This window comes from Aplidium turbinatum, chromosome 1, assembly GCF_918807975.1.
Source record: "Aplidium turbinatum chromosome 1, kaAplTurb1.1, whole genome shotgun sequence".
Lineage (NCBI taxonomy): Eukaryota > Metazoa > Chordata > Ascidiacea > Aplousobranchia > Polyclinidae > Aplidium > Aplidium turbinatum.
This window is the reverse complement of record NC_137472.1, coordinates 27992010-28064098: the sequence shown is the minus strand read 5'-3', so window position 1 is coordinate 28064098 and position 72089 is coordinate 27992010. Positions and strand designations below refer to the sequence as shown.

At 39.0% G+C, this 72089-nt stretch overlaps 2 protein-coding genes across 2 annotated transcripts; one reads left to right on the top strand and one right to left on the bottom strand.

Moving 5' to 3' along the window:
* Nucleotides 1-27373: 27373 nt before the first annotated feature.
* On the bottom strand, nucleotides 27374-31549 carry LOC145764393 (uncharacterized). The gene has a single exon (XM_082576012.1). The coding sequence runs from the start codon at nucleotides 31547-31549 to the stop codon at nucleotides 27374-27376; it is 4176 nt and encodes a 1391-aa protein (XP_082432138.1).
* A 10443-nt stretch (nucleotides 31550-41992) lies between these two features.
* LOC145772485 (GPI-specific phospholipase A2-like PGAP3) lies at nucleotides 41993-56045 on the top strand. The gene is made up of 3 exons (XM_082584364.1): nucleotides 41993-42117; nucleotides 44678-44784; nucleotides 54620-56045. The coding sequence occupies exons 1-3, from the start codon at nucleotides 42031-42033 to the stop codon at nucleotides 55374-55376; spliced, it is 951 nt and encodes a 316-aa protein (XP_082440490.1). The 5' UTR covers nucleotides 41993-42030; the 3' UTR covers nucleotides 55377-56045.
* Nucleotides 56046-72089: the final 16044 nt, after the last annotated feature.

Sequence of the window (72089 nt, the reverse complement as noted above, 5' to 3'; positions counted from 1 at the left end):
CCTTTTGAATTAGGCTGAATCCATGTTTCGACTACAGAAATTAAATCAGGACTGATATTTATAGACATCAGCAGGGCCTCAAGTTTGGTGAAATTTTTTACATTAACAATAGACCGAGCATTGATACATAATGAAGAGAAGACTGGCCCTAGTGAGCAGTCCATTTTTAGTTTATTGACAGTTGTTGAGTCTACATATGTTTCAGATATATTAGGCATAAAAAGGTCATCTATGTCATTGTTGTTTGTGTAAGATGTGCTTGCAAACATATCATTCAGATAGTCAGGCTTGAATATAAGATTTGATACACTGTGGCTTCCAACCAGTGTAATTAATTCAGTGTTGGATAAATGGACAAAAGGAGGAATCCAATCACTGCACATGGTACATGTTCAATTTTGTATGTCATGATAGTTTGCACTTTTTTTTTATAACATTTGACATGAACTTCAATGGGACAAGTTGCACATTTTATAAATTTTTGATTTTTTCTGATTGTTTTCATGCAATAGTTACATTTTGGTTTTAATGACATGTATTATATAAACGTAGAATTGTAAAACAAAAAGGTATGTATAAAATAAGGTTGGTTAAAAGCTAAGCTAAGGTGAGAATGGATAAAGTAAAAGGGTTCCTGAGTTTGGTTTTACTGTCATTGGTAATAATATATCATGTGATATGGTTTGTTTAGCTTCAAAATGATAATTGAAAACTGCATAGGCTAATGTTACAGCCTATAACAAAATAGGTTAAGATGCCTTATGGTTGAAAATTTTTGGAATATCTGAAAAATCATCTATCACTTGCCTTTTGTTACTCCAGAAGCACCACACTGTTCCTTTGGATGTCCAGACGTCCTTGAAACCAAAAGCATCTCTCGCTTGACGAAGTAATGACAGACGTCGTTTGGTCAAGGACTCTGTGATCGATAGTTTAGGACCATCATCAGTTTTTAACTTGCTTTTTGAATAAAAAATTTCATCCCTTGTCATCCTTCTAACAAATTTAATAATTATTGGTTTGTTTAGTTTTTTAGATGGCAAGGGGTGGCATGCATCTATGTCACTCATAGTAAGGCAGTTAGTTGGTTTAACTACTTGATTAATTTTTTTTACCACGTATTTCTAGTAATCAACATTACTTCCTTTGTTTGGGCTGTCAGTACATCCATGAAGTATGAGGCAATTGCTTCGCCCATACTGCTCCAAGTCATCCAGCTTGCGCTCTGTCCTGTATACAGAGTGCTGGAGTTCCCAAACTTGTTCTTGCAGAGCATAAACTTGTTTAGATAGCTTCGTCAGCTCCGAGTGTTGGGCCTGGTGAAGTCCATCTGTAAAAGATGAAGACACAGCAGCAGCAGGGGGTGCAGCAGTGGTCTGGACATTATCATACTTTTGCTCATACCTTTTTGGACTTTTTATAATCTCTGCCATTCCTTTCAGTATCTCATCCATCTTCGCCTTGTCCTCAGTAGTCATGTTACAGTTCAATATTTTCTTCTTTTTTTTTTAAATTATTTAATATGATATTATCAGTAAAAATACAGGAACCTATACAATGTTTGCTACTCCAGCATTCCCTTATTCAAATAGAACAAGGGACACAAAGGCACTAAATAATAGTTTTATTGCAGACTGATGCTATTATTGCGCACAGATGTCCTATTCTGCAGTAAAATATTGTATGGTGTGCATTGTGCAATATGCCTAAGCAAGTATCACGCGTTTTGCCCAAGACAAAGGGGGCCCGGAGTGAGAGGGGGGCCCGGAATGACTTTTCGTACCCCTAGTGAAAATTTCTCTCAGAGGCCCTGTTTGATATGAATAATAACAAAAAAAACTATATTGTTGCAGTTTAAAATATATTAGCACTTTTGTCTTATACTTTGGTAGATCTCCACTTCAGCTAAACTTGTAGCCTATATGAGATGCCGCCTAAAAAGTGGAAGACCAGTTATGACAGTGGCCGTAGGCAAGGGCGCCGGAACGATTTTTCACTGGGAGGGCCAGGATTATGAAAAAAGGGCACTTTTGTAGCTGAAAGGCCAATTTTTTTTTTAAGTTTTAAAATAAAGCGATAATGTTCATCTATCAGCTCATTATCAAGTAATGTTACAAGTGTCAGTATTCAAAGAACAATGGCATAAAAGGGCATCATGCTATGTTATAATGATGTCACCGACAGTGATACAGAATTTTGTGTCGTGAATATTATTTTGAGGCAAAAATGAAAAATTATGATTAGGCCAGGGATGCATAGTGTAGGGATCACCAACTCGGCTCAGGGTTGTCAGACAACTTTTGAGAAAAAGAGCCAAACAATGTCGAAAAAAGGGCCAAACTGGGTAAAAAAGAGCCAAATTGTTCAATAATGTTAATAACGTTGCTAATAAAACATAATAACGTTAACAACGTTACAACATTACAACAACACAGTCTACATTCTACAAGAACAATTCCAAATCTTCATCTTTTACAGTGTTTCCACTCGAATCTTTGGCATTGGCATAAACATTGTCAGCTAAACACTGTCTAAAAAATCGTAGTAACACTTTTCAGTCTCAATTTCCGAAAGACATTTATTTAAATAGCTAGTTTGATAGTATGTGCCAACTGCTTCCGAAAAGAGCCAAATATTGAAAACAAAGGGCCAAGGGGCCAAACAATTTTTTGGGGGGCTAACTACCTCTAAAAAGGGCCAAATTTCACAAATTTGGCCCCAAAAGAGCCAATCTGGCAAGCCTGACTCGGCTGGATATCTGACAAGTGGAGTGTAAAAGTGTTGCCAGATATTTTTTCAAAGTTTTATTTAAATTTTATGCATAAATTCACATTCTTATGCAAAGTAAAACAACTACAAACTACTTTGTCAATCTTGTGCAACTTTAAACTTCAGGTTAGTTTTAAATGGACAAGCTTTGGGCAACCACTACTCTTTAAAAATGCAAAAAAAAATAGTTTTTTTTTTAAATTTAAAAAATATCTGGCAACACTTTTACACTCCGCTTGTCAAATCATATCCAGCCAAGTTGGCGAACCCTCTCTATGAATCCCTGAATTAGGCTAAAAGCGAATAGCAGAAATTGTTATATTGCAAAATGTGCAGTAGTTTACATGACCTCAAAAGGGCACCATTGCTCCCCTGCCGTCTATCTTCAAGCTCCCGGTTCCGGCACCCCTGGCCGTAGGTACAATTTCAATTGGGATAAAACGTATTTTTAGGTGAAGAAAGCTGCAGGTAGACCGGAAAATGCTTATTGCAGGCTTTGTCACATTACTATAGCACCAAAAGCGGTAGGCACTTTACCATAGGACAGTTTTCCGTGCCAACCAGCTACCACCAATGCGCCTCGGCGCATTGGTTACGAAAGGTAGGACAATTTTCCTTATAAAATCAATTGATTACAGTCATTAAAGTGCAACTGCACGATAACTTTGACCGCACTTTATCTGAAAGAGCATGTTTTAATCTATAAATACCAACTTTGCCCTTGCATTTTAAGGCTATATTTATCTCAGTAAAAATTATCAAAACTATGATTTTCAACGCGCTTGTATTTTTGGCCACGTTTCTGCCATGGCGGATTGCATTGCGCAACACGCGGATTATGACGTCACTTGTAGTCAGACCTCGCAGCGACTATCGGTTTTGCAAGTTCTTTCGTTGTATTAGCCCTGTAGACCAGGAGCCATGTCGATTTATTTGACTGTCTGAGTCAGTAAGGTTTGACAAGTGTTTCTAGACTGAAGTTTTACGTAGATTTCAATAATAAACTTCTTACTTGCAGTGGTCTGACCGTTTTTGTTATATTAAGCATTTTCTGAGATGATACCTGGCAATATCGCTATATCCGTCTGTTATGTGTAGAATGCTTATCAAGATGGTATAGGCCTACATCAGGGGTGTGCGGCCCGCAAGGATGTGCCAATTTTAAATTGTGTGCGGCCCGCGAAACGTGTTTATAATTTAGTTTAGTCTGGTACGTGTGAACAATTCGTGGAGTGGATTATTATAGATTTCGCACCTTCTCTTAACCATTTTAGAAATCTCCCACCGGCCACCGCTAATCCATTGTGTTTAATTATTTGGAACGTAAAAATGTATAGTCACATAAAAGGCTTTATGAACAAATTACGACTTTGGAAAGCTCACATACAGATAGGAAATCTTTTCTATTATTCTCTTCGCCATTCGACACAGACATTGACAAAGCACCAGTTGATATCCAACTTGAACTGATTGATCTTCAAGAGAAAACGGATTTGAAAGCAAAGTATTTAGAAATGAATGTTGGCGATTTTTACCGAAAACATCTCAACCAAGATGACTTTCCACATTTGAAAAAATCCATTGCTTCAAAAATGGCTCTTTTTGGCTCAACGTATTTGTGCGAACAATTTTTTTTTTTCTAAAATGGGCGTCATGAAATCTCTCTATCGATCGGTTTTGACAGACAAATAGCCTACCTGGAAAATAGACTTCGAATTGCGAGCACTTCCATTAAAGTAAATTTGGAAAAGGACGTCGGAAAAAGAAGCCAGTTGCAAATTTCTCACTGAACTCGTTTAAAAACGGTGTGACAATAAATTTGAATAGCAGTTTTCTTCAGAAATTTATGCGTCTTAACTTATTATTTCTGCAAAGAGATAAGGTCCTCTAATAATGCCATAAGAATAACATGAATAACAAAAAAACTACTTTTTTGTGCCTGCAACTACTAGAAATCATATGTTAAATAAACGTGCGGCCGCGGTGTCACTCAGTTATTTATATCTGGCCCTCCTGTAATAAAGGTTGCATACCCCTAGCCTACCTCACAGGAAACAGTAAGAGGCAATAAAAGGTGATTTTAATGAAAGGTAAATTATAAACTAAAGATATAGGAACAACATGACTTGATATTATGATCAAAATGAACGCTTTTTGTTTGATTATACGGAACATGGTAACATGCAAAAAGTTTCAATCACCAGACAAAATCATTTTTACATAGGCTACCGGATAGCCTATCTAGTACATTCAGTAACTACGAAAGGTAAATATAAAGTTTATAAGACCTTCTGATGATCCGTTAGGTGAAACAATTTGTAAAGGCTTCAGATAGTAATAACTATATTTGATTTAATTCGCTCTGCTTTGTCTTTTTGCTTAGCATTGAGCACTTTTAGTAGTATTAATACTTTTTATTGTTTTTAAAGTTTATATTGTATATCTTCCAAGAGCTGAAGCAAAACAACCCCATCTGCCCTAATGAATGTTGAAGCGTTATCAGCTCATTATTGTACAATACAAAATCTTTTCGATATAACCAAGTTTGCCTGTTCTAATCTAAGAAACTAGCCCTCGGCGATGGGCATCGTAGACCACCCCTGGCACACAGGCATCAACAACTAAATTTGTATAATATGCTGGCTGAAAGATGCGTTTTCATTATAGATGCCTTATACATTTGCACATTCACTAGCAATCAAGCCTATCTCGTCTAGTTCAGTCTCCACTAAGTTCGACTGCAAGTGACGTCATATCACTAGGTGGCGTAGACGAGTTTGCCACTTCCAGGTAGCGTGAGAGAGAAGCGCTAGAGAGCGTGAGAAAAAGGTCGGTTTCTTGGCTGTGGGCCTTTAAAGTGCACTTTAAAGTGCAACTGCACGATCAAATTAACATTGGCTAGAATCCATTGCCAAGACGTCTGGTACGGGATGAAAAACTTACTTCCTTACAATTGAGGCCCACAGCCAAGAAACCGACCTTTTTCCCACGCTCTCTAGCGCTTCTCTCTCACGCTACCTGGAAGTGGCAAACTCGTCTACGCCACCTAGCGATATGACGTCACTTGTAGTCGAACTTTGTGGAGACCAAACTAGACGCGATAGGTAAATGCGCTAATTTATAAGGTATCTATAATGAAGACGCATCTTTCAGCCAGCATATTATACAAATTTAGTTGTTGATGCCTGTGTGCCAGGAGTGGTTTGCGATACCCATCGCCAAGGCTAGTTTTGTAGATTTGAACCGGCAAACTTCGTTACAGTAGCCTATATCGAAAAGATTTTGTATTGTACAATAACGCTTCAACAATCAGTTCAGTTTGTTTTTATTTCTGACCATCACAACGAAAAACGATATATGGCAAACATAGCAGAGGTCTAGAAAAAGGTAGAAGCGACAAAACGCGGACGTTATAACGTGCATGATAGCCTACCAAAGCAGGACAATCAGTTTAAAATATGGCACGGTCGCAACATCATTGTGGCTGTTTTCTGAATCCAGCATAATCCCCATCGTCGCTAGGGTATTTTCTACGAATAAAAGAGACAATGCAGGATGGCAGCACGACTCTGTTCGACTTGCCCAAAACTTCTCCATCCAACAGCCTCTCCAGCACGTGCCTATAAGTCAGGCCCGTAGCCAGGGGGGGTTCCCGGGAACCCCCCCTTGAGCCGAAAAGGTCCACATTTTGGAGAAGGTGTAGTGTACATACGATCACAGGATCAGCAGAAACCTTCCAGATAGTTCTGAATAAACATGTTAATATATTGTTGCTTATTTAGAACAGGGGTCCGCAAATACTTGTTGGCGCGACCCAAAAGACAATCGTTCGAAATCTTTGCGGCCCAAAGGTTTCAGAAGCATATAATTTTGCGCAAAATCTTTTGCAATTTAATATCAATTTCAATACGGTCGTCCCCACATATTAAGCCTACATCGGGACCGGACAATTTTAGGCTTATTGAGCGGAGGGGGGGATTTTCTACCACTCCTATACGGTACTTTCAGTAATTCAGGAATGGACCAAATTGGGCTTAATAAGTGAGTGGACCTACTAACTGTGGTCATCGTCGTTTGAGCCTCTGGACCCGAAGATCTACCTTTTATCACCCCAGATTCACGATGTTCCAGGACTACACTGGAAGACTATTAGAGAACAGCCGGTCTTTGGTTTCATCATCCAAGATGCGCAGACCTTCCACTCCGTTCTACAGTCATTGATGATGTGGTCTGCGGTCTGTTCCTCGGCACCACATTCACAAGAGGAGGAAGAGACCTTTCCCCATTGGTGCATGGTTGAGCAAAAAAGCCCGAGGCCCGCACGGAGACTGTTGAGGCGCACCCATGCCTGTCTTTGTAGTGTCAGGCCTATGGAGCATGTGTCGGCGTAGGAAATGAACGCATGAAGTCTGGTAAATAGGCTACTTTGACTTCCGTTCAGAATTCAATAGATGGTCTGCCCAAATAGCCGCAGAGATGTTTTGTTCATCAGCTTCCTTGATCAGACGTTGAGCGGCTGGCACGAATGGGTGTCTTGATTTCAGTCGACGGGGGTGCTCGTTTGGAGAGTAGAGATCTTGTGGTGGAGAAGATGGTTAGGCTCCAGTGCCCGTCGACTGAGAGACAGAGTGGCTTCTTCACGACGAAGATCAGCGGGTTGGATGGCAGCGAGAATGGGGAGATTGTCCAATGGTGTGTGACGCAAGCATCCGGTCACTGTGCACAAGGCGCTGTTTATGGCTGTGTCGATGTTGTGGCAGTGAGCACCAAACAGGTGCACAGTACTCTGCTGAAGAGTAGACAAGGGCCAGGGCTGCTATACACATTACACAAAGTGTCAGCCCTCGCCCCCCAGCTGGAGCCTGCCAGGCGCTTGAGTAGCGCAGAGCGGGATGTCAGTTTTTCGCGCAGTGACACCAAATGGTGGCGGTATGTGAGCGATCTGTCTAGTGTCACCCTAAGATATTTTGGTTCGGGACAGAAGGACAGAGGTTTTCCATTGTTCTGAACATCTAGCTCACGATCAGCTTCCCGATGTTTTAGGTGGAAAGACGAAACTCAGTAGGCTACGCCAAAGAGTATAAGATTGTATTTATTTTTGACATACAAGTTATATTTATAGTAAGTTTAAACCCTTTTGCGACCCACTGTGGATGGTCTCACAATCCAAATTTGGGTCGCATTCCACTATTTGCGGATCCCTGGTTTAGAACCTCGCATATCGTAGACAATTTAGGCTAAAAGCGAATAGCAGAAATTGTTATATTGCAAAATGTGCAGTAGCTTTCATGACCTTAAAAGGGCATCTGCCCCCCGCTTCCGGAGCCCCTGTAGATGTGCTACTGTTAATGTGAAATTGTTTGTAGCCTATTTATTTAATTCGTTTTTGTAATGTTGACAATTTGAAGTTTGTTTTGATTGTTGGTCTATGTATTATGTACTGCCACTTCCTATGTTTTGATTGCTTGCTTGGGGACACGCAAAAAAGAAAGTGTTATCAAAAGGTCCATATTTTTGGATTTGGGAACCCCCCCCCCTGAAAATGTCTGGCTACGGGCCTGCCTATAAGCGACCAGCCTGAGAGGCATAACAGCTTCGTTAAGTACGAATGGAACAATTACGCAACTAGCTTTTGAAAGGCTGTTGAACAGTAAACAACATTACTCACTCATTTGACAACTTTCCTTTGCGTAGTCTGGGCTTGTCATCTTTTTCCCAATTTTCAAAATCATGCTAAGAAAGTGATTTGAGCAGATAACACTGCTAGGGAAGGGTCCATTCCACATACGGACTTGATGAGCAAACCTGCACCACTTAATTTGCAAATTTTGATCGTTCGGGAAGGCAAAAAATGTCACCTTGCAACAGGAACAGATTTTGTGTGACAGATAGAGAAAATTTTCACCATTTTAAATATTTGGTTCAGAACTACAATAATCTAAGAAACAAAATTGCTAGAAAAATGTTTTTTTTTAAAAGTTCATTTTTCCAAGAGATACATTTGAACGAAAGACTTGAAACTTACAAGAATGTTACATGACATTGGTTAAGACGTATGCTTTCCTTATGGGCCTATGACAGCTTTGGTCAGTCTCTTAAACCAACAATCTCAATGAACAAGACAACAGACCTGGCTTATTTTTTCAAACTAGAGGTTGCAAAGAGCCTATACTACTTGCTTTCACATAAAAAGCACGTGCCACGAGATCGAAGCAGCGAAAAAAAAACTCTTCCCTCTAAGACTAAGCCAACCAAAGCACTTGCAAAACCGATAGTCGCTCCGAGGTCTGACTACAAGTGACGTCATAATCCGCGTGTTGCGCAATGCAATCCGCCATTACAGGAACGTGGCCAAAAATACAAGCGCGTTGAAAACCATGGTTTTGATAATTTTTACTGAGATAAATATAACCTTAAAATGCAAGGGCGAGGTTGGTATTTATAGATTGAAACATGCTCTTTCAGATAAAGTGAGGTCAAAGTCATCGTGCAGTTGCACTTTAAAGATAACAGGTCACGCGCTTTTTAGGTCGCAAAGGAAAACATAAAGAAGTTTGTTTAGTTTAGCAGCGCTCATAAGATCGCAAGGCGCAAGAAAGCAAACATCAAACCCAGGCCTCGAAATTCACGTTACAGCATGTGATGTCCGCGGGAAGTACCCTCTAGATCGGTCACATTTGTCCACCGAGAAATAACACAGGAACTACCGATACAAATCGTCATTGCATAGCACAAACAATTGTTGCGGGAATATAATTTCCCGCGCATCTAGAAAATGTGAATGCTGTATCTCCTATAGCTTCCATTCAAGAAGGAAACTTTCGATTTTGACGTTGCTTCAACGATTGATGACATTGAATCAGCGTAACAAAGGCGAATTCTTCGCTAAGAATCGATGGTAATGCCAGTGGGCTACTTATACACTAATCACGCGCAACTTAGTTCAATTCTTACGTCACAATGTCTGACTTTGATCGAGCAACATTCAGGGGCGCCGGAACGATTTTTGACTGGGGGGGCAGGATTACGAAAAAAGGGCACTTTTGTTTACTAAAAGGCCAATTTTTTTTTCAAGTTTTAAGATAAGATATAGCCTAGCGATAATGCTAATCTATCAGCTCACTATGTATTGAGTAATGATAGCCTACAAGTGTCCGGTATACAAAGAAGGGCATCATGCTATGTTATAATGATGTAGCCTACTGTCAAGCCCTAAAGCAGCCGGCGGCCATGGCCGCTAAGTAGTGCTTGAATGACCGCCGGTGCTACCTCCTCAATCGGCCAAGTTTGGCCGCCGGTCTCTTCTAGCCAATTATTTAATTTCGCAATAGAATGATCGTGGATTAACTGTCGAAAATATGCAGTATCAAAGAGCGACGCTAAATTAGGTCAGCGCGTCATAATCGCCACTGTTGTATTGCGCGGGAATATTTGTTATTGATGGAATATATCCATCTGCGATCACCAGCGCTGTAAGTCTTGTTTGTAATTTCCGACGTTTATTTTAACAAAGTGTTAATTCACATCGGCTGGCAATTTTGTCGTTTTTATGTCGATTCAATGTTGTCGGACATTGAATCGTTGTTAAAAAGGATAACTAGGTTAGTTGACATCCGAGGGGAAAACATTTTTGATCATATTTTGCAAAAATTATGCTTCTTTTAGTAACTTAATGTCCTTCACGTCATTGAAATACTTATTACCTTGCCGTCATCAGGGCCTCCGAGAGAAATCAGCACTGGTCGGGAAACAATACGAAAAATGGGCCCCATAATATTTTTTAGCAAATGTACAACTAATTTGTATCTTGCGTTGCATGTTCGTGTTAAGCTGAAATTAGCCTACTTTCCTCAGCATGAAAAGAACTTCGTTCAATGTAAAAATCATCAAACTGGATTACACTTGCAGCAAAAATGCCGTTTAGGCAAACTATTTTGTCTAGAAAGCTTTGTAAACACACAATAGGCTTACAGGCAACGAAAATAGTTCAACCAAGCATTTAATTCAGGAGTGTCCAAACTTTTTCCCACGCGAGCCAGATTTGATAATAAGAGTTCGCGGGCCAACAGCCACAATAATTTTTCTGAAAACTGCAAGTGGAATTTATATGATTTTTGTGTGTCTGCAGGCCAAAAATAACACATTCTACAACAACAGGCGCGGGCCATACAAAAACGTCTCGTGGGCTGGAGTTGGCCCGCGGTCCGGATTTTGGACATCCCTGATTTAATTCAAGCCTTTCTGGACTTTTTGCAATGCAAAGTTACGGATCACAGCATCAAATGATAAAATTTTGCGACGTCTGAATTGATGCACAACATGTATAGTTAGGCTTTTCAATCGGTTTTGAGTCATAGGCCTACTGGAGCGCAAACAATTCTTTACAAATTTCAGTAATTGCTAAAACCACGTTCTCAAAGCGCAACCGTTGGAGGTAGCTACCGGAACACAAAAAAAATCATAACAAAACTATTTGGAAAAACCTCTCGAAAATTGCAATCAATGATTCCTTGTGTAGAGATTATGGGGTGGTTCGTTTTGGTTTGCAGCTGAATTTTGCTGCTTGGATTTCTGTCAAAAGTACCAAATTCATCCAAAATGTCTTGAAAAATGTCATTGTTGTAGCCTACAAATGGCTTAAATTTGTCCCACATGCCCGCAATTGCATAACGATGAAATTTCCATGGAACTTTAAACTCATCGACGATATGGTTGAGTTTGTTGATACATTTGTCAATTCCAACAACTATCGAATCCTTTGCAATGTACTACGGTAGAATACATTTCCTTCGAATGATTCAGCTAGTTAAGTGGACTTATAAAAGCGTTCTGTCCTCAGGAAAATAAAATCATTTTCTTTCAAATTTATAATTGCCACTTCAACTTTAGCTTGCGAGTAGTAGCCTACTCTTCTCAGCTTTCTCAGATTATGGGGTGGTTCGTTTTGGTTTGCAGCTGAATTTTGCTGCTTGGATTTCTGTCAAAAGTACCAAATTCATCCAAAATGTCTTGAAAAATGTCATTGTTGTAGCCTACAAATAGCTTAAATTTGTCCCACATGCCCGCAATTGCACAACGATGAAATTTCCATGGAACTTTAAACTCATCGACGATATGGTTGAGTTTGTTGATACATTTGTCAATTCCAACAACTATCGAATCCTTTGCAATGTACTACGGTAGAATACATTTCCTTCGAATGATTCAGCTAGTTAAGTGGACTTATAAAAGCGTTCTGTCCTCAGGAAAATAAAATCATTTTCTTTCAAATTTATAATTGCCACTTCAACTTTAGCTTGCGAGTAGTAGCCTACTCTTCTCAGCTTTCTCTTACTTAGATTAGCCTACATCTTCCATTAATTTCATTAAATTCATCAGTGAATCTTGTTTAGGACCGTAAACCACATAATGCAAAGCAGTCACAAATTTAAAACTGCTAGTTGTCGGCTACTTTAGCATTGACTCAGCTTCCGACTAAGCTCTTGTTGGTTCCAACTTGATGCATTTAAGAAACGTCTTTTATAGAGCTTCAATTGTAGAAGGGTAATGTAAAGCATTGGGTTTGACTGCACCACGCCTTGATTACCCTCTCGAAGTCAATTTTCTTTGCAAGATGATAGGACAGCTTACTTCACATTTTTCAGAATTTTTCCTCTGGCTGGGCTATAACTTTAAAGATGCCACAAGCTTACAGATAATCAAATACCGTACTCCAAAAATGATAAGACATTTGAACAACGCTGTTGTAGGCAACATTATGCATTCCAACTAGATTTAGCCTAAGCAACAACATCCATAAACAAAAAATTCAAACAAAGAAAAAACTCACTACCTTCCAAAATCACATCATGAGAAGCATGACCAACAAAAGGCTACTTGACCACACAAAAACAGAAGATCTTTTAACTATGACAAAATTACATCCAATTGCAGCAATAATAAAATCAAAAGTTTTAAAACTGTTCGGCCACACTAAAAGATCACAATTCGGAATCAGCAAAGTTTGCACAGAAGGAAAAGTAGAAGGAAAAAGAAAACGTGGCAGACAACCAAAACGATGGCAAGACAACATCCAATCATGGACCGGACTCAACTTGGCCACACTGGGCGAGCTGGCTCAAAATCGCCACTCTTGGAAGCAAATAACTCATGTTGATGCGCAATCTTCTGCAGGCGGAGATGATGACTGATGATGATCCATAAACAAAAAATATAGCCTACATGATTTACTTTCTTTAATCGTGCTTGGACTGATACCTTTAACTTTCCCAGATAACTTATGTTGGATACAACATCCTATGCCTGGCCAACGCAGATTTTGAAGTTAAGGTTCAGTTGTCAAACAAAAGTAGTTCCCGCTTAGATAAAACAGCACCAGTTTTCAAGTTGAAACTATCAGTACAATCGAAACCGTTCAGTGATACTGAAATCAATTCAGCTTCAGATTTTACGTTTTGAAGCTGTTCAACATCGCCTACCTTAACACGAAAATGATTTGTTCTTGATGAGAAGCATCGAGAGTGACATTTACAATGATTGAGAAATACTTGGAACTACGCACTTCATTTAAGAATTTGTTGATTATTTGGTTGGTACATTTTTACTTTAGTACTAAAAATGGGCCCCCCTCAAAAGTGCAAAAACAAAAAACTACTCGTTTTTCCTTTACAATGTTTTGCTAGGGGGGAAACTGGCCCGACTTCCCCCCCCTCTCGGAGCCACTGGCCGTCATCGTCAACACATGTCGAACGTTGTTTTTCGTTGCTGAAAAGAATTCTAGGGGAGTGGCGAACTTCTATAAAATCAGCCACATTGGAGACACTCGTGCGAGTGTCGTTAGATGGTCCCGCAGTACTGGATTACAATCCCGATAAAGCAGTTATTGCGTGGTGCAACGATTCTATTGTAGGACGTCGCCCAGGCCCAGACTTCAACAACGCTAAGTGATCATTTTAGCTTATTTTGTATTTTGGCCTCCAAGCACGCAGATTTGGCCGCCGAGAAGGAGCTCCCGGTAAGCCACGATGGCTGCCGAAAAAAAAAACGAGTTTCAAGGCCTGTACTGTGTTGCAAAATTTTGTACCGTAAATATTATTTTGAGGCAAAAATGAAAGATTATGGTTAGGCTAAAAGCGAATTGCAGAAATTGTTATATTGTAAAATGTGCAGTAGCTTACATGACTTTAAAAGGGCACCATTGCCCCCCCTGCCCCTCCATCTGCAGAAAAATTGAAGGCAGGGGGGCATCCGCCCCCCCTGCCCCCCCGCTTCCGGCGCCCCTGGCAACATTGATAACGCAAGGTTGGTTACAAAATTAGATTATACGAGTAGATTACAGCAAGATGCAGCAAAATTTGTTAAGTTTTGGTATTACAGTAAGAAAGAAAAAACCCACGGAAAATTCTCTTTCGCTCACATGACACGCAAAAACAATCCTAAAGAAAAAAGCGTAATGAAACTTTGCACAACAAAAATAGTGGCGTTAGTGTGGAAGTTTTCCGACTCATGCCCAGAGCATTGTGACGCAATAAGCCACACGACCTCGTTCGGTGGAAGTTATTCAGTTATGCAACGTATTGAGCAGCTACACGGCGCTTTGACTCTTCAAGCGCAGGTCGTTGGTCTGATGAAAGCCTTTCAGAGTGACTTCGCAGAAATTTTAAAAAGCCTTTTAACCCTTTGTCCTGTGGGGGGGTGGGTCGGGTGGGACTTGGCGCTTTTTAAAGCAGTATCACTAAAGAACTACGCAAACCACACCTTTGAAATTTTTTGACTTTTCCTAAAAATTATTCAAGTATTTATTCCGCTTTAAATGACATTGCTATTGTCTATAGTTTTAGAGATATGACATGATTTTCATAACATACTCGGATATTTTAGCCTGCTACTAGCTAGTCCTTTTGTTTTCTAATTATACGGATTAATAGGATTACTGAGCGCCGTCGTGCGTGGAACTGCGACGCAGATATCTCGTGAGTTGGCTTTGTTGTAAAGCATTCGACCGTAATGATTCCGCCTTTTGTTTGCAAACTCGAGTTTTGAGTTGCTTTGATTAATCTTTTAATTACATCTGGATTTCTTTGAAATTATATCAGAGAGTAAGTATATGACAAGCCATGCTGAAAAAGATGTAATTTTGCATAGTTTTCTATGGCCAATACATTTTGTTTCTAACTTATAACAAGAAGCCGTAGGAAAATTTCTTGACAAAACTCAGTCTATCTCACAAAACAAACAAACTGATGTGGGAAGTTTTTTGTTGATTTCTTGTCGGAAAGCAACAAGGAGTGAGTTTTTGACCCGCCAATAAACTTCTGTATGTACCGGTACACTTATATTTACATAAATATTTATGGATGTTGTTAAAACGTTTTTATAAAAACGAGAGATTGAAGGAAACTGAAAAGAACTTGACATCGTCTATCTAAACTGCTCTGCTTTTGTGGAAAAACACGCGCTGCTAAATTGTTGTGCTTTGACAAACATTGCGCATACTGTATTGTCAGCAATGAATCTTTACCTAAATGGTAATTTTGCAGTTGCTTGAGAGATTATAAAATTATTTTTTCTCTACGAGGATTCAAAAGTTTTGATATATCTCAGCAGAAACACTATTAGGACCAACTCAATAATTTCAAACTTTGTTTTCAAATGTTGATCTTCAAAAGCTTATTTTCACAAAAGCTTGCCTCAAAAAGGTGTAGGCATATATCATTTTCTCAATAAATTTGGATGTTTATGTCATTTGGAGCAAAGTTGTTTGTTTGGTTGAAAGAATCTGAAATCAATGCCTTGTTTTTGCAACGTATCGTAACGTAACCTAGCAGTCAGCCTCTTTTGAGCCTTTTTGTTGTCGAATACATTTCCCTGACAAAATATTGGCATTTGTAATAACGCCTTCAACTGGGAAGTTGCATTCTCTGACTGCATCTAAAACGCGATACCATACTCAGCAATTTTTCTAAAAAATTGTTGCACAAAATACATATCTGACAAAATAAGGGAAATATGTTGAATTGAATTATTTTTTATACGGATTGTTTTCCTTGTCTCCTAAAAGTAACTAAAAAAAAAGAAAAACGATTTTTATCGTTTGGCATAAAAATGTGATATTGAGGTTCACCTTGGTTTGCATGATGAAAAATGAAAATTATAACAAACAATTGCTCGAAGTGATTTTCACAGTTATTTGATCCTTTGCGATGATATCAAATGTAGTTTCTATTACTTGAAACCTGTTCAAACTATTTTTTTTTAAAACTGTGATTGATTCAAGAATATAATACTTTGTAAATATAACTTACTTCATTTTGTGTTTTTACTTTGACTTTTTCACAAGCAAGACTTTACACAAAACAACTTCAATGTGAGCCTACCCAATAATGTCGATAAGTTATTTGAAACGTGAGTCGATTGACCAGAGTAGCCTAAGTGGACCAGAAAGCTGTGGCCAAAACTTGATTACTTTTATCAAAAGTTTGCACATTGGGAACAGCAATCACTTTGTTTCAAATCAGCAAATCACTTTTTGTCATTGGTTCAACGTCTGAACTAATATACAACAAAACTGGTTTTCTGGGTCTTTGGTTCGGAAAAACATTATTATGATGTATTGTGACGTGGTCTATCAGCCAGCAGTAGTTTATGCGCCTTTTGTTTTTGGTTATATGGCAATTACAAAAGATGGCTTTTGCAGCAATGCCGTCAACCGCAAACTGCATCTAAAGTGTTATTTCAAAATTTGAAGAGAAAGAAATCTTCTGATGCGTAAGAAATAGCTTGACACAAAATGCATGTCCAACAAATTAGAAAAACATGTAGAAAACCTTATCTTGCAAATCTAGTTGACAACATAAAAAAGCCATTTCAATCGCTTAAACACAAACGTGCATTTTCAAAATATAAAAAACCTTCAATTTTGCCGAAGAAAAAAGTCAAAATTTTAGTGATTTTTTTGTATGATAATAACAATCAGCCTAAAAAAGATGTTTTTTGCAAGATTTGATATCTTGCTAAATGTGTTTATTTTTCCTATCGTTATGGCACGACTTTGAGTTTGTCACGCAGAACGGGAGTTCCCTTTGGCAATATACAAACGATCTTTTCTATAGCCTACCAATACGATTTGACTAAACGATTATTGTCACTACACTTTATCAAAATTGTTTGCAAAATTATTTCATTCAAAGTGATCATTGTTGGTAAGTATGGGAACAGATCACTTTTGTAATGCATCGTGATATAGTTCACCATTCAGGAGTTTTAGACACTTTTTGTTTTTGAAGTGCATGAAGGTCCAAGTTGGAACGAGCTCCTATCGAAGCAAGTATCTACCTTTGGATAGGTTGTGGTTCAAACACCATGTGACACCAATAGGCTACCTTACTTTCAGTGTTGTACGTTGACGCCGTCAATTTGACGGCGTCATTTGACGGCGTCAACTTTTTGTTGACGCTGAGGCTAGCGCCATCAATTTATTTTTCAGTTGACGGAAGTGATAGCGCCGTTGTGGTTACAATTTATTATTGGTCATTATTTAACGTACATAAGGATAGTTTATATTTAAGTATGAGAATGGTTTGTTAATATTAAGGCTGTCTGACTGCCTGATGAAAGTTCTATTTATCTAATTTATCTAGTTTGGCTATCTGACTCCATGAAATAATTTCCACACAATTGTTATTCGAATTATAATTTTAAGTTATCAGAAGGTGTTCGTATAATATTGTAGGTCTATAACACAAATTGAATTTAAACATTACAGAATAGTGAAATTGCAAAACAGTAAAACATTATCGCGAATTATTACATTTTAAGTAAACAATCAATTTAATGTTTTTCTGAGAGCTAAACTGGTCTAACTGAGCTGGTTTGATGTGAGCTAGTCCGATTTGATAGAGCTCGTCCCATTTTATAGAGCTGGTCCGATTTGATAGAGCTCTCGTCAAAGGACGAACAAACCATTTTATTGTGTGCGCCCTTTTTTCTATTTTCTTTGGGAGCAGTTGCATGGAAAATTACAGAAACTTTAGTAAAAGGCAGGAAAACTTATATGTTGAAATAATGGATCGCTACAGAGGCCCCCCCAAATTTGGGCTAAATTGGAACCAAGGGTACCAAGTTTAGCTCAAATTTAAGGAGTTAAAAACGGTAAGGAATAAAATCGTAACAGATATGGTACAAAATAAGTATGCTGAGTGTTTGTGATAATGATGTGGTGTTGTGATTGTGATATCGTGTCGCGAAGTGATTCTGCGTGGTTCCACCGCCTTCCGCAAAGGAATGTCTGAGTTTGTGCTGTGTTGAAGAGTCCACCTCGTAGAAACATTAATTGTTTTGTAAGCGCCGTTGAAAACCGTGGCAGGCATTCATTGTTTGTCTGGCTCTTTCTGTTGAAAAGCAGACCATGCCGATTGAGTTGATGCAAATGCAGCAGCAGCCTTGTCTCCTTTTTGTTTGCTAGAGATCATCGCAGTTGGAGATCATTGACGTAGTCGTAGCATTTAATTGTTGGCATTTGGCTTTTTGTATTCGTTGAGAGGCGCTAGAGAGTCGAGTGCAGGTGGCTCTGGAGCATTTTTTTCGTTTCAGGCGGCAGTACGCATAATCACGTCCTTCTGGTGTTCATGAATATGATGTAAGATTTCTGAAAAAGGCAAAGCAAATTGATTACAATTTCAACTTTAAAATATTTAGCGACTTGGTTTATAAGTTGACCTGTACAACATGTAAAGATACGATTTGAAAGGCGAACAAAACTAATTAAAACAAATTTAGAAACAGTCCCCTAGGTGCTAAAAATAACTTTATTCTTGGATTCGTGGATAGACGAGGTCCTTAAAATTTTTTGATTTTATTGACTTTTGCGGGCCCTAGTGATCACCCATGTATTGAGAACGAGAGATCAGAGACAGAAAGCGAAAAATCCATGATCGGCTTCGCGGAACGTTGAAGATACTTTATTTCAAGAGCTTTATGCCTCTGAAAAGAGCGATGTTGGTGCAGTGAACCTGGTTAAAAGATTTATACATGCTAAACTATCACAGCACGTTAGGAACAGTGATACCTTTCCGAGTAAACGTTTTCAATTTATTTTTGAAATGCAACACACCAATACCAACCAGCGCTGCTGTGGAACGCATGTTTTCACTTGGAAAGGACAATAGCTTAGGCTATGCGTCCCAAACGCAGCAAATTGTCAGACAAACGTTTTGAAATGCTTGCTTTTTCTGTAAGGAAATAACTAATAGGCTAAGCAGCTAATTACAATACAGTCTCAAAACATAATATCTGCTCTTTATTTTTAACTATTGTTAGCCTAAACTTGGTTGAAATATTTCCGTTTTATGAGACGCTGGCAAAAAATAGCGCTAGAAATTAGCGCTGACGCTGACGCCCTCAATTTCTTTAAGAGCTTACGCAGTACTTTACGCCGTAAAGTTTTTAGGCAATTCGCGCTGACGCTGACGCCGTCAATTTATTTCAATGACGCGTACAACACTGCTTACTTTTCTGTATCAACCGCTAGCTAGAAAGCAAATCCGATACTTTTTACATCGATTCAACGTCTCTAGACGTTGAAACAATGTTAAAAACAAATGAATAGCTCCCTGGTAGGCTATGTGCTGTAAACTACAAAGTGTTTCTTGATCATGTACATAGGCGTCGATTTTTTCTTAGAAGAAAGGAATTCTGGGTGGGCGAGAGTTGTCAAACAGATTTCATTGAATGCGTATGCTCGCAAATTCGCAATAGTTAGTCTTTCTCACAAAGACTGCGTTTAGCGTCGCTGCAGTAATTAAAGTTTAGCAGGTTTGCAGGCCTCGAAATTCGTTTTTGTTGACGGCGGACAAACGTGTCCGGTCTGAGCAGCTCTCTCGGCGGACAAATTAAGTCTCACGGCGGACACACCAGTTTTAGCGTCGATCGTCATGTTTAATCACTTTATCTTGATAATGCTTCGCCATTCGAAAACTATAGCTACTGTTTAACCCTATTTCCTGTGACGTATTTTGGCCAGTTGACATGCGGACGGGGGGGTCGGTTCGACACTATCACTTTGAGCTCGTGTAACTCAAAAACTACGCAAAATATATCAATCAAATTTTCACATGATGCAGATAATTTATCTGATAACATAGCATTGAACATTTTTTGCAATTTGTTCAACAGGTTTGCAGAGAAGGAGACAAAATCACCGCAAAATAAACTGTTTCAAGTCATTTTTGAGCCATATGTTATAGTCAACACATTTTCAAATGTACTGTCATCGCTTGATATTAAAACTGAATCAAGCAATGAGCTTTAGTAAACATTTTATTTGTAACAATTGTGTTCAGTTCAGTTTTCTTTTCACACTCATACTGTCCAATTTGGTTATACATGAGTAGCCTACACCTACATACCTGTTTATGTATCACCATGTGTCGCTTTTAGATGGTTAACAGCAGGTGTCACCAAACTTTTTACTCTGAGGGCCGGATTGCTGCGAGATTAACAGCTGCGGGCCGGATGCAAATTGCGAAAAGATATACAACTATTTAGAATCTCCATTGACTTGGATTGAGCACAATAAATAACAAAGTCAGCGGTGAAATAGCAAAGTTGTGATGAAAATCAAAAGGTTGCTGGAAAAGTATTCCCCTGCTGTGATACACTACACTAACAGGGCATCGTACTCTTGAAAAAACATTACATTTTTCCAAATTTGGCTTAGGCTGTCCCCATTTGCAGGGAATGGGATGGAATGGAAAACAGATTTTGGGATGGAAGATGGAAAATGTCAAGGATGGAAAGGAAGATCTTGATAATGGGATGGAAGACAACCTTCCATCATTCCATCCCAATTCCATCATTAACTTTCTAACGCTTTATCAAGACATGCAAAATATTACGTTGCTTGCTGAAATAATTCGATTTTCGGTTCATATTAAACCAACGCTTAACACCAAACGGTAGGCTACGTAATCCTTAGGATAATACAACTGTTAAATTTTGAGCTTGAATTTTTGCTACTTGTCGGTTTGTAACTGGATCCAACTGGGCCCAACTACCGTATCATGGCTGCACGATGAGGCATTGCCAATCTAAGTTACTACAAGTCAAACGAGAGAAGAAGAAGAAGCTTAAATTTAGCCTGTGGTTTTTAGTTTTATTTGTGGCATATTCAACGTGGAGATCACAAAAATGTGGAGATGGAAGAGATTTCTGAGATGGAATAGAAGAAAATATCAGGATGGAAGATGGAAAAAACGTCTTCCATTCCATTCTATACCCTGCCCATTTGTGGTGACCTAATAATAAAAATAGAACACCAACATGTAGGCTGCCTGGTAGAAAAATGTACAAATTCAAGATACAACAACGAACTATAAGAACAAACAATTTTAACAAAGAAGTCTCTATTACACAAATAGGCAAAGCCAAAGACGGTTGCTAATGCCAAGGGAAACACATGTACAGAATTGTAGTACAGCTGTAATTTTCGTAGCACGTGGCGGGCCGGATGAAATCAGTTTGCGGGCCGGTTCTGGCCTGCGGACTGTAGTTTGGTGACCCCTGGTTTACAGAATCAGTTGCTTACACCTTACTATGCTGTTGGTACTATGTAGTTGTACTGACTGCTGACTAAGCTAAGAGACTTCACTAATTAGGCTACTTGGCAATAGTCACGAAACCCGGTTCAACTCAATAGAACCACCCTGTCCACAGCTAACACATTCTCTACTCTCTATGTCTCTACTTAGTAATTAAAACGGATATAGTTCAGGCTGTGATGATAAGTGATACTTTTATTTGCAATTTACTTATAATAATACTTTCTAAACTGGTCAAAATTTGCAGCGATAAAAAGGGCCAAATATAAAGGGCCGATAAAAAGGGCCGATAAAAAGGGCAAAGTGTAACGCTTCTGAGTTGGTGAGATGACGCTGCTGAGTTTGAAGTAAAGCTTCTGGGTTGAGGGGTAGACGTTGCTGGTTGGATTGACTTGAAAGCAACACTAGATTTGAGAAATCATCTTGTATTGCGTCAGTTGTTGCAGCAGCGATCAGAGCGAATTCAGAAAGCGTCACGTCTTGCCGTAAGAAACGTGTTGATCGAAAAAGGAAGATTCATACCTAGTCTCTTAATTTATATGCGAAACAATATTCATCCGCGGGTTGCAAGGCGCAAAGCTAATTAAATAATAATTGAAACTTGAAAGGGCTAAACAATTGAATTATGAGAGCGTTGGACTGCACTGCAGAATAATGGCTGGTGACGAATATAAGACAGCAGTCGGTACATACGTTGGCCCCAGTCAAAACGACGTTGAAGCGTAGATGAAACGTCGTGAATGACGAATAATTAGGTTATGATGTAGTGACTGAAATTGAATGCTGGGGCGCAACTGTAATTGAAAATGCAATGATAGTAAAATTTACAAGTGTGGTGGACAAATTAAGTAGGCTACACAAGCAGGTAAGCTTCCATGGCTGTCCATGCCCCGCCTCCGAAGAGATAGGAGTTGACATCCATGGAAGCAAACCAGAAAAGTAAAAAGTACATAGGCTAAGCGGTGCGCGCGCAGGGTTGTGCGAGACATGAATGTCCGAGAGTCATACTATTAGTTCGAGTTTTTTTGATGAGGGAGGACAAGACGACAGCAGTTGATTTGGAAGTTCGGTGATGTATATGATGAGCACGACAGCAGCTGATAAGCAGTTCAGTTAGTAGTCCATTGATGGATGACAAGCACGACAGCAGCTGAGTAGTGAGTCCGTTGATATAGGACGAATATGACAGGAAAGAGGCCAGCTTGTATAGTTGCAAGCTGTGTGACATGCAGCCATTGCATGTCGAAAGTGGCGCAAAATAGCGGCACTGGTTGGGTTGACGTCGCGGTGTGCTTCTGACGCAGAGAAGGCTTGAATGATGAACGATGCAGCAATTGCACGTCCAAGGTGTGTCGCAGGAAGTTGCGGCAGACATGGGATTTACCATGTTGGATGTGTCGGCGGTGTGCTTCTGACGTGGAGAAGGCTTGAAACGATGCGTTGTGCTTCTGACGCAGAGAAGGCTTGAATGATGAACGATGCAGCAATTGCACGTCCAAGGTGTGTCGCAGGGAGTAGCGACAAATATGGGGTTGACCATATTGGTTGCGTCGGTGGCTGTGGATAGCCGTATTGAAATCATCTCCGTGGAGGCATCTTATGGTGAGGAATGTGATGAGGGACTGTTCAACTCAGTGCAAGTCGTGGAGAACATGGGGTGCTGTGGTGCCATGTTGAAGTGGTCTCATCAGTGAGCTTGTCGTGTCATCATCGTGGTGCTGTATTGAAGTTCCTTGAAGTCTCGCATCAACCTCTCGCAGCAACCGTGTTGATAGGCAGGTCTGAAACAAAATTGATACAAAGTAGCGACCGCTAGAAAGTTACACATAAGCAGTTCAGACACATTAAAAAAAGCGATGCATGCGGGGATACAAGTAGTTGCAATATGTTGCATGGCAGTGCCATGGGCAGCAGACGCCGGCTGATGATGGGACACATAATGAAAAAAGAATAGCGATACATGCAGGCATACAAGTTATTAAATTGGCAGGGCATGGCAAGGCAATGCCGGCTGGATAGGTAGGAAACGAGACAAGAAACTATGAGAGTCGTAGTATAGGTACTGAGTAGGCTCAGCACTCATTAAAAAAAAGAGACAAACACGAGCATAAAAAGTAGTTACAACGTCACATGACTGTAGTTAAGCGAGTGATTATAAAATGAATGAATGGATGCAGTTTTCACGTCTTGCTCAGGACGTAAGCTACAGAATGGATGCAGTTTTGACGTCTTGCCCAGGACAGTAAATTGCTGTAGATTGGATGCAGTTTTGACGTCTTGCTCAGGACGGAAAATTGCTGTGACAAAATAGCGGCAAGCGCAGACTGAAGCGGTGTACGAAGCTGTGATGTAGGCTACATACCGAGATAAAATCGGTAGGCTGAAAAGTGAGTTTGCAGCATGTGAAACAATACAGTAGGTGTATGGCGGTTGCTTATGTAAACACAGAAATATTTGCGCTGGCAGTTGACCAGCGCGCAATGAGACATCATGACGTAGTTAGTTGACATTGCAGTGGTTAGGCTACGTCATGAAGGCGATAAACTTGATTATGAAGACACAGAGGTGGATCCGTCACCCTTACATTGATGCAACGTCAGAAAACGTTGAAGCAATGTAAGTATGACAAATATCGTTGTATGGGGAGTGACGCCACGAGAAACTGTAGGAAAACGAGGCATAGTGGGGAAATGAAAGAGGAATAAGGGCGGCAATAAGCTACTTGCAATTAGTTAAAAAATTTTATGCAGTGGTTTTATAGCAACAGTAAAGATAAGGTACCGTAGAAAAAAATGAAAGTTATAAACGATGCATAAAGACTACCGTAGATAATTACATAAGGTTAAAAGTTTTAGCATGCAGTGGTTTGTATGGCAACCACAAGGATAAGGTATCTAGGAATAGAAGTTAGAAACTATGCATGTAGACTACAGTTAGAGATAATTTCAGAAAGTTAAAAAAAATAGTTGAAAAAAACGTAATACATTAATAGGTGGCGTGGATGTCGTTGTTGCAGGTCGTGGGTTCGAAAAATGTACTCGGGGTCACCATTGCAGGCCTCGAAATTCACGGCGGACATGTCCGCCGTCACAGCATGTGATGTCCGCGGGAAGTACCCTCTAGATCGGTCATATTTGTCCGCCGAGAAATATCGCAGAAACTGGCGATACAAATCGTCATTGCATAGCACGAACAACTGTTGCAAGAATATAATTTGCGCTGGGAATGCGAAATTATCGCATTCCAAGCGCGCATGTAGAAAAAGTTAATACTGTATCTCTTACCTTCCATTCAAGCAGAAAGACTTTCGAATTTTACGTTGCTTCAACGATTGATGACATTGAATCAGCGTAACAGAGGTGAATTCTTAGCTAAGAATTGATGGGAGTACCGGTACTTCTACACTAATCACGCGCAACTTAGTTCAAGTCTTATGTCACAATGTCTGGCTTTGATCTCCGAGTAATATTGATAATGCAAGGTTGGTTACAAAGTTAGATTATAAGAGTAGCCTATAGGCTACTACAGCAAGATGCCGCAAAACTTAAGTTTTGGTATTACAGTAAGAAAGAAGAGGCCCAGGGAAATTTCTGAAAGTGAGAATGAGGGCGATGAACCTACTACTAGGAATTTTAGTGGTGATAGACGCATATATTAAAGGAACAACGAATGTAAGGATTAGCTCTGTCAAAGATCACAACACATCGTTTACCTCAAGCCATCAATTTCCGGTCATCAAGGCCATCGACAATATGAGTGACAAAAAAAAAATCAAAATTAAGAGGTTGTTTGAAATCGCGAATTTTATCGCTAAAGAAGAGCTCGCATTTACGCTTTTCCCTCAACTAGCTGGTCTGGAGAAAAGACACGGAATAGATCTCGGTATCACGTATCTTAACGACAAGCAGTGATCTCGTGGAGATTGGCGCACGTCTTTGAAGATCGATGTTATTGAAGCTCTAATCATGCGCATATGTTTGAATGGCCTTGACTGCGCTGATTATAACTCCGAGCCTGCCGTGGTCTCGTGGAATACTGATACTATTTTGGAGAGGCGACCGCATCACGGAGAGGGGAAAAAATAATTGTGCTTTTTCTAATGTTTTGTTTATTCTTTTCGTCATTTTCGCTCACATGACACGCAAAAATAAACCTAAAGAAAAAAGCCTAGTGAAGCTTTGCACAGCAGAAAATAGTAGCGTTACGCGTTAGTGTAGAAGTTTTCCGACTCGTGCCCAGAGCATTGTGACGCAAGAAGCCACACGACCTCGTTCGGTGGAAGTTAATCAGTTATGCGGCGGATTATTTTTTTATTATTTATTTGCATCAGACACAAAAAGTCCATAGAATTTAAATTTTTAACAATCATCATATTATCATCATCATCATATTTAGTAGCTACACGGCGTCAAGCGCACGTCGTTGGTCTGATGAAAGCCTTTCAGAGTGACTTCGCTGAAATTTTAAAAAGCCTAAACCGTAGCTATGGTTCTCAAATGGCGAAGACTTATCAAGATAAAGGGATTAAGTATGACGATCGACGTTAAAACTGGTGTGTCCGCCGTAAGACTTAATTTGTCCGCCGAAATAGCTGCTCAGACCGGACACGTTTGTCCGCCGTCAACAAAAACGAATTTCGAGGCCTGCCATTGTAACGCTTCTGAGTTGGTGAGATGACGCTGCTGAGTTTGAAGTAAAGCTTCTGGGTTGAGGGGTAGACGTTGCTGGTTGGATTGACTTGAAAGCAACACTAGATTTGAGAAATCATCTTGTATTGCGTCAGTTGTTGCAGCAGCGATCAGAGCGAATTCAGAAAGCGTCACGTCTTGCCGTAAGAAACGTGTTGATCGAAAAAGGAAGATTCATACCTAGTCTCTTAATTTATATGCGAAACAATATTCATCCGCGGGTTGCAAGGCGCAAAGCTAATTAAATAATAATTGAAACTTGAAAGGGCTAAACAATTGAATTATGAGAGCGTTGGACTGCACTGCAGAATAATGGCTGGTGACGAATATAAGACAGCAGTCGGTACAAAAGGGCCAAACGACGATACCAGCCAGCACAAATAAACTACCGTATCGTACTCGTAAGCGTTACATAACGTTTTGCTTGAACCCCCTCCCCCCCGATGTGATGCTAATGTAATGCTTTTCATAACCTCCCCCTCGATAGCGTTACGTAATATTTGAACGGTCCCTAAGCGTAAATATTGAAAAAATGCTAAATGAAACCTAAACCAAGCCGGCAGTAAAGTATTACTTTACTGCCGGCTTGGTTTAGGTTTCATTCAGCATTTTTTCAATATTTACGCTTATGCTTTTTCAATATTTACGCTCATTGTCACGGTTTGTCTGATTTACAAACTCGCGCGGACTGCTATGCAAGAAGCACTTTTTGTGTAGCCTTAGTCACTTTATTACATACAGTTTACAGCATCAATCAAGTCTTATTCAAATAGAATTCGAGCATGAAAAACAAAAAGAATGGCAGTTAGAAATACATAGCACACCCCAGTTCTGTAAATGGATAAAAATTAGTAGTTACTTACAGTCTCATTATAACTGCAGAGCTGGGCTAACTGGTCAGGCGAATACTTAATTAAGATAAAGTAATAACTATCTAGTTATTACAGACGACACCGGATAAACGACACTTTTACTCAACTATAACAGAATAATTGACCCTTTTACTCAACTATGATACATAAACGTCAAAAACAGATAAAGTAAGCTTTCCTTTGTCTAGCAACAAGCCATGCCTCAGCTGAAAATGAACTTTGACCAGAGTTGCCAAAATAAAATCACACAATGACATAATAAAGCAAAAGGGACCATGATAGGTCACAATGACTGGGCTTGACTGAAAGCATAAGCAGCAGAACAATTGAATTTGTGACATCGCCCCCTGTCAAGAACAAAATTCTCAATTTTTGTCAACAACACAAACACAAATTCTATGAGCAAAGTACGAAATCGTACAGGGTACATACACAATAAACCATGCAATTAGTTAATTCTACTCATGCAGTCAGCACCAATATTATCGCTTCCCTTTATACATTGATACCTTATACGATAATTCTGCAAAAACATTGCCCAACGCATGACTCTATCGTTGATGAATTTAGCTTGGTCAATATACTGCAACGGCTGATGATCGGTTTGCAAAATAAACTCAATACCATACAAATACATCATAAATTTCTTAACAGCCCAAACAACTGCCAAACATTCACGTTCAATAGTGGAATAACCCTTTTCAGCATTGCTCAGCTTTCTGCTAGCATAACTAACAGGAAACAACACATCATCATGCTTCTGCAATAAAACAGCACCCAATCCAATTTTCGAAGCATCAGTACGCAGCACAAAATCTCTGCTCATATCAGGTAATTTTAAAATAGGTTCACAAGATAAACAATATTTCAAAGCATTGAAAGCATTCTCTTGGGGTTTACCCCACTCAACCAGATTGGGGTTTCCCTTTCTAGTTAAATCAGTAAGTGGCGTTGCCACCGCTGCATAATGCGGAATAAAATCACGATAGTAACCGGTGAGCCCTAAAAATGACCTCACTTCCTTTTTAGTTTCAGGCCTTTGCGCATCTTTAATTTTTGATACATTGTCGCGATGTAAACCAACGATGCCGGTCTGAATATTATGCCCCAAAAAATCAACAGTATTGGAACCGATAAGACACTTCGACGGGCGAACAGTAATACCAGCATCTTGGAATCGCTGAAATAATAAACGTAAAGTGCACACATGCTCTTCCCATGATTTAGTGTGTACGATTACGTCATCAATGTAATGTTCAACGTTGTCTAACCCGTGTAGCAGTAATCGCATAGCTCTCACAAAAGTAGCGGAAGAGTTCACCATGCCAAATGGCATCTTGAGAAACTCGTAAGTCCCATCATTAGTAACAAAAGCTGTTTTGTGCACATCACCCGGTGCAACTGGGATCTGCCAATAACCCTTGGTGAGATCCAATGTTGTAAAAAACTGATCATCACAAAGCTTTTCGAAAATTTCACTTGTTGTTGTCATCGGCTCTGGATCAAACACAGTTATCTTATTTAATTTTCTGTAATCAATGCAGACACGGTTCGAGCCATCTTTCTTCGGTACAACCACCACAGGTGAGGCATAAGCTGAGTCCGAAGGACATATGACACCACTCTCAAGCATCTCATCAATGTCTTGCTTGAGTTGAGCTCGTACACTAAACGGAATTCTGTAAGGCTTAGATCTAACAGGCTTTTCAGACGTCACATCAATCCTATGTTCAACAAGATTAGTGTTGCCAGGTAAACCACTAAAAACATCACCAAATTCTTCTATCAGTTCAGCAGCTTGATTTCTTTCATTCTTTGACAGCTGTTGACCATAGTTAACTTCATCAGTTGACTCTTTGGATTTCATTGGTATAAACTCCAGCAAATTCTCATCAGCTTCTTGTTCTGGCATAATCTCAAGTTCTGCAGCACCAACATCAATTTCACTCTCGTCCTTTCGCACATAATACTTCTTCAACAAATTTACATGGAACACTTTCAACTTTCCACCAAGATCAAGTTTGTAGTCGTTCTGGCCAATTTGACTGATTACCTTGAAAGGGCCTTTCCACTGCATCAGTAGCTTGTTGTTATCAGTAGGTAGTAAGATGAGAACAAGGTCATCACTTTTAAATGTTCTCAGCCTTGTCTTGCGATCAAAATTTCGTTTGTAACGAGTCTGGGCCTTTTCAATTTCGTTGCTCACAACCTTGAAGGCTTCCTCCATTCTCTCTCGAAGGTCAAATACATACCGATAGCTGCTCAAAACTTCGGGCTTGGTGCTCGAGTTGGACCACATCTCCTTTAAAATGTGCATCGGGCCTCGCACAGATCTGCCATACAGCAACTCGAATGGTGCAAATCCAGTTGTTTCTTGCGGCACTTCTCTGTATGCAAAAAGTAAAGCATTGATGAACCTGTGCCACTGTGTAGGTTGATCGCTACACAACCGCTTCAACATCATTTTCAATGTGCCATTGAACTTCTCTGAAAGACCATTGCACTGCGGATGGTAAGGTGTCGTTGAAATATGCTTAACTTTTAACAGTCGTTCTACTTCTTGCATGCACTCGGAGACAAATTGCGTCCCCATATCACTCAAAATTTCCTCCGGAATCCCAAGTCGACTGTAGATATCAACCAGTGCTTCAGCGACAACTTCTGTCGTAATGCTTTTTAGAGCGACAGCTTCTGGGTAACGCGTGGCATAATCCACTAAAGTCAAAATATACCGATGACCTTCAGCACTGGGAGGCTGAATCGGTCCAACTAAGTCCACTGCAACTCTTTTGAATGGAATGTCAATAATAGGCATCTTCTGTAATGGAGCGTGTGGTACCCGACCTTTGGATATTGTCCTCTGGCATATGTCACATGAACGACAGAACCGCTTCACATCATCTTTAATGCCAGGCCAATGGAAGTTTGTCAAGATTCTGTCCATTGTTTTCTTGACTCCCAAATGACCACCCATCAAAGCATCATGAGCCGCTTCCATGGTCTTTAATTGCAATAACTTTGGTACCACTAATTGCTGGATCCACTTCCCACCATTAACTTTTGGGTGCTGATACCAACGATACAGCAAACCTCCGTCCTCTTTAAAGTAAGACCTTCCCTGTCCTTTGATTCTTTCTTCAGTCATGGATCGAAGGCAAATGAGTGAATTATCTGCCTGTTGAGCTTCTTTAAACTCTTCTCTGTTGACTGCATGCCAAGGGCTACCATCATCAATCTTCAGAGGTTTGATGTCTTCTTTTTTCTTTCGAGCTTGTATTCTGGTTGTCACAGCAGATGCTTCCTTCCACACTGGGTCCGGATCATCTGGTTGTCTAGCTCCACTGATATTACCAACCACCAGGTCATAAAGAGACTCTTCTAGACAAAGAGCATCCACTTCACCTTTGTAAAACGGAGTGTCAATTAGAATTCTTGCAATTGGAGCATCAATTTCTGCTTTGTTCAAAAGCTTCAAATGACCAGTTGCTCCAGTCAGTTGAGAGTTTTTCACTAACTCTCGTTTAACAATTACTCCATTGCAGCCAGTGTCTCTAAGCACAGTGACCATTGTTTCCCCAACTAAACCTTTATTAATAGGAAACTTCTCGGATACGGTACACGTTGCCAGACATGCACAGCCATTAGAAGCATAAACATCTTGGGAATCTCTCTTCTCGATTTGTCCTGCAGCTGCAAATTTCCTAGCTGGAACGCGTACTCGGCAGTCTTTTGCCAAGTGTCCAATCTTGTTACAAATGTAGCACTTTCTAGCATTTGGCGTGTCTGATTTGAGTTTCGGACAATCTTTGACTATATGTCCAGGACTCTTACAATTAAAACAGTGTGGGCTTGCTTTCTTGCCCTCATTTTCTGCATTTGTCTTTCTTGTAACTTCTGATAGGTCGAGATTGTGTGCTCTTAGGAATTGATCAGCAATAGTAGCTAGTGTAGATAGATCTTTCGGCGCTTGCTCCCTCAGATATACGGCAAGACTCTTTGGACATGACTTGACAAACTGCTCTTTTACAAGCAAGTCTCTAACACCTTTCCACTCTGTGCCACATCCAGCCATTTCAACCCACTTCTCAACATAATTTTGAATCCGAACTAAAAATTGTTCTGAAGTCTCTTCCAGTTGAGGTTTTGCATCTCTAAATTTCGATCGATACCCCTCTTCAGTTAGCTCATACCGGTTGAGCAACGCTTGCTTCAACTGGTCGTAATTTACCGCAGCCTCATCGGATAAACGCGAATAAACATCCAAAGCTTTTCCCGTCAACAAAGCACTGAGCGACGTTGCCCATTCTTCTTTGTCCCACCGACTAGCTGCAGCGAACCTTTCAAACCTTAAAAGGTAGCTATCAAGCTCATCTTTCCCATCTACAAATGTTGGCAATTTAGGGGTTTTCCCTTTGTGGGAAAGCACCGAGGCAGTGTCTCCAGTGACTTTCGCAAGCTCAAGTTCCAATTCCTTCATTTTTTGTTGAGCTTCTGTCGCTGCTCTCCTCTCATCAGCTAAGCGAAGCCTCTCTTCTCTTTCAAGAGCTTGCTGATCTGCCACAAACTTCCTCAACTCTTCACCTTCGTATCCCAGTTGTTTTCCTGCATCAATAAGCTTATCCATTGCAAGCAACTTCTTTTTAAGGCAAAGTACAACAGGTTTGCATATACAGTCACGTTTTGTTTGGAATAAAAATAATCCCGGACGAGCCCCCAGATGTCACGGTTTGTCTGATTTACAAACTCGCGCGGACTGCTATGCAAGAAGCACTTTTTGTGTAGCCTTAGTCACTTTATTACATACAGTTTACAACATCAATCAAGTCTTATTCAAATAGAATTCGAGCATGAAAAACAAAAAGAATGGCAGTTAGAAATACATAGCACACCCCAGTTCTGTAAATGGATAAAAATTAGTAGTTACTTACAGTCTCATTATAACTGCAGAGCTGGGCTAACTGGTCAGGCGAATACTTAATTAAGATAAAGTAATAACTATCTAGTTATTACAGACGACACCGGATAAACGACACTTTTACTCAACTATAACAGAATAATTGACCCTTTTACTCAACTATGATACATAAACGTCAAAAACAGATAAAGTAAGCTTTCCTTTGTCTAGCAACAAGCCATGCCTCAGCTGAAAATGAACTTTGACCAGAGTTGCCAAAATAAAATCACACAATGACATAATAAAGCAAAAGGGACCATGATAGGTCACAATGACTGGGCTTGACTGAAAGCATAAGCAGCAGAACAATTTAATTTGTGACACTCATGTTTTGACACTATTGCGTCACTGTATTGTTATTTAAAACATTACTTGTAGGCTTTAACCGTCCTTACCTTAGCAATTAAGGTTTTAGCCTTCTAGATATGGAACAGGGATCATTTCAGAACAAGACTAGGTCAGATAGCGATTAGCGAGGCAGACTCTGACTCAGCTCAGCAGCAGCCTAGAGCAGTTAGCTACTTATGCATATCAACCTTGATATTTTTGATGTTCATGAATATTGGGTGCTCTTCCACAAGACGCCCTGTTGGCCAACCAGACAAAATGATGACGTCACACACATTGGAATGGACTATTATGAAGGAGGAAGTGCGGGGTGGAATTGCAATGAAACACACCAGAAGGAAATTGTCTCCCATTTATTGATTTGTTATTCAATTTAAAGAAATTTGCGATCGTTGAAAAGCACAAGCATAGATCTAACCAACTAAGTTAATACCAAGTCCCAAAATACTATTAGCTCCATCTGGTGGCCACCTAAACTTGACCAAATTCAAACCATTATCAAAAGTTTATTTGCAATGATAAACACATTAAACGACAACCAATCAAAAGAACATGTTACTGTTTATTGAAGTGCTAACTTTCATTTTTATATCTTATTCAATATGCGCGCAATCGTTGTTCGAAGACAGCCCCCAACGAAGCTTTTGCCCAATGCATTTCAATGGCGAATCGATCGTCTTCCTGGACTTGATTCATCATAAAAGATGCATTTTATAAAATCAGTTTTGCATTACATTGGAAGTGAGTCAAACTTGAAGTCGAGTAGGGTTTTAAAATACAGACCTGAGTTGTACTGTAGGTAAGCTTATTTGCAAATGTCAGCCGCCAAAATTAAAAAGGTACCGTACCGTATTGAAAACGTACTCACTGGTGTACACGATTTTTGCTCCATGAACTTTGAAAACTGATTTAGAGTAATTTTGGGGTGCTGAATCCGACTCTTACCTCAGATTTATCCTATCACGTCAGGTTTGTGAGATATACAGTAATAACAGCAAATTGTTACTTTTGTCAAAAGTGGAAGATTTGATGTTGCGTTTATTGCACATACACATTGTGCTATATCCTGAAATCCAGGTCATGTGGTGCATAAGTAGCTGAAGTATACCCACCAACTATAATTTTGATACCAATTTGTTGTCTAAGCAATATTATTAACAAGGCAGTAATAACAAGCTAAAAGGGAGGCTAAAAGTATAACTGGCCCTTCCTCCGTCAATGTTTTGCATGAAACCACAAAGGATTAAAGCAGGCCTGTGGCAATGCTTGTCCAGTAACCTTATTTAGGCTGTTTTGGCCTGTCTAACACTAACCTTTCGTTATAGCACTGCATATGTTGTTGGTAAACGCAACGTCAAATCTTACACTTTTGATAAAAGTAACGGTTTGTTGTTATCATATCTCACAAACCTGACGTGATAGGATAAGTCTGAGGTCAGATTCGGATTCAGCACCCCGAAATTACTCTAAATCAGTCTTCAAAGTTTTGGAGCAAAATAAAAAATTTTGTAGACCAATGTTACTTTAGTTGCATATAAAATTCTGCTAGCCAAGTAGTTTTTCTTGAATACTTGTTTTTTAAATGAACTTTTAAGTAAATTTTACGAAGAAAGTCTAGATTTAACGTAATTATTGTCTTTTTTTATCATTTTATTGACAAAACACACCCGAGCTCTCAATTTGATGTTTTAATTTTGAATTTGATGTTTTTTATGAAAAAATTTGATGTTTTAAAAATTTATGTGAGTGGCAACACTGGTTGTCATATTTGCCATCATACAAGTCAATGTTCTGCGTGAACATTATCCTGAAAAAATGTTTACCAACCTGCAATTAATGGCCTATTGGTCAAAAAAATTCCACACTAACGCTACTATTTTCTGCTGTGCAAAGTTTCACTAGGCTTTTTTTAGGTTTACTTAAATTACTTAAACTTTGCGTATCATGTTGAGCGAAAGTGAATTTTCCCTGGGCCTTTTCTTTCTTACTGTAATACCAAAACTTAACAAATTTTGCTGCATCTTGCTGTAATAGGCTAGCCTACTTATATAATCTAATTTTGTAACCAAACTTCCCTTATCAATATTACTCCGAGACAATTGTTTGTGCTATGCAATGATGATTTGTATCTAGGCGGGTCAATATATGAAAAATATGGGGGTAACCCCAAAAAAATTTATACAAAAGTTTTTTTTGTTCCAAGTGTATGATTAGGTTGTACTAAACTCCAGAAAAAAAGTCTACAAAAATCTGACCCCGGGAAAGTGGTCAATTTACATAATTTGAAAATGGTGACCCCCCAAATTTTTCAATGTACACAAAATTTTTTTAGTTCAATTAACACACTATAAATGTTTTAAACACATATAAACATGGTATCTATGCACCAAATGAACATATCAGAAACCGTCTGTGATGTCATTATAATGTTATGGAAGACATAGGCGTCGATTTTTTAACATTTAAGAAAAAATCTGAGGGGGCAAGATGATAAAAAGTGTGAAATATGTACCCAAATTTGAACAGTTCCATAAAATTACACTGTCAAAACTACAAAAAAGAACAGAAAAGCAGGGTGGCTGCCCCCCAAACAATTTCTACTGGGGGGCGCGCCCCCCTGCCTCCCGTGAATCGACGCCTATTATGGAGGAGTATATGCACTAAACGTCAGAGAATGTCAGAGATGAAGTACCATTTTTCAAGTTATGATTGTTACATACTAGTAGTCATCACAATTATCATCGGTACTGTCTGTGTCGTCTTGATCCAATGGAAGGACATTGTTTGGGTTTTCACAGGACACAAGTTGGCATTGTCCACAAGGGTCAGGTCTGATGGACATTCTCGAAACTGTTTATGGGGACAATGCAGTAAAGCATATGATGGGTGGCAAAGCTGTGCAGAGAGCTTTGCGGGGCCACCTCTTGATAGAAAAATGCTTGAATGGATGCTGGTCTCTGAAATGATGGATAGTGATCCCGAGTTAGCTGGTTCAGTGAAGTCGTGTGAGGACATGTACACCTTGTTGATAGAAGGAAAGACCACATTGGAAACAGTAGCTACTTTGGAGACAAATGCTAAACTTCAGCAAGCACTTGACAAGAAGAAACTTGGCTTGTGTGATAAATCCAGGACAAGTACGGTAAGCTTTGGATTTCTTACATGAACATGGTCAAATGTACACGAATGCTGCTGATGGCAGATCGAATTGGTTCCTGGGATAGACATCTTAGTGCTGTTGCCGAGTGCTTACCAATATTTGCTGCTGCAGGGCACCACAACTACTTGAAATCAGCATACTTGTACTTGCAAAACATGCAAAACCTCAAAATGAAGGACCCTGCTGTCTTCAAGAAATTTCAGGATGGATTACATGTCATCAGGCGAATCGACAAAGTCTGGGCTGGCCTTGGTTCGGACATGGTAATTGAACAGACATTGATGAGATCGCTAAAGACAACCGGTGGCTTGACAAGGGGTAGTGGAATGAGCGAGGAGCAGCGAGCCTTGTGGGTGTTATCCTCACCAGCTTGTTCAGAGTACAATCATGCGATGGAGGACTTCAACAAGCGTAGCTTTTACAACGAGTGCACAGCATATGGAAATGAGTGGGGCAAGGATGAAGAGAGATCAGGCCGACCTCGCGAAAATCAAAGAAAAGCTCCAATCATTCAGTCCTTTTTGTGCGGATCCAACGCTGAGGAACATCATCACTGGAGTGATTGCGAAAGATGGCGTAAATGTTGATGACTATCGAACAGTCGGGAGGAAAATCTTAGAAAAAATGGAAGGTCAGCCAGTTTTTACATATGCAAGTAAACGGAAGGACAAAGTGAAAACTTTACGTGATTCATGTTGCATCAAAGTTTCCCAAGATAGATCCATCGATCCCGCCCTACTTTTTCAGAGACTTTTGGTCATATCGAATGCAGGTGACTTTTCTCTAGAGGAGGTTCTAGAATACGAACTGAGCCCATTCCCACCTGCCCTGTTTGAGACAAGCAACATTATGAGGAAGCCAGAGAAAACACAGCTTGCTAAAGCAATCGATGAGTACGCAAGCAGCCTATCTGATGAAGCTGTTACCAACGAAGTACCACAGACCGAGAAGTATGTCCTTGATGGTGGTTCCCTCATGCATCGCGTACAATGGATGAAGGGAAGCACATACGGCGCCGTTGCGGATGGCTATGTCGACTTTACCCTACGCAATTACGGGATGGCGACAGTCGTTTTCGACGGTTATCGTGATCAACCATCAGTGAAAGACTGCACCCACCAACGCCATCAACAGAAAAATCATCCAAAAGTGAGCTTCATTCCAGCAACAGTCTTCACTGGAAACAAGGAGGAATTCCTGTCACAGGGCTGCAATAAGCAAGGGCTGATCAACATGATAAGCAGCAAACTGCGAGAGAAAGGCTCCACAGTTATAAACGCTGAAGGAGATGCCGACTATGATATTGTTCAGGCAGCTATTGCAGCTTCTGAATACCACACTACAACCCTGGTTGGAGAAGACACAGATCTCTTGATCCTTCTCCTCTATCATATGGTTAGTCGGAAGAAGACAATGTATTTTCGTTTGGACAAGAGGTCAAAAGATCAGAGGGTGTACAATATTAATACCCTAAAGGAATGTCTCGGACAACAGCTATGTTCTCAGTTACTCTTCATCCATGCGTTTACAGGATGCGATACCACCTCACGAATCTTCGGAATAGGGAAGAAAGCACTCTTTCAGAAAGCCACCAAAGGCGACAAAGAGCTAGAATCCTTGGCACTTGCATTTACACAACCTGGCCAGAGGGTGGATGCTATTGAAGAGTATGGCAAACAGTTAATGGTTCTACTCTATGCTGGAAAGCAAAGCGATTCGCTGGCATCTTTGCGACATTCTGTGTTTGAAAAAGAAAGTAGTTTCAGTGTCATCCTTCGTTGCGCCAGCCCGACTCCCACCAACTGCATCTTCTACAATAATCCATTTCCTGCGTGCTGATCGATCGATCTGATCTGATTGATCTGAATCGATCTGATCTGATCGATTGCACGATCGCTTGCACAACACGGCGATGTACATGTAGGAGGTACGGATTTCCGTGTACCTCTGCTTGTGGACAATGCCAACTTCTGTCCTGTGAAAACCCAAACAATGTCCTTCCATTGGATCAAGACGACACAGACAGTACCGATGATAATTGTGACGACTACTAGTATGTAACAATCATAACTTGAAAAATGGTACTTCATCTCTGACATTCTCTGACGTTTAGTGCATATACTCTTTCATCATAGGCGTCGATTCCAGGGAGGCAGGGGGCGCGCCCCCCAGTAGAAATTGTTTGGGGGGCAGCCACCCTGCTTTTCTGTTCTTTTTTGTAGGTTTGACAGTGTAATTTTATGGAACTGTTCAAATTTGGGTACATATTTCACACTTTTTATCATCTTGCCCCCTCAGATTTTTTCTTAAATGTTAAAAAATCGACGCCTATGTCTTTCATGACATCATAATGACATCACAGACGGTTTCTGATATGTTCATTTGGTGCATAGATACCATGTTTATATGTGTTTAAAACATTTATAGTGTGTTAATTGAACTAAAAAAAATTTTGTGTACATTGAAAAATTTGGGGGGTCACCATTTTCAAATTATGTAAATTGACCACTTTCCCGGGGTCAGATTTTTGTAGACTTTTTTTCTGGGGTATAGTACAACCTAATCATACACTTAGAACAAAAAAATCTTTTGTATAAATTTTTTTGGGGTCAAACCTTATATTGACCCGCCTAATCGCTAGTTCCTGTGTTGTTTCTTGGCAGAGAAATATGACTGATCTAGATGGTACTTCCCACGGACATCACATGCTGTGCCGTGAGTTTCGAGGCCTGCTATGGAATCAAATACCAAAAGAATTAAAAGAAACATCCTACAGTACGGTACTTTTAAACAATAAGTACTACCGGTATTAACACTAGAACGGCCGAGGTGTCGAAATCGACACTTTTAGAAATTTAGTTCACTATTTTGGGCCTTAATTGTTATCGCAACGTTTTCAAACCTTCAATAGCTTCCCAATTATGCTTACACTTTATAGTTTAGTATTATTTGTCTAAAAAATCTTTTTATGTTATCTACAATGTGCGGATATACCTCCAACGGCCGAGGTGTCAAAATCGACACCTCATACAAATTTAATAAGATTTGCAAAGTATAAAAATATTTTCTGTGTGAAAAAACTAATTCAATAGTTTTCACACTTACTTATAGCGTTTCTCATGGTAATTGTCCAACGCTCGGCTTGATGTGCGTTATAGGCTAGCCCGGCTTGATGTGCGTTATAGGCTAGCTCGGCTTGATTTTAGGTCATCCTTCTGAGTTTACAAATACCTTCCACAAATCTATCAGCGATTTGTAACAGATACGTTTATTCATATGCGAGCCACTGAAAGGACTTGTTGCTAATTGCATCAACAATTACACTCCGGATTGAGCCTGTCAATCGATGAACAGCTATTTCCAATGAAAAACAGATGTCCTTTTATCGTGTTCATGCCAAACAAACTAGACCAGTCTGTCAATCGATAAACAGCTATTTCCAATGAAAAACAGATGTCCTTTTATCGTGTTCATGCCAAACAAACTAGACCAGTTTGGCATGAAATTCTGGGTGTAAGCCGAAGTTCATTCCCAACACGTATGCAATACCGTACCGTACTTATCGTACCTCGGAGCTATTGAAAGAGAGCAACGAAATGAAAGGCTTCTCCCCGAGGATGTAGTGATCAGGATCACCACCAATTTACACAGACAAGGCGGGTACAACATCACAACAGTTAACTTCTTTACTAAGGTGAATCTTGCTGGTTTGCTACATGAAAGAAATATAACCATTGTTGGAATTGTTCGAGCTAACAGTAAAGGAGATGACCAAGGGTGGAGGAGAAAGATTTTTCAGTAATTTCTTCAACAATTCAACGAGCAGCTGCATGCTTGTAAACTATCAGTGCAAAAAAATGCAAATGTCCTTTCCACTATGCATGACAGCCCCAGTATTGATGCAACAGAGAAAAATAAACCCTCTGTGATCCATTTTTATAGCGAGAACAAAGTAGCAGTTGATGTGTTTGACCAAATGGCAAGAAAATGCACCACACATGCAGCAAGCAGAAGATGGCCTCTTGCACTTTGAACAAATATAGTAGATATTGCAGCTTTGAACTCTTGGATTATTTTTAGAAAACATTCCGGCAGCAACATCAGCCGACGTGATTTTATCCTCCAAATTGAGAGCTTGGGAACTGCTCATGTGCTGAAACAAAAGCCGACAGTGCAGAGAAAAGAAGAGAAGGGACGACCGTATGGAAAAGGCAGAAAATGTGCTGGACGTTATTGCAAAAACAATACAGTTACCATTTTCCGCCACTGTCGAAAAATGGGAAGTGTGATAATGCTGACTGGAAAGTTATAGAGTGCCAACTGCCAATGCTGCACTACGTAAAGTGTTTGTAGGTTTGTTTGATTTTTTTCTCCTGAATAAGAAAACTTTGTGCTAATTTTATGATAATTATGTCTTCGCTCTGTTGAATTTTTAGATTATCGTACAGAGTCAAGATACAGATACAGTAAGCTTCGAACTGATCAAAACCTGGTAGCCTACGTCATAATTTTTGTCTAAAACCAAAACATGAACAGCGCAAATAGGTGACGAAAGTAATATATATATAAGTGCTTCAGATAATTTTATCACTGTAAAATAAAACGAACTCTTACTGTTAATTTTGCGGAAAAATAAAGTTTTTGTGAAAAGTGTTGATTTCAACACCAGCGGCCGTTGGAGGTATACTTTTTTTTCGGCCGTTCTAGTGTTAAGTATTAATGCTACAAAAAGTGCTCAATGCCAAGCAAAATGCCAAGCAGAGCAAATTACATCCTGGGGTTTTTTTTTCGCTGAGACTTTTCGGTCATTTGTCCGAAATGACTTGAAAAAATTCGGTCATTTTTTATTTATTTCGGTCATTTTTTCTGATGAAAATATTTCCTTTGAAGTAGCTAATACAAACGAAAATTTGCACTTCCTGACTAGTTACAACATTGAGTTTCGCTGAGAAACGTTGTCGTGTTTTATCTGAGAAAAGTTAGAACAGACAAACGTTACTTTCAGTCTTCGAAATTAACATATTTTTATTTTTGCAAAAACATTGTCAAGGCCAAACGGCATGCATGTGAACGTTTATTACGAAAAAATTGTACCAAAACATGTAAAGCGAAAAGCAAAATATATACTAGAGTAGTCTATCACGACCGCACTGTTTGATTTGTTGTGATGTAATAATACCAAAAACTAGCGATAAAGCGAGCAACGCGATACGCACGCTGTTAAGTAATAAACGTTATATAACTGACGGGGGGGGGGGGGGGAAAGTAAGTTAATTTTTCGTTGATTCAATGTTCGAGGCAACACAAATCGATTTAATTTTCCCGGCGGGTTATATTGCGTAACAACAGTACCCAATAAGAAATTTACGTTTGTTTTACATTAATTCGACATCTAGTGGTGTTGAATTATCATAAAATAACGTTAATTGCTCAACCAGGTACCAGTAACAAATTAATAGCTCCCTGCGAAAAGATTGCCTCGATTTACGTTTACACCAACATAATTTCGGCACAATTGAGATACTGCGAGCAACACAAAGTCGCGAGGCGCGATAAGGAGTAGATGCTTAGACTAATTTGACGTCTACCATCTTTGAATCAATGCAAATAGGATGATATTTATGAAAGATTCAATTCTCTCAGCTGGGCAAGTGTCTAAGCGCCGGCGAAGTAGGAAGTAACCCAAATAAAACATCCAGCAATAGTAAGAGTCTGGTGTAGTCCAAGAAAATTTTTTTTTTTTGTAATCTTTTGGTCCTTACAAGCGCTCCTGTGGCCTCAGCATTTTTATTGCCAACGCTAATGCGCCATTCACGCATCTGCGTCGGCAATCACCTCGACAAGTGCCGATTGCCCACGCTAATTTCGAAGACTGACTTCTGTATTTGCGTTATCACATATAATAAGACATTGGATCAACGTTTAAAAGGATCAACGTTTTCTACGTCTTGTATTTCCGATTGACAAGAAATCGTACAGTGGCGCAAGAAGCTTCTTTGCAATCACTGAAATCGATTTGAGCGCGTACGTATTTTTTCGGACATTTTGACCGAATTGACTATATTTTTTTCGGACATTTTTCTAAAAAATCGGTCAATGACCGATAAATGACCGAAAAAAAAAACCCAGATTACATCAAATATATTCTCTAAAGCCTCTACACTACAGCCTGTTTCACCCTAAAATGAGGGATCATCAGAAGGCCCTGGATAAAAAATTAATTCTATTTGAATAAGAACCTTCTGATGAACTCCCCTTTTTGGGTGAAGCAGGCTTTAGAGAATAGTAACTATATATATATACATTTGATTTTGATGTTACAATACTTTTAAATATTAATGTTCCTCAAAATACTTTTGTACGGTAATCATTTCTAAAATATATGATATCATTTGCTTATTTCCTGCACATAGTCTTTATGTTGTTTTGTTTTTGTTATTTCACTGATCATGGTAAGTAGTAAGTATCATGTTCTTTATTTTCTATGTTTTGCTTATTATGTTCGGGTGGCAGCTGACTTGGGTGACCTTTTGGTCTTTTGCTGTAATCCTTGCTGTGCGAATTATTTTTGTTTATTGTGTTGTGTCTATTTTTGTTTATTTGCCAGCAGAAAAAATTGATAAATTGTTAATTGCAAACTATAATGTCAAAATATTTTTTATTTATTTTTATTGTTTACTGGATAAATACATGTTGGGGATCAATTGGAGACAGATCTAACGTTTTTGTGGTGAGTAAAAAGTGGAAATAATTATTCGACTAAATGATGTTATAAAATTGATAATTATGTTTAAATGTCTGTGTGCGTGTGGCTGTGGCCTTGTAATTCTGTAATAATAAATGTCTGTATGTGCTTCATTCTGCAATAATTATTATTACAAAACTAATTTGATAATTATTACAGAATAAAGCATATAATATACAGAATTAGTCATATTCAGCAATTGTTGTTAGTCATATTCAGTAATTTTTACAATTATTGTAAAAATGTGCTGCATGTATACACAATATCCACAATTCTTTTTTTAGAAATTCTTATATATAACTACGATAATTCATTTGCATGGTATTTATGAACTGTCTGCTTTGATGTGTCTGCTACTATTCGGTGAGTCTGATTTGGTGAGTTTGATTCGGTGAGTTCCTATCCTCTAACCCTTAACCCAAACCTCTAACCCCAAACCCTAAAACGGCAATGATAATTAGGCTACGGTACCCGATAATTTAAAAAAAAATTAAAGAAATCCCCCTTTAAGGGATCGGACTCACCAAATCGGACTCACCGAAACGGGCCATTCCGTGCTCTGATAGGGCTTGACTTTGTGCGACTGCGTGCACAATATGTGAGATTAAGCGGAACTGTTTTGGCTCTTGGATTGTGCATTGTGCAATTGAGCAATTCATTTTTTTAAGAACTGCTCTCTATTCCTCTCTATTCAGCCGGAATGGCCCGTTTCGGCGAGAGTCTTTTTCGGCGCGGTTCCTATTTGGCGATTTTTTGAAAGGAAGTTATCGGGTACCGTAGCTTAATTATCATTGCCGCTTTTACATCGTTTTAACGTCGCTAAACGTTAAAATCGTGCAGATAAAAATAAAATGTTTGAACTATTAAATATTAAAATCCGTCATGTTTATGTCATTCGTCATGTTTATGTCTATAAGCTAGTACTTTTGATTAGTTAAAATGATTAGTTTGGATCAACAAATCTGTGGCCTACAACTTGGATTGAAAGGAAGTTATCGGGTATCGTAGCCTAGTTATCCCGACCAGCAAAAATTTGTTCTAAGAACCCAGTTAGCCTAACAGTTCATTTTTACATTGTAGTAACAGAATGAAAAGGCTAACCAAATATGTGTGGCCTACAGCTTGGATTGAAAGGAAATTATCGGGTACCGTAGCCTAGTTATCTCGACTAGCAGAAATTGTCGTTTTTACATCGTTTTAATGTCGCTAAACGAAAGAAAATTTTTATTTTGTCGATTGTAAAATAGATCTACAATTAACACTTGCAAGAGCAACAAGGGCGATTTAACACAAAAGAAATTCAAAAAGTTACAAGTTTTCCGAAGTTTTTACTTTGAGATTCTCGCATTCAAAAACTTGGTTGTGATGTCACAAAAGACTCAGAAAAATAAACATTGCAGGAAACCGGCTCAGTGTGACCATGCGGATTCAAAAAAAAGTAAATAACAATAGAGATGTAATAAAATGCAGACATACTACTTCTGTTCAAATAAACTTTGTTCAATCAATTTCACTTTCCAAAAGTTTTACAAAAGTTACAACTGAAATAGTTTTATGGCGATTTAAATGCAATTATACTGTATTTTCACCAAAAAGGTAGTGATAAAAATGCAAAAAAAATTGTAGTCAAAAGCAAATTAAAGGAGAAAGATTATTGTTGCAACAATTTGTATAAAACATTAAAGCTACAGAAGTAAAGTAGTTTTGATGATACAAAATTTAGCACAAAAAATAAAAAGGTTTGGCAGCACTACTTCTAAAAATATAGTTAGGCTAGGTAATTTGATGACAAAAATAATATATTCTAAGTTTGCATACAGACGGTGACATAGGATTCAAAGAACCCAATTAGCCTAACAGTTTGTATTTACATTGATTCAATGTCTGAATATTGAATAATATTCAATCATTAGATTTGCAGAAGGCGTCGTTGGATTTTCAAAAAATTGCCGAATAGGGAACTCGCCGAATCGGACTCGGCAAATAGTAGCAGACCCCTATTTAGCACTTAATGGATGGAATAATTGGGAAGGCAACAAAACTTTGACATTGCCAAACTCAATGACCAGTCTGTTTCAGTACTGTAGTTCAAAGCCTCTACAAGTATGCAAAACTACTAGGGTTAAGCTCTCAAAAAAACTTTCTTCTTCTGGGGCTAATATATATCCACTTCCACATTCCACAATTAATTGACCAATCTCGGCAAGCTTTTTGGAATAAGTAAATTTTTATTTATTAGAGTTAAATGTATTTGAACTATTTCAAAAGCTAACCTGCAGAACAAAAAAAGAGAAGGTTTTCTGATGCACAAATGTTTCGACAACTGCTCATGTTTACACTCCAAAAATTTGCTTGTTGCTACATAGCTTTGTTCAGAAAACAAAATCTGTATTTGGAAGCTTTTTTTAAATGTCTTAGCTTATCGTAATTGAACATTTCTACTTTTGTAATGTACCGTAATTTAAAAAAATTAGTGTTTGTGTTTTTTAAATTTAGAGAAAAAACTGATATATTATATTGAATTTTGTGCTATATTTTTTTGTAGTCATGCTTAGAAGTGTGTACCAAAAAAAAATGTGTCGGAGAAACATTTTTGAAAGAGCAATTTGTACTAATGAAATGGATGGGCTGGGATTGTATGTCAGAATGCAAGTGAGAAATTTAACTCATTTTTAACTATCAGGATCATTATATTTCAGTTATATATGTGTGAAGTATTACATAATCATTAAGGCAGTGGTTCCCAACCTTTTTTGTCCGGTGGACCCTTTTAATCGATGTTCAAATCTAAATTCCCCCCCCCCCCCCCTATAAATTTAGTTTGTGAAGAAGAAGCGTTCTTCCTGGCCGTCAGCACAAGGCTGAGCACTCACTAGTACAGCGAGCAGCAGTTGTGATTCGCTAACCATAACGGTGTAGCTTCCACGATAGCCATTCAGACCTCCTATAAACGATAAGTCCACAAAGATAAGAGTTGAACTGACTGGTAAAGCGGCGGTCGAGTACCCAAGTGGCAAGAATACAGTGCGATACTGATGGGCCCAGCCTCATGGGCGAAACACGTGTCTATCGCTGTCAATTCATGCTACAAATCGGCTGCCCAGAAACTTATATGTATGAAATGCCCAGCCCAGAAATGTATATATATTTTTTGATTACAGTATATTTTTTGATTACAGTATTTTTTGATTACATATTTTTTGATTACAGTATATTGATTAATCGTGCCTCTGCTCCACATTTTTATTGAATATTCGTCTGCCACGAGAGCCAAATTATCCTTAAATGGTTCGACTCTCTTCCTCGTGGGAGACCCCAATTTTATTTGCTCTGCTTACTGGCAGACCGGGTATAAGAGTCAAAGTACCTGCGCGAGGACGCGTGAAGGAGACGTGAGCGCAGCCCGGCGGTCAATTACTGCCGGTTCCAGCGTCCACACGCGACGGGTCGCCCGGTCCGTCGCAGGGGTTCTTTCTGGGCTATGCAGAAAGAGCCTGTCTCCCTGGCCCGCTCCGCCATTCTAAATTTGCGGACCGACCATATAATGTTTCGATCCACACTCTCCTTCCACAGGTACCTCGACTCCCCAGCCTGGCCCTCGCGACCTAAGCTGGTGGACTTAACCCTCCGGGTGCATCGTCACCCCATAAATCACGCCGCTCCTCGCCGCCGCGGGGTGTGGCAGGCCGGTTTCTTAAAGTCTTCGACCTGGCTATGTTTGTACTCTCTCGCCGTGTCAATCTTTTGCACCGTGAGCTACTGATGCGAATAAAACAGTTCAACACTACGGTGCGATACTGATGAGCCCAGTCTCATGGGCGAAACACGTGTCTATCGCTGTCAATTCTTGCTACAAATCGGCTGCCCAGAAACTTATAGTCTGTGTGAAGCTTGTGATTTTTTTGTTTTGACAACTCATGAATGTGGTGAAAGAGTATTGAAAAGAGCACAACGAATATTATTCTCCACGTCTAATCCGTTTCTCTGTTTAGTTTTCATTTGGAAGAGTTGAAAAACCTGACTTGCATAGGTAAGTGGAAGCAAACGAAAGGATACTTCGAATAGCTTTTTCTGCCACTTTGGGATAGGAATTACACGTTAATGGCCAAAATCCAGTGATTGATTTTTTTTCTCTGAATAAGTTTCTTGTGGAAAATCCGTTTTAAGTTCTAAAAATTCATTCTGCAATTTATCGGGAAGTTTTCCATTAACAATGTGAATGAATTTTGTATTAAATCAAGCTCATCGTCATAAATTTCAGGAAAATATCGAATGAATTCTAGTTCTAATGCTGTGAGATGTTGCACAGGCCTCGAAACTGAAGGCGGCCATGGCGCGATTAACCTACAAAAACCGACATTTTGTCCGCCGGGTCTCGCCCTTCCGTCGGCCGCCATGAAGTTCAGAGAAAATTTTACGCAAGCGGCCTTGTGAATAAAGTACTTTGCCACTTATAATCACAAAGGATTAGAAAGCAGTCAAAGCACCCGATAAATCACAATACGGTACACACTGTCTAATGTCTATGCTTGAATTGTTAACATTATTGATTGACCAAGCAGCTGATGTCTGACATAAGCAGGATGCAAGTGACATCACAATCCCTTTATTGATGCGATATATTCACATTCAGCCTTCGAAATTAGCGTCGGCAATAAAAATGCCGAGGCCACACGAGCGCTTGTAAGGTTAGGGTTAGACCAGACATGGGCAAACTACGGCCCGCGGGCCAAATCCGGCCCGCCGGCTCTTGTATTCTGGCCCGCCGGATGTTATCGACATGTTGCAAGTTTTATTATTGTGAAGTTTCAATAGGAGGATTAGATACCTCTTGTCTCTAAATAGCGATACAATGTAGAATGTAATCGGGAAAGAATGTAATCGGGAAAGCTGATGAATTTCCTGAGCTGGAGGACAGAGATTGGCTCTGTGATTTTGCTTTTTCTGTCGATATATTAACACATATGAATGAGCTGAATGCAAAGCTGCAAGGGAAAGAACTCTTCGCTCACGATATGTACACAAGCGTTACGGCTTTCAAATCAAAATTGGCTTTATTCTCAGCACAAATGTCCAACAATTCTTTTGTTCATTTCCCCACATTACTGACGATGAAAGAAGCCCCTAAACATGCAAATAAATACAGCAAATCACTAAATGATTTGCACCACGAATTTTGCCGTAGATTTCTTGATTTCGAAAAACTCCAAAAACCATTTCAGATTATTTCGGCTCCACTTTCACAAGTCGCTGCAACAGCACCACAAGAACTGCAGTTGGAATTGATCGATCTTCAGAGTGACTACGTTTTAAAGGAGAAATTCGAAGCCCTGAAGCTAAATGAGTTTTACGCATCGCTAAGCAACACCAGATTTCCAGAAATTCGAAAGGTGGCACAAAAAATGCTGGTATTGTTTGGTTCCACATATATTTGTGAACAGACGTTCAGCTTGATGAATTTTAACAAATCTAGCCACAGGTCTCAGCTGAGTGATGCGCACCTCAAATCTATCCTGACTATCGCCACAACCAAAATGATGCCAAATTTCGATGCTTTGGCAAAAAATAAAGCTTGACAATCCTGTCAGACGTCGTATTTAAATTCGATTTTGTTTTTTGGTTGTATTTTTCAGTTATTTGTTAATTTAATCTTCCGTTTTTTTTGTCCCTTTGTTATTCGTGTGACAAACTATATGTAAGTGGCGGCTCGATCACTTGGCCCGCCAGTCTAAGAACAAAATAATTTTGGCCCCTAATTCAAAAAGTGTGCCCACCCCTGGGTTAGACATTCCTTCCAGTCGTAATGGCACAGTCATAGATTTGTTCCTTAGTCAACACCCTGATGGAGCTCTACGAAAAAGAAAGAGGCATGTGGATTGGTATCAAAGCCCGAAAGCCGCAAAACGTGGACGCTTCATTGCGAACGGCGAAGACGGTGCAGATTTACAGCCAAGCGATGAGCCTCTTGATGTGTCTGATTCCAGTGATGACGCGACAACCTCGTGCTCCGATACAGCATCTGATGATTCCGATTCTGACAGCTAGTTCTTTATCAAACAGACTTTGTGTTGTTTGCAGTATCGCAATTGTGCCGAAATTATGTTAGTGTATGCATAAATCGAGGCAATCTTCTCGCAGAAAGCTATTAATTTGTTACCGACCTACCTGGTTGAGCAATTAACGTTATTTTATGATAATTCAACGTTGCTAGATGTCGAATTAATGTAAAACAAACGTAAATTTCTTATTGGGCATTGTTGTTACGCAGTATAACCCGCCGGAAAATTAAATCGATCTGTGCATGGATGATCTGTGCTGACTCGAACGTTGAATCAACCCAAAATCAACTTACTTTTCCGCCCGTGAGTTATTTAACGTGAATTGCTGTAACAGCGTGCGACGTGCGTATCTTGTTGCTCGCTTTATTGCTACTTTTGGTATTATTACATCACAACAAATCAAACAGTGCGGTCATGATAGACTACTCTAGTATATTTTTTGCTTCTCGTTTTACATGTTTTGGTACGTACAATTGTTTCGTAATAAACGTTCACAGCAATTGCCGAGGCAATTTCAACTTTTGTCGTTTGGCCTCGGCAACGTTTCTGCCGTTCGAAGTAAAAATGTGCTAATTTTGAAGACTGTATGTTGATGCGTGTCGACGTTCCGTTGGCCGCCATGTGCTTGGCCACCGAACAGCTTGCTTCAGTCGGACACGTTTGGCCGCCGGAAAAAAAAGTTGTTTCGAGGCCTGTTGCAAAATCAATTCTGTTTCCAACTCTGGAAGAACTTGTTCTTTGCAGTCAACAACCAGCACCGATGATAATTCTTTAAACATGGTAACATATTCAATTGTTTATTCTAAATTTTCTCTGTGGTACTGGCATCTGTTCCTGGAAGGGCCACCCTAGCCAGGCTGGTCAAAAGGTAGAGGCCAGACAAAACGTAGTGTCCCCACAACCAGGACAGCAAAGCCTTCTAGTACCTTAAGACAATCTCCTAATGGCAGTGACATAAATTAATCACTCTCTTCCAACCTGTCTTAAGCCAGCATGGAAGCAGTACAGCTTGTAAATTCACATGGCATTAATATGTCAATGGCTCATGGATACAGATAACCCATGTTGATGCGCAATCTGCTTTAAACGGAGATGTTGATTGAATATATACATATATTGGTGTTTTTCCCTTCCATTTTCAGATTTAGTTTGTTCAATGGACCAAGCATATCAACCAAATAAGCAAGGAATCTAATCCATCTGTCATTATTCAACAATGAAATAAATTCCGATTTTCTTTAACACTATCACTGCCACGCTTTTTTTGATGAAATTTTCAGGATTTAGCCTGAGCAAAGGCTTTGATTTTGAACTGCTGTATTTTGAGAACGGTAACTGCTAGAAAACAAATCAAAATATGAAAGTTGTTGCATTTTCAACAGTCTTTTACGGTATGTTTACAAATTTTGTGCATTTTGTTTTGAAAATGCCTTAAAAGACTAAAATTTCTGACAAATTACAAAAATTCTGTGTTTTTTTGATTTTTTTTTTGCTTCCGTTTAGATATCGGAAAAAATTGTTCAAACTGAGATAAACTTCACCGGTAGATGTCAGGCAAGTACTACGCTTGCCGCACAAAGGTTGTCACGGAGATATTGACGCGTTTTGCGAAGAAAGAACTGGATAGACTTCACTTTGCACAAAAAATGACAATGTTTTGTAAATAATTGATAATTGCAGGAAAAATTTAAATACAAACCTAGTAATTTCTTTCAATTTTTGGACAATACAATTCTTCCTGTTTCTAAAACAGTCAGACTCATGCAGTTTGGCAAACAAAGACCAGATTTATGGTGATTGCAATTAAAGGTCAAAAAATAATGTAAGCTCGTCTCTGAGCCCAAACACCCGCTTGGTTACGTTTCCTCTTGAAAGTCATCGTGTATTTGCATGAAACAGTAGGCCTACGTGATGGTCTACATCCATGTCAGTGCACAGTTGCTTAAATGATCGAGAGTTAATCTAATAAGAATCTCCTCTTTAACGCTCTAGTCTAGACCAACTTACTAGGCTTCAAAAGGTTTGCAATCCTAAAACCAAATTCCCCCCTTAAAATTGCAAAATTCCCCCCGGTTGGGAACCACTGCATTAAGGTGATGCAAAACAAGGGGTTAAAATTTTTTTATTTTTGAATATTCAAGATATCATCTTATTTGATTCATTTTGATACAAACACTATCCTGTTAAAATTTTAAAGCAAAAATTTGAAGTTTAAAAGTGGCTCTTAGCCCTTCAATGTTTGCTGATTTCCAAAGCACCACAATGAAGTACAGCAAGTAGCATACCACTAGTTTACTGAAACTGTTCACGAGGCATTCAATTCAATAACATGATACGCTCTTCTGGTGTTTAAGCTAAAGTATCAAGATTGTCTAACATCGTCTTCGTGTGAGCCTCTGGGGCCGAGGCCCTAGGCTCTATCCTTTTACCAGCCCAGATTCACGATGTTCCCGTACTACACTGGAAGGCTACTAGAGAGCAGCCAGTTTTTGGTTTCATCATCTATGACATGCAGACCTTTCACTCCGTTAGATGGCTTGCAGATGGGGATGGATGACAAGTGCCGTGTTCTCATGCTCCATCCTGTGAGTACCATCTGCACACTAGCAGATGAGAAACAAAAGTTTCCAACAAAGAGCCTCTACCTGGACAGCACAGCTGCAAGGGGCAACTGATAAGTTCAGACACCCCACCATCCTGCAGCTCAACATAGTATCAAATTCAAAATGTTTCAGATGATAATCTGCATTTATTCCGTTTCGTCATTCAGACACCACTGACTTCTTTAGGGCTTGGTCAGATAATTAATCAATACCAGTGTTCAGCATTGCAGAAAACATAAACAAAAAACATGTTGCTAAAACAAAACTTTGCCTTTTTAGGGCGGAATTTAGATTTGCGTCTCAAAATAAGTCAGTGTTATGCGTAAGTCAGACTTATATAGGCCAGGCTTATACGAGAAGCTTATTTGCGATGCAGAAACTCGACTTACGCGCGACTTATATAAGACAAGACCGTATTAAGCCTCTTTGTTTTCGCGCGAAAGAGAAATTGCTATAGCAACTCTTTGGTTGAGGCAATGAAGCGTGAAACTGAAGGCTGTAAAGCTGAGCTACATTCCTGCTGAACCACCAAATAAGGCAATGTTGTGCTTTAAACTCACAACTAGAAAAAAGCACTTTTTTATGATGTTGAAATACGTTATAGTTGCATCAGTAAGTCGTTCGTTACCTAACGTAGATGCCAAGTAATCCATGACGCAACAGATCTAGCACAAAAAGTTCATTCACAAGCAAGGAATACTCATTTAACAATGAAACAACGTAAAACAACGTTATGCCAGTATGCAAATGGCTTTCGTTTACAATAATTCATAAATTTGAAAGAATCAGGTTACTCAAGTTATTTTTGATGCCTAAATAGGAAAGTTTTGACTTTGCTTGCACAATCATGGCCAGGATTGACACATGATGCGCGGATTTTTGACAACAGCATCATTCGAGATAAATTTGAGAAAGGAGAAATTGATGGAATCCTATTGGGTGACAATGGGTATGCACCGAGAAATACGCGCTACAATTCTGCAAACAGAACTATGACTAACCCCGGCCAAGTTGCCATCGCTTCTCTGGAAATGGCCAGCTGCAAAAAATCGAAGGCTTATCAATAGCTGCAGTAGCCTATGGGCGGTATTGCATGCAATCGGGCTGTCAACGTTTCGTCATTTTTAAACAATTCAAAGAGTTCCATAGTTGCAGTTTTGTTAAGACGGAAACGTTGACAAAACTGCTTGTCGTTAAGTTGATTAAAAGGATTTGCATGATTGCGAGCAGGCCTTTCAATGTGAATATTTGCATACTCTTCATCGAAGAGTTGCCTAAAAGCAATGGTTTGCAAATTTGTGAGAAAACGAAAATACAATTATATGCAATAATATACTGTGACCTAAGTATCAAACCAAAACCTGTGTCAATAACGCCATGTTTCAGATGGACTAACTAAACCTAACTTTTTCAGCTGATCTGTGCCCAGACAGCAAGATTCGTTATTTTTACATTGATTCAACGCCTGCAGACGTTGAATCAATGTAAATATAACGAGTTTTGCTCTCTGGGTGGTCCTTTCAGTAGAGCTGTTCGCGTCAAAAACTTTAGTTAAATCATTCCTCGCTTGATTATTTTGGAAAGGCTTTTTTATCATTTTTTTATTTATTTTCCACCACTGGAAAATCTTTGATGAGGTCAATAAGCAGTTGGCGTTCAGAATCGTTGTAATTAAATCCTCTTGGTATTTTTATTGAAATAAGAAATGATAATGCAATTTACATTAAAGGGTTACGGGAATTTGTATAAACTATGTTTATCTAAAAGCGCAGTAAACTCGCTCATCAAGTTGCTCACTGAATTTAGTAGTTCATATCTTAGCGATAGTTAACTGACGCGAAGAAGTGCTTGCGTATAGCTGAGCTATATTCATGCTAAATCAACAAATAATGCAATGTTGTGCTATTTAAACCTACAACTAGAAAAAAGTCGTCTTTTGTGACGTTGAAATAGAAACGTTGTAGTTGCATCAGTAAGTGGTTCGTTAACGTACCGTAGATGCCAAGTAATCCATGACGCAACAGATCTGGCACAAAAATTTCCCTCACAAGCAAGTAATACTCATTACGCACTGAAACAACGTTAAGACAACGTTATGCCAATACGCACATGGTTTTCGTTTGCAATAATTCATCAATTTGAAAGAATCAGATAACTCAGGTTATTTTTGATGCCTTGAAAGTTAAAAATAGTACAATTGTAGGAATACTGTTGCCAGTTTATGACTAAAAGGGCGGGCGCATAGACTCCCTTTGGTCTGAAAACTGTCAAATGTAAGATAGTTAATAGACTTGTTTTTTCCTGGCATTGCAGACAAAGGAAAAAGTATGACCAACCACAATTGTATGTTTGCAAAAGTGATGTTACAAGCAGTATTACTAAACTGCGTGTCAGCGTCTGGTTATTCAACAACACAAAATAGGCATTTCAAAATTTACACCACCAGCAATAACACTAGTAACCTACTATTGTCAGCGTCTGAAAGCAGTCTAGTTATTCAACAATCAAGCCAACTGTCAGACCGAAACTCTGCCTGCAACCAAGCTAAGATAACAGGCACACCTGCTTCACATTAAAAACTATCAAAAAAGTCTCGTGGCCTTTGCACCAGACGGTCTATTTTTTTAAAAAATGCTGTAACAAACCTCCTACTTTCAATACTTCCAGTATTAGCCAAACACTTTTTCCTTCAACAGAGGCTTAAACCACCTTCGCAGGTGGCTTATATCTTTCGGCTTTTAAGCCGAGTATAAGCCTTGCTAAAGCGTAAGTCTGCTTTCTGAATCGCAAAATCGACGCTTAACGCAGAATTTTGTCCAGACAGACTTAAGCCGCCTTAAGTCTGGTTTCTGAATTCCGCCCATAGTTGTTGAACTGCTTAACCATAGCCTGTTTGCTTTAACTATACTGCTTAACCATAGAAGAATATAATCAAATTTGAAATGTCCATGGAAGCACGAAGAATGTTTAATGTATCATTGCATTTTAGTACATTATCATACTATTTTGAGCACATTTCAACTCAGTGCAGTACAACTTGTGATGAGTAATTGTATAATGTGATTTTAAACATTTGATGAAGTACAAATATGGCTGTGTTTTTTGGGATACCCAATGTCATAACAAAAAAAGTTATGGTCCCCAAAGCTACTTTAACTGGGCTGCAATGCGATAAAACCGATAAAGGTTGTTTGTGATAAAACCCTTTTTTTTTACCTTACAAATACAGAACTCTACTTGCAGGTGACGGAGATGATCCATGATTGCCTCTTGTGAACTGAGTAGATTTAGAAATATAGTTACATTTAACAATCAACATGTTACAGTTTTTTTTTATAATTACAGCATTCATTTTTTTAGAATGGTGGCTCACTTGTCACAAAAATAATAGTTATCTTCAAGTTAATGCATGAACTACTGTAGTGTACAACACTTGTATGTTTGCTTGAAAGGTTTACGGGATATGGCCTTTTAAATTTTGTATAGCATAGCAAAACAAGCATGCACTTGATATTTCCTCATTGAAATGTCACTTCGTTTATACTTTTTATTTCGGAATGGCCCGTTTCGGTGAGTCCGATTCGGTGAGTCCGATCCCTTAACGGGGGATTTTTTCAATTTTTTTTTTAATTATTGGGTACCGTAGCCTAATTATCATTGCCGTTTTAGGGTTAGGGGTTTGGAGTTAGGGTTAGAGGTTAGGAACTCACCGAATCAGACTCACCGAATCGGACACACCGAATAGTAGCAGACCCTTTTATTTTGCAATGACGTTGTTCATTTTTATTGTGTCTTTGCAGCAGCAAATAACTGTTGTTTTCACAGACACTCGTGCATGTGGGACGCTGTAAGAGTCTTCGAACAACACAGCGTACCAACTCCACAATTTTACGGAAAATGGCCATTTATTAGAATCTTTGGAATACAAGAACCGGCATCTGTTATTTTTTCTATCATGAACGGTATTTCTAATATGATTGGGTTTCAACGTTACAGAGCACGTGTTCCAAAATCTGCCCCCATGTATGGTATGGCAACTTTACAAGTAGTTGTTGGGTTAAATGCTTGGTTATGGTCAGTTGTATTCCACTGCCGCGATCTTCCGTGGACGGAGAGGTTGGATTACTTTTGTGCAACTTCTTTAATTGTATTTCACTTGTTTTATGCTCTATATCGATGGAGTTACGAATTTTCACCAAGTAAACGAAAGCCTCTGCGATTAGTTTCAGGTTACGTTATATTTTTGTTATACTTGATGCATATTTTGTACCTTTCTTTCAAGAAATTCGACTACGGGTACAATATACAAGCTAACATAGCATGTGGTATGCTTAATTCGTTGTCTTGGATTGTGCTGTGTTTTTATAAGAGGAAAACACACTCGTATTTTTTTAAAATCGTTGCAATGATTTTACTTACTTACATATTTTTAAGTTTCGAAATTTTTGATTTTCCTCCACTTTTTTGGACGCTTGACGCTCATTCTTTGTGGCATTTACTCACTGTGCCAATGCCACTTCTGTTTTATTCTTTTTGTGCTGATGACAGCATTGCCTTGCTTAAAAGTACTAGCATTGATTGATTGCTAAGACAGGCGATCGAGCCGGGGGAAGTTGTCCTCCTGTTGTCGAAAAACGTCGTAAATTTAGATAAAAACTGACAATTGTCTGGACAAAAGTTAAAGCCGTCAAATTGCATCGGTTAGAAAAAAATTGTCTAACTCATATTGATGTGTTATTTGTTTTGTATAGTAAAAGAAATAGCAAAATCATAGGCCTACTAACTTTCTTGATTTCCAACTGTATTGTGTTGATGTAACCACCAGAATATGAAATTGTGCTATCTTGAATCAACATGAGGCAGTTGCTCTAACATCAATCAAGTCTTTAATTTTGTGCATTTACGCAACTGCAACTGTATCTGGTTATATTCACAAAATATTAAATTATTATTTTAATCTGGCCAATCGCTCATTCAACTGCCCAGAACAATACTATGAGTTTGCTCATTTTATAAAACATAGCCTATACGACATACGTATGTACTAGGCTACAGTACAGGAAGTCGATGCTGTATTGTACTGTTGGGGTAGTTACCGAATAAATATGATCTAATACAGTATGAATTCGTTTATTGTTTGTAGCCTACAACTGGGTTACCGTGCACTAATATTTGTAACCACATATTTGAAATAATTTGCGAATCTTCATGCATCTGCCCAAAATAATAATACCAGTGTTAATTATGACAATAAAACTGCAATTTCTGCTACTTCATGCTAACCAAACTGATATCAGAAGTAGAACTGCTATTTACATTTTTAAAAAGCAGCACTTCAGAACACAGCGTGCGGAGTAGGCTGAACGTTTAGGCTGCAATGAGACAGTCAATTTAGCGGATAAGCTCTGCTCAGCCATTTTTTATGAAAGATCACAAGAAGCACCCCCACTAAAGCAATGGACCTTTCCCGCAGCCATCCAATGAAGCGGGACGCAGAAAACAAAGCATAATCATGCTTATAGGCTCAATAATAGTTTAATACTAATTTCTTCCTAGAACAGACTGAGTGCTCTGGTCAGGCCAAAACGAATAGTGCAGTCGTGGGAGGTTTTTTGTGGGAAATTTTTTTTATCAAGCTGATACTTTTCTCAGACCTTCCTCATACTATGCAAATGGCTCAGAAAAAAAATCCCCATTAATCGGATGATGGGAAACCCCCTTTTGGGCCCTTTTTCCAAATGACTCTTTAAGAAAATTTTAAGTTTTTCAAAATAGGACATATTATACATCATTTTTTAGCTTTTTTCAAGGGGAATAACTTTTTCTACTAACAAGAACCCTGAAAATGTACAGAAAAAGAGTTATTACCGATTAAGCAAAAGGATAAATCTATAAATTCCAGGTAAATTTGAAATTATTCGTCACTGTTGGAGTTATTTTTCTACATTCGTTAACAAGAATTAAACAAAGTAAGCGAAACAAAAATTGAAGCTATCATCATCATCAAAAACGTCAAAGATGTTGCTTTCCTCCTCGTCTTGTCCCGTTTCATCTTCATTGTACGAGCACTCCTCTTCGGTACCAACATCGACGTTATGCAAAAGTGAAAAAAAACCTTCATTCTTAAGTTTTTCGTCTAGTCTCTGGAGTATGTCGTTCATACTTATTATACTTAGATACGAAAAAGATGTGAAACTATCTTTGTATTTGAAGCATACTTAGTAGGGTGGATCAAAAAAAACGAATTTTTGAGTTCAGCTTAGTGCATCTGCCAAAAGATGCAGTTTGGGCTATCTTTTACATTGGTACTTGAAAAAACATTTTTTGACCCCGTTTGACCCCTATCCAAGAGCGCTCTAGTGGCCGCCAAGGCAAAATTCCTTAAATTAGCCATAATACTTTTTCTAGTGGGTGCAGGCTAATGATTTTGGTGTCTAACCCCACTAAATCAAGTCTTAGGAAGTCACTTCTGCAGTCTAAAATGATGCATGGGCAGCCAAAATTGCATAATGACATTTTTGCTCTAAAAAAGGCATTTTATGGGAAAGAAATGGCATTTTTAGATATTTTGGGCAGTTTTATGGATGAAATACTAAAAAAAGTGTAACCTAGGTAAAACACACGAGGATGTGACCATTTATGTGCAAACTGGCCTCTAGTCCAATGAGGTGGTTGAGGTGATATGAGGTCCAATAGACTACAGAAGCATACGATAGTGCAGCTGCATGCCGCATATATATTTATTTGATAGTGTAAACTTAACTATTGCATTTATTACAGCTTTAGATATTGTTTATTTCAATGTTTGTAAGTATCTGATCACACTTAACTTAATTGAGTTTATATAATGTTTAATAGAGGCAAAACTTGCATTTGGCTTCTGAATAAGCATCCCATTGAACACATCCTGGGTAGTGTGCACTCAATCCCCTTGTTTTTTACTTTTTTTTGTACTATTGACTTGTAGATTTGTGAGATTGTTCCACTAGCCAAGAATCTTTGCTGGTCCAAAAATCAGTAGAATTGGGGCACGTTTATGTGGGCCACCATCCCATTCAAATTTTTAGGTTTGCCATTAAGTAAATATTGAATTACCGGTATTTTCACGCTTCTCAACAGAATTTGTATGTTTCAACAAAATAATATGCATAAAACTTTTGCCTGTTCGACTATCTATCGTACAGGGAATTAAAAGAACATGCTTGTCTATACGAGTTGTCTGTGAATTCACATTTTTCACGCGTTGGAATACGGTAGCTAAAAATACAACTCCAGTGAGCGGAAGTGGTCTAAAATTCTAATTTCACACTCGAAATAGATCAAATACCATAGAAAGTTACCAATATAGGCTAGTAAGTTTGCTACATGAAAGCCTGGTATTGAATCTGTATGTATACAGTAACTGTAAACTTTTACTAACACATTTTGTCACAGAAGGCAATGTGATCGACTAGTCTAATCTGTGCAAGAGGATATTAGTTTTTTTCCTTTCTCAAATTAGGTGTGTCTTTTCTGTTAGCTTCCACTATTTGTAAAGTGTTTTGATAGTGTTCCTCGTTTCTGGCACAATGTAGGTGATCGGTGCTCAGTTTAACTCCATGTTCAGCCACATTGTAAACAGCTTTCTGGTACGACTCTGATTCAGACCATTTCTCTACTGATAAAGGAAGAAAATCATCATTTATCTCTAAAACAGAGAAAAAGAACCGAGTGTCCTTTGTGATAAAATCTGTCAGTTTTGATTCCAGATTGATTTCTGATGGAAAACGTGGTCCGTAGCTGGCCAGTGCCAAACCGATCTGCTGGTGTGAAAACAGGATCTGTAGGTTTTACATGTATAAGTTCATCAGCCATCTGATGTTTACCTCTTCCTGAACTTCAGAGCTGAACAGTGCCAGTCTAGTGGTACCATCTCAGCAGAGAGATACCAAAATTGACGTTTGAAGCTACGTTCAGCAGCATCTGATATCAACTTATGCACTGCTCCATATCTGAGAATGTTCTTGTACATAGTCAAACGGTTCCAAGGAGCATCTACAGCAACACTACACCGAAACCAATATATACAGTAGACGAGGGAAATAAAATTCATGAGATCTTTCAGTTTAGCCACTTGTGAACCTGATGTGATAGTTCCCTTAGGTAACTTAGCTATTTGATTTTCCAGTAGCACCAATTAATAGGAATGAATCAATTTGGCCATCCATCTGGCCTTGTGTGTGGCGCCAGAACGGTAGAATTTCACATTTTGTAGACCAGGACTGATATAAGCAATGCACATTGCACAAGTTCATAAGTTATTTATAGTCGCCTCAAATGAACTTGTATTTGCTTTGTGCAAGTTGAACAACGTCATCTTTGAGGTTCTGAATGAGATCGTGTGTTGTTACTGGAAAGCTGTTGATATCCAGTGTACTTAGCAGTTAGCCACTGTGGAATAGAACCCCAGTTATTGCGGAGTCTCATGAAGATGCTCATTTCTGGTTATTTTAAAACCTCTAGCTTCAAATCTTCAAAGATACATGACGCAACGATTTCACCAAAGTGATGTAAACAACCTGACCAGAGAAGTTCCTTATCTTAAAAGTTACAGTAGAAGCAGTTTTTGCGTTTCTTTTTTTAGAGTGTTTTTGACGTTTTTCTGCACTAAGAATCCTACTTTCTTTACTTCTGACTCGTGCGAATAAAATAGAGTCAAATCCGGCGATTGTGGCTGTCCTGTCTGTCATCATTCCTTTTAAGAATGATATGTCTGCAGGATTTGATATAAGCTCCTCAACAAAACACTAACATACTGATTTCGCCTGAACCCGTTGTCATGCATTTTGTGTCCATTACTGTAATGCTATGGATAATTGGATGCACAAATTAAAGTCAACATTTTTGCAATTAACTTCATACGGTAATTGTTTGCTTTTATATGTTTGCTACAGTGTATTAACAGCAATACCTTTAGAAGCATTATGAATTTGTTTTTCTTTGCCCTTTTTTAAAAAAAACAATAAATTTCCAACTTTTTCAAGCATTTTTGCTGAATAAAGGCTCTGATGTCATTTTGCTAGCCCATAGATGATTTTAGACTGCAGAAATGACTTCCCTAGACTTGATTTAGTGGGGATAGACACCAAAACCACTAGCCTGCACCCACTAGAAAAAAAATTATAGTCAATTTAAGGAATTTTGCCTCGGCGGTCACTAGAGAGCTCTTGGATAGGGGTCAAACGGGGTCAAAAAATGTTTTTTCAAGTACCAATGTAAAAGATAGCCCAAACTGCATCTTTTGGCAGATGCACTAAGCTGAACCTAAAAATTCGTTTTTTTTGATCCACCCTAATACTTAGGCTACTATTACATTCAACACCATGACTCCAGATTTTGCTGATAATTGCAGAATTCTCTTTTCATCTGTGGTTGTATAGGCCTACGATCAACTCCTAACCGAGCAGCACACAGTAAAGAGGACAGCAAAAAGCTTCACCGGAATTTGGAAAGATCTTGCGATCGAGCAAGCTCTTATGCGCTCAATTAAGTCGCGTGGAGGATTGACGGAAGGAAAAGTATGCAGAAAGTGTTTGACATCTTTGGGTTTTTAATGTGAGTCACTCGGCAAGTATTCATGAAGCAATGACGCAACTAAACAAGGCTCAGTTTTTATGAAGTAGGCTAACCAGCATGAAGAGTTGGGTGCTTCAAGAAAAAAGAGGGATTACGAAGATTGTAAAAGTTTCTGGCCTGGTTAACAACGAAAAACCCATTCTTGGTACCAGATGTAAATCTATCTTCTCTTTCAAACGGTCTAGTACTGTCCATCGCTGGAAAAGATGACGTCAATTGTGAACAAGCAGAGCAAATTGGTCAAAATATCCAAAAAGGTTTAGATGGGGTAGCAATTACTATCGCATCAATCAATTGATCAAACCATTAGAATCCTTAATGGAAGTAAACAAAACAAAAAGTAGTGCAAGTGGTATTGGTTCGAAAATCATGTTCAATAGGATGTTTGCTGCTGCTGAAAGAGAGGAAAGCCTTGAGCAATTTTTCGAATTCGAGTTGACTTCAGAGCCAATGTCGATGTTCAAGGAAGGCATGATGAGAAAGCCTGACAAACCCTCTCTTCGAAAAATTATTTTGCCTGGCTCTTTGTCGCATGCCTTAGAGGAAATCAACAAGCAACTTCTGTTATCGATGGTGGTGCATTAGGCCTAGGCTACTACATAAAGTTCGCTGGAAAAAAGGAATGAAGTTTTCGAAAGTTTGAAATTCGTATGTGAAATATATCCAAAACCATTATACCCATGCTGTTGTTGTGTTTGATGTCTATCATGACGAAAGTACTAAAAGTCACGAGCACTTGCGCCGAAATTCCGTTCCACAGAGCACGTTTGTGAAAATTGATCCGAGCCATTCACTTCCTTTTACTCAAGATCGCTACCTCAGCTGCATCGAAACCAAGGCTGAATTCATCAAGTTTGTTTCTACCCTTCTGAGACAATCCGAAGTTGAAGTTCACAACTGCTCTGATGATTTTACAATAACATCTACAATACATTGAAAATAACTGATCTACACAATGAATATTGAAAAACGAAATGCACAAGAATGAAACTGCAAACTAGAGGAGAAAGGCACATCGCATGGCGGTTAATTACGCGAGGCAAAATGCTCTGATGATGCTGACGGTTCCATTGTAGCCAAATCCCTTGATTATGCTTCTCTTCGAAAAGGTCCAGTAAATGTCATTGCTGATGATACTGCTGTAGTTACGGTACTATGTTACTGCATCATTGGAAGACTGACACTCATGATGATATTTACTTCGACCAAGGAGCGCTTCAACAAAGCTTGGAGAATCAAAGAAGCCAACCCAAGTATCAAAGATATTTAAGAAGATCTTCTTTTCCTCCATGCATGGTCAGGATGCGACACAACGTCATCAATATTTGAAAAAAGGAAAAGAAGTTTGCGAAAATCAGCAACGCTGAAAGAGAATTCTGCAATTATCAGCAATGTGTGGAGTTCCCAAAACAAGGTCGGAGAAGCCTCTATAACTGCATTCAAGATCTGGTATTGTGGCAATGAAGATTCAACGCTTACTAAACTCAGGCATGTATTTTTACATAGGGATTATATAATAATGTTTACACTTTTAAGATATTGTCGAATTCTAGATACCCTGTATGTAATATTTATCTTTGTTTACATTTAGACATGACAATTACATGTATATGGCATGCGAAGGGATAATTGCACCGGAAAATCTACCACCGAGCCAAAGAGCAGCCTACTTCCATGGGTTACGTCGTTAGAATTTAAATTCAATGTTTGTGAATGGGGATGGAGAAACAATAGCAACAACGAACTTGTCCCAATAATGACGGATATGTGCATATAGTACCAGAAGCATTGACCAAAGTAATAAGATGCAGATGTAAGAAATCAACGAAAAATCCATGTGGAACGAAAACTTGCACCTGTCGCAATTATGGAATGGCATGTGTTTGTTCGTGTGGTGAATGTCATGGTGTGGAATGTAATAGTATAGTAGCCTAAGTATGCTTCAAATACAAAGATAGTTTCACATCTTTTTCGTATCTAAGTAATAATTTGTATGAACGACATATTCCAGAGACTAGACGAAAGAATGAAGACTTTTTTTCACTTCTGCATAACGTCGATGTTGGTAGACCTACCGAAGAAAAGGAATTCTCGTACAATGAAGATATGAAACGGGACAAGACGAGGAGGAACGCAACATCTTTGTCGTTTTCGATGATAGCTTTAATTAACGTTTCGCTTACTTTGTTTAATTTTTGTTATAGAATATAGAAGAATAAGTCCAACAGTGACGAATAATTTCAAATTTGCCTGAAATTCACAGATTTATCCTTTTGCTTAATCGGTAATAACTCTTTTTCTGTACATTTTCAGGGTTCTTGTTAATAAAAAAAGTTGTTCCCCTTGAAAAAAGCTAAAAAATGATGTATAATATGTCCTATTTTGAAAAACTTGAAGTTTTCATAAAGGGATTGTGACGTCATTTGGAAAATGGGTCCAAAAGGGGGTTTCCCATCATCCGATTAATGGGGATTTTTTTCTGACCCATTTGCATAATATGGGGAAGGTCTGAGAAAAGTATCAGCTTGATAAAAAAAATTTCCCACAAACACCACTTTTTAAGTTCCCACAACTGCACTAGAAGTTATACAACAGATTAGGTTTATAAATTCTTAGAAAAATGAATAAGTAAGTTCTGGTGCTACTTCTCAGCTTCAACTAATCGCTGCTTAGCGATTTTACTTAACTTCCAATTGTTGCTGACTGAACGCAAAATGAGCCAGGAGAGGCACAATGTTGCTTTTGCAACGACACAATTCCATTGTTTAACAATGCAGCTACAGTAAAAGAGAGACTCCTTTTTTATTTTTGTATTGTATTGGGCGCAAATTAGATTTTGAAGAAAGTGGAAGTCACAAATTTAATTTTTACCAACCGATTTTTGCGCCCCTATTAATGTGGCGCTCATGGCTCGAGCCATGTCTGCCACCCTAGGTAGGCCTACGCCATCATTACTTGAACTAATCCTTTTTGTTACCGACCTACTGTTACCGTTACATGAGTGTTTCGCTATTCAACAAATATATACTTCAATTTATACATTAATGTTTAGTTGGTTGATTTATGAAGTGTCAATTATGCACTAAAAATACACGAGAGCCACGTCAGCAAAATAGTGAAGTTCATGTTCCGTTACCAGGAAAAAGAGGGGAGCTTTAAAACAACGAGGCAGACGTATATCGTGAAGTTGGTGTAGCTGATTTATCCATTCATTTCAAGTGTCCACTTCAGACGCAGAAATTGGGTCATCCCAACCGAGACCTTGCTTGCACAAATCTCGTAACTACAACTTTGGTTTCAAGATCACTGGAGCAACAAACAAACCTCAGGAGATCATATAGCGAGCTCATTGCAGACAAAATACCTTTGCGGGTCAGGGGTAGGGACGGTACATTATGGGACGCGCAACTCCGTTGTTCCGCCAACATTAGAAGGGTCAATTTGACATTTTTTACGCTGTGCGCTTTTTTACGCTTGCTTTTAACTAAAAACCTTAAATTATTTTAAAGCCAACTTCACTCTTCTTATACAGTATAGTATAACCCACAAAAAGTACAATATTTTGTAAATTAAAAAAAACGTAACCCTTCTAGTGTTGTGGATAAGCCAAAAGCGGATATACTTTCGCATCCCTATGATCTACAATCCCTAGTCAGGGTCCTCCCAGGAAGAGAAATGTTAAACCTAAACTCATCGGTGAACACGGTCCAACAGACATCCAACTACCGGTATTCGTTAATCATTATAACAATCCTCATTAAAGGTGTGGCTTCTTAAACACTTGGAACGCTCATTTTCAGGTATCGATTCCAAAACACCTTTGACATTCGACAGCCACTTGGTTAAATGAAAGCCACCTTTTCTCAACAGCTGAATGAGTTTTGATATCACTCGTATTCCTTCTTCCCGAGAGTTCACAGACACTAAACAGTCATCAACATAAAATTTGTTTTTGGCAATTTCTGTAATGGCTGGACAAAGAAGGCTCTCAAAGTCCTCCACCGCCTGTCTTAAACAGAATCCAGCACAGCTGCCGAGAGAGGATGTTGCTCCAAACAAGTGAAACATTTGATGTGGGACCGGCTGTTTGTCCATATATCCCCGGGCCACCAGAAGAAGCGTAGTGCGTCGCTGTCTCCAGGCTCACTTTAATTTGATAGAACATGGCCTCGATATCAGCAACCAAGGCGACAGTTTCCTTCCGAAAACGCATTAACACACTCACAAGATTGTTCACTAGGTCAAGACCTTGCATTAAGGCACCATTGAGTGAAATTAAAGCAACCCAGTATCATGCCAAACACGTTTTCCTTCCTAATAAGTAAACCATTTTAACCCATACCTACGTCATTTTCTAAACATTTTTGTATTTTTTCATCTAAGCTGCTTTAAATAGAAAAAAGGGAACAGAAAATAAAACTGTTTACATTCGCCCTTTGACGGAGAGAGACGAAAGAGAATAAAAATTAGAACGTAGCCTATACAATTTGGATGACGGCTAAACTGTGATAATTCGTAATCTCTTGTTATTTCGTTATTCTATAATGTTTAACTTCAGTTTTGTTATAGGCTATGCCTATAGCTTACCCTACAATATTAACTTTATATGAACACCTTCAGAAACGGTAACTAAAATTATAATTCCAGTAATAATTGTGTGGAATCATAGACATTTTGCCAACTATAAAACGTCATTGTATTTCGTTTTAGGCTATAGCCTAGACCTGCCCTGAGCTGTTGCGTCATTTTTTAATGAAATTGGGTTAATTTGGTACGGTAGGAAAAAGTTACGTCTTTTATTTGAATTTACGTCACCGACGAAGTTTGTAGTTATCATGTAACCACAAACAAAAATGCGAAATTTTCAGCAAAATGGAAATTTTCAAAAGCTGTGAGAAGCTGAAGGAGTCTTTGACCTAAAAAAAAAAAATGTTTATTGTGTTCTCGCCGTGTCAATTATTTTGTACTCGTGCGTTGTTGACCAAAATAAAACAGTTCATCACCGGTAGGCTAATAGTTCAAATGACTTCAATTTTTTTTTTAGGTTAATTAGATAGGCTATATCTAAACAATATTGTGTCTACCCAAACTAAAAATATTTTTGGAAAAAATTGCGTTTTTGACCCCATTTTTTTATTTTTGGGCCCCATGAGGAGGCTGAAGACAATTTGTTACGAATCTTAAATTTTGTCATGATTGTATTCTCACTCATTGGCACCATTTCCCCACTACCCCGAAAGAATTTAAAAAAAAAGTTCAAAAACGAGCCACCCTCATTGAGGATGCTAATGGTGCTAGTAGCATGGGGTACACTAGGCCAACTTCTAATCTGTTGAGAGAACAAATCCTGATGTATCGGCAACCGGTGAGTTGTGGGCCGTGAGTGCCTTTAATTATATTAATCAAAGGGATGGGTATTTTGGCCTATTGTCATTGTCACTACTGTCGCAAATCACTCGGCCGACATTTCTGAATTAGCCCCCCGTTAATTTTTTTCTGGGTGCGCTACTGCTTCCACCCTTCACACAGGGAAATTCCAGATCACCTAGGTGGGGGAGTTCAGACAGTTCCAACTCGGAATGGCATTTGGAATATAGTCCAGTCGTTGAAGGGTTTTACCTTGACTTAATTGGTGTAGGCCTAAAGCTGAAATTTCGCACATTGGTTCTGTTTATTGTGTACAATGACCAAAAAAAATCCCCGTGAAAATTGTTTGGTAAAAAAAAGTTATCCGCTATTTTCGAAATTCCGCCTTTTTTTTCAAAATGGCGGATGTACAAATACTGAAAAGTTCAATTTTTATGAAATTATTGTTAGTGTTGGTGCTCATTTAAAAGTAAATTTCATACTGCAATTATTTCACATTGGCAAAGTTTTGGTCCACTGTGATTGCCGGAGGACGTTTACGGATACACGGAAAAGGGTTCAGGGAAAATGCCTGCAAAGAAATTACGATCTGTGACAAGGAAATTCAAGCTTCTGAAGCCTCCAGTATACTGCGTCAAAAGGGTGCTGATGGGATTAATGCTGCTAGTACTAATAGAGGGGACAACACTGTTGCGACAGCTGGTCGATAAGTATACACATAGACTGCCTGTCACAATCAAGGTGCAATGCCTCGCGATGGCTTGCTTTGTATCTTCAACGAGCGTGTTGTTTTGGTTGTAGAATTCTGGTGCGATGTGTTATTATCGGTTATGACCTGAAGTAACCTCTGATTACGAAATCTGTATTATGTAAAATGTGTTTTCTGGAATCATTTTCCCTACGTGACATTCTAGAGACTTCTGTTGTTTACATTTAAATGCTGCTTGATAGAACAATGGTTCTTTATGATGTAACCTTACGTAACCTTCTCGAAGTTACTGGACTGAACAACCAACTATAAATAGTGGTGTAGTTTGTGTAATGATTATTATGATAATTATTATTATGAGTTGATTATGAGAGTTGTGCTATGAGTTGTGGATTGGTAGTTGATGCAGAAATTATTGGTGATTGAGACTTGAAGTAATTGAATAACTTACAAGTAGATGAGAATTGGTGCTGATATAAATTGTGTTCGAAATTAGAGTTATTTGCATAGACTCCTTAAGTAAAGGACTGGAACCTCCCATGCTCGGGGTTTGTAACTTGAGTCCGAATGATTAACTTGAGTCCTGGCTTAAATGACTTCTAGAGAAGCTAGAAATACAATCTTGGATTCTATATTAGGGTTTTTGAGGATGGCGAGTTCAATAGTGTTACTTTCAACAATACCTGAGGTCATTTTCAAGGTCAAAATATCAAATTTTAAGGTCAAATTACAGAATTTTGGTCATTTTTGCCCATTTTTACGTCTAAATCGTAAAGCAAAACTATTTCAAAGAAGTCTGTGACGAAATATGATATTGTGCACCTACTGCATCTATTGTGTAAGATATTTTCTCTACACTGCGTAAGTTCTTTGAAGTTCTTTTTGTTTATTTTCGGAAATATTTTGGTGATTTCATATGCCCTAGCAAAACATTGCGGTTCCAAGCCTTTGTGACGTAACAATTTATTGAAATCAAAGCTGTAATTTGCATGGCAAGACTGAAATGCGTTGCCGGTTTCATTTTGCTGAGTTGTTATCCTTTGTAGATGCACGTTTAGCTAGTAGTATAATGCTGCTTATACTACTTTAGCTAACATTCAATTGAAAGCTTATGTCCTCAATGTAAGTGACAAAGAAAAGCCTTTGGGATGCCTCAGGGGGCAAGAAAAGCTTTCCAACTAGTGATAGACATTGTCTATTATAGTGTCATTTTGTTATGTATTGTCAATTTGTGAATTATATTGTAATCATTGACTCTTTTAGATAATAGATATAGTGTTGAGAAATACATATGATGTTTATGTAATAGCATATTTCGTCACAAACTTCTTTCAAACAGTTTTGCTTTACGATTTAGACGTAAAAATGGGCAAAAATGACCAAAATTCTGTAATTTGACCTTAAAATATAATATTTTGACCTTGAAAATGACCTCAAACGGTGTTGAAAATAACACTATTGAACTCGCCATCCTCAAAAACCCTAATATGAAATCCAAGATAGTGTTTCTAGCTTCTCTAGAAGTCATTTAAGCCAGAACTCAAGTTGATCATTCAGACTCAAGTTAAAAACCCCGAGATCGTCAGTTTCCAGTCCTTTACTTAAGGAGTCCATGGTTATTTGAGAAGCCGTTCGTTAAAGTTCTTCAAGAAGTCAGATTATCATTTCACTAGTAGAATTATTCGACATTTAATTGACTGCTTTTCGGTTTGACCCATTAAACTACGTCATTGAACCTTTCCAAGTCTTTTTCCTGGTAAGAGATAGAAAGAAATCGTGACACTGCCGTAGGCCTAAACGTTACACCAACCCAATCGATAGGCTATAGGCTACAGCTTAAGAAGAACAGAGAGGAAAGTGGGTCCTGCGTCACGAGGAAACGAAGTGTTCGAATTCTTGATGGCAATTTCGGCAGTAAGACTCCTTTTTTTTTGTGGGACTCGAGTTCTCACGGACAGACCTGGCTTTAGTTTTGTTAAATCAGATGTTTTTGCAAGAACTATATTAGAGTGTTGTGAGAGACGTTCTGACGATTGCTCATTTGCCGTGAAAGGTCGTATTGAATGATGATGATGATGATGTTTCGCCCTTCGTTTTCGAAGATGGCCAATGAGACTGAGATCAAGTTTCTTTTTTTAGTGTTGACTTTGGTCAGTGTAGGCTACATGAGTGCGGAGATGGCTGATGAGGCCTATCTGTGCGGTGAAACTTCTGCTGCAGGATGGACATTGGAAGGATGGTTGGCTAGGGCCAGGGTTGTTTGAGGCTCGGGCCTTGCGATGTTCTCGTTTTCTGACAACAGATAGCGTACGGTGTTTCTCAGCTGATTCTGCGCCTTTATAAATAAGACTGCGCCATGTTGGTCGTTCTGCGGCTAAGTCTTCCCACGAATCTACGTCGATGGCGAATTCTTTCATGGAAGCTTTTAAAGTGTCCTTAAAGCGTTCGTATTGAATATTGAATCGTTCGTATTGAATTGAATATTATAAATACGTATCGTATTGAATATTACGGTGGCGATTTGCATGCTGCACTGTTTATACCATCATTCTTGTAGTGTTAATTTTATATATGGATTTAACGTAACCTTGTAAATCGGCAGAGTATTGAGGCAAAACGTCGAGAATCTGGGCGACCGAACGATGAGGAACAGGACCAGACATCTCTAAAGATGTGTTCACATCTTGAACAGAATGATGAAGAACAGTTAACGATATCAGACCTCAGATTTAAAATGAAGGAGTTTTTATAGCAAATGATGATTGCCTTCCTTATGTATCAAAATATCTGAAGACCCAATCGATGAATCTATTTATATAACTGAAGGTCAGGGCCTTCATGACATTGTCACTATGAGAGAGAAGACATCCGAATTCCTCCGATCTCATTACCTAAAAACAAGGCATGAGGATTAGGGTGGAGTGAAAAATTATTTTTTTTTCAAATCAAAAAATCAGATTAACCAAAAGTGGCGTATGGACCTAAAACCAACTTCTGAGAAGGTTTTGGGTTTGTCCCACTTACACCCAGGTGGCCCATAATTTTTAAAGGTCATCCGAGAGTCAAATTTCATGAAAATCCCATAACTTGGAAACCGCGGTTAAGCTAGAATGTTGGTTTTTGGCTTAAAATTTCCAGAAGGTCCATGTTTATATATGCTCTAATGCAACTTTTGTCTCTATTTTATCTACATAAGCTGATAATAATAAAAAATGACGTTTTAGTTTGAAAGTTATATAGCCTAACGTGAAGAAGTGAAAATGCTATATTTGAACTATTTGCACCAATAGTTACCGTATGTGTTAAGGCATAATAGGTACAAACTGACTAAGTAGGCTACTGCTTAAAATACTTTCTAAGTAGTTAGTACAAAACAAAAGATATGCAAGCAACAATCATGGATATGTGACAAAAAAACTCAATCCAAAAAATAAGTAGCAAAGACTCATATGCAATAATGTTACAATGTCATTTGACATTATCTTTAGTTTCCATGAAATTTATAAGAAACTACTTACAATCAGGGTCGCATTATAAAAATTATCTTGTGGTGAAAAAATATTAAAAACCTTCAACCTGAAAACATCAGGACTATCAAATTCAGAAAAAATGTATTTCGACTCTGATCCATTGCAAATTTGGGCAAGGCTGACTGGGCTTTGGTAAAGACCCTTGCCAACCTTAATCTACCACTGTTTGCAATAAGTGTTACAAAAACCATGACATCAACTCATTTATAATTACACGTATCCAATAACAATACACAGCCAGGGGCTCCGAAAGGGGAGAAGTCGGGCAACTTTCCCCCTAGCATAACAATGTAAAGGAAAAACGAGTAGTTTTTCGTTTTTTCCACGTTTGAGGGGGGCCCATTTTTGCCACTAAAATGATAGTGTACCAACTTAAAACAAACAAATTTTTGAATGAAATAGGCAGTTCCAAGCATTTTTCGATCATAGTATCCTATATGTAACTTCAAATGTATCTCATCAAGAACGAATCATTCTCGCATTAAGATAGGCGATGTTAAACTGCTTCAAGACGTAAAATTTGATGCTGTTAAGCCTACTGATTTCTGCATCATCAATTTTCTATTGTTTTAACTTGAAAACTGGTACTGCTGCGTTTGGCTAAGCGTGTGGCCTACTATTTTTGCTTGACCAACAGAACCTTGACTTCAAAAACTGCGTTGGCCAGGCGTAAGTTCGCCCTGTTAGCTCAGTGGTTACGCGCCCTGCTCAAGATCACGCAGCACTGCTTTCACTCTCGGGGTCATATCATTTTTGGAGTAATTGATCTACTGTAGCTTGTGTCATTTTCCGGAATGGCCCGTTTCGGTGAGTCCGATCCCTTAACGGGGGATTTTTCAATTTTTTTTTTAAATTATCGGGTACCGTAGCCTAATTATCATTGCCGTTTTAGGGTTAGGGGTTTGGGTTAGGGGTTAGAGGTTAGGAACTCACCGAATCAGACTCACCGAATAGTAGCAGACCCTCATTTTCAAGTGTAACCAGGCCAGATAGGAAATTCAAAACAAAGCTGCCTCATTCAAGAAGCCTACTTAAGCAGTTTCAAATCCATGCTTCTCTGCATTTTGTGGATTACAATTCTACATTACAAGCTACAGTAGATCAATTACTCCAAAAATGATATGAGCCCTTGGCTGGGTAGCCTATTGCTATTGGATACGTGTAATTATAAATGAGTTGATGTCATGGTTTCTGTAACCAGTGATGGGCATTATCGGCGATCTTCTTCTTCATTTGAACCTTCTTCGCCACTCCAAGGGTCGAGGGGCTCTGCCTTTTACCACCCTTGGGCAGTGGCGGCGACGCGGTCTAGATGTTTGGGCAGGTGTCGAGCAGCCATTCAATTGATTTGTCATCCAGTTCACGCAGACCACGCACACCATTTGGCGCATGGTAGATGGCGCAATTACAAATGGTGTGGTCTACGGTTTGTTCCTCCTTGCCACACTCACAAATCGCGGATGGAGCCATCCCCCATTTGTGCATGTTCGAGCGGAATAGTCCGACGCCAGTACGCAGGCGGTTGAGCCGCACCCAGGCCTTCCTTGGCAAATGCATTCCGGTTGGGTGGTTGCTGGTGTCGGAGATGAAACTTTGGAGTCTTGAGGAGTTCTTCTTCCACTCCGAGCTCCATTGGTGGTCCGCCCAGGTAGCCGCACTGATGGATTGGTCTTCAGCAGTTTTCATCAGGAGTTGTGCGGCACGTACAAATGGGTGTCTCGATTTCAGTCGCTGAGGTTTCTCGTTCACAGACTCATAGAGACTTGAGTAGAGCAAGTGGTTGGGGTTCGTAGCGCGACGAGAAAGAGACAGGATAGCTTCTTCGCGACGAAGCTCAGCTGGTTGGATGCCTGCAAGGACAGGGAGATTTTCCGATGGTGTAGGTCGCAGGCATCCTGTCACGATACGCAAGGCGTCATTTATGGCAGTGTCGATTTGATGGCAGTGGGCACTGCGGCTCCAGACAGGTGCACAGTATTCTGCTGGAGCGTGAACTAGCGCGATGGTGGCAATGCGCAGGGTATCGACTCCGGCTCCCCAGCCTGAGCCGGCCAGACGCCTTAGCAAAGCTGTG

What these genes read in the sequence shown, in the direction of transcription:
- LOC145764393 (XM_082576012.1), bottom strand. Translation starts at nt 31,549, where the DNA reads ATGGATAAGCTTATTGATGCAGGAAAACAACTGGGATACGAAGGTGAA.
- LOC145772485 (XM_082584364.1), top strand. Translation starts at nt 42,031, where the DNA reads ATGTCAAAATATTTTTTATTTATTTTTATTGTTTACTGGATAAATACA. An exon ending in ACAGATCTAACGTTTTTGTG is followed by an intron (nt 42,118 to 44,677) that starts GTGAGTAAAAAG and finishes ATTTTTTTGTAG; the next exon opens with TCATGCTTAGAAGTGTGTAC. An exon ending in GATTGTATGTCAGAATGCAA is followed by an intron (nt 44,785 to 54,619) that starts GTGAGAAATTTA and finishes TTGTTTTCACAG; the next exon opens with ACACTCGTGCATGTGGGACG.